The sequence below is a fragment of the Grammomys surdaster genome, unplaced genomic scaffold, assembly GCF_004785775.1.
Source record: "Grammomys surdaster isolate TR1022 unplaced genomic scaffold, NIH_TR_1.0 125852, whole genome shotgun sequence".
In the NCBI taxonomy this organism is placed as follows: domain Eukaryota; kingdom Metazoa; phylum Chordata; class Mammalia; order Rodentia; family Muridae; genus Grammomys; species Grammomys surdaster.
Window position 1 is genome coordinate 3,614,469 of NW_021620678.1, and position 71,375 is coordinate 3,685,843.

General features: G+C 46.8%; 1 protein-coding gene, 1 long non-coding RNA gene and 4 pseudogenes across 4 annotated transcripts; 1 reads left to right on the forward strand and 5 right to left on the reverse strand.

Moving 5' to 3' along the window:
- Nucleotides 1–1,567: 1,567 nt before the first annotated feature.
- On the reverse strand, nucleotides 1,568–5,907 carry LOC114640863 (annotated as a pseudogene). The gene is made up of 9 exons (XR_003714214.1): nucleotides 5,694–5,907; nucleotides 4,520–4,691; nucleotides 4,103–4,254; nucleotides 3,852–4,012; nucleotides 3,056–3,232; nucleotides 2,732–2,873; nucleotides 2,347–2,534; nucleotides 1,859–2,000; nucleotides 1,568–1,758 (listed from the first exon to the last, which is right to left on the reverse strand). The product of XR_003714214.1 is annotated as a cytochrome P450 2D10-like (transcript).
- An 11,691-nt stretch (nucleotides 5,908–17,598) lies between these two features.
- LOC114640867 lies at nucleotides 17,599–22,301 on the reverse strand (annotated as a pseudogene).
- Nucleotides 22,302–36,066: 13,765 nt separating this feature from the next.
- On the reverse strand, nucleotides 36,067–40,356 carry LOC114640860 (annotated as a pseudogene).
- An 11,932-nt stretch (nucleotides 40,357–52,288) lies between these two features.
- Nucleotides 52,289–56,708, reverse strand: LOC114640901 (cytochrome P450 2D10-like). Of its 2 annotated transcripts, XM_028789992.1 has the most exons (9): nucleotides 56,437–56,707; nucleotides 55,344–55,515; nucleotides 54,923–55,075; nucleotides 54,672–54,832; nucleotides 53,871–54,047; nucleotides 53,546–53,687; nucleotides 53,157–53,344; nucleotides 52,638–52,779; nucleotides 52,289–52,537 (listed from the first exon to the last, which is right to left on the reverse strand). In XM_028789992.1, exons 1-9 carry the CDS (start codon nucleotides 56,623–56,625, stop codon nucleotides 52,347–52,349), a joined length of 1,515 nt encoding a protein of 504 aa, XP_028645825.1. In that variant the 5' UTR covers nucleotides 56,626–56,707; the 3' UTR covers nucleotides 52,289–52,346. The 2 variants fall into 2 exon arrangements, with proteins under 2 accessions (XP_028645825.1, XP_028645826.1); XM_028789993.1 differs by lacking the exon at nucleotides 54,923–55,075 and having other exon boundaries at nucleotides 56,437–56,708.
- Nucleotides 56,709–63,799: 7,091 nt separating this feature from the next.
- LOC114640859 lies at nucleotides 63,800–68,198 on the forward strand. The gene is made up of 3 exons (XR_003714213.1): nucleotides 63,800–63,881; nucleotides 65,596–65,716; nucleotides 68,039–68,198. It is a non-coding gene; the product is annotated as an uncharacterized LOC114640859 (long non-coding RNA).
- On the reverse strand, nucleotides 66,205–70,666 carry LOC114640858 (annotated as a pseudogene).
- Nucleotides 70,667–71,375: the final 709 nt, after the last annotated feature.

The window sequence follows — 71,375 nt, forward strand, 5'->3', positions numbered from 1 at the left end:
CAGAGCCGAAGTGCATCGAGAACATGGTAGCTTCCCAGGAAGAAGCCAGACCGGGCATTGTTTTCTAAATATCACCCCTACAGACACATGCATATTCACCCTTGTACACACAGACATGTACACATACATGAATTCATAGCATATATACATGCCAATACACACAATCCTACACCACACACACACATACTGCTGACACACAAATGTACATATGCCACACATAAGTGACTACATAATACACACATGAGCACACACACACATAACTCTTGGCTATGTTGCACTGGGGTGTTCTGCCTGAGAACACATAAGGCCTTGGGATCAATCCTCAACACCACAATAAATAAAATGGTGATGCTGGTTGATATTAGCGATGTCTGACAAAAATAAAACAAAAGAGGTGCTCAGACAAACGCATCAATCTGCCTGGTATGGCAAGAAGTGTGGCCAGGGCTGAAGGGTGACCTCAGCTTGGGGTGCTCTGTCCTGTATAGTCAAGCACAACTGCTTGAGTCCTGTCAGGCTGTAGGAGGCCTTGAGTGTGAGCCTGGGGCATGCTGATAGCAGTGTCTCTGGACAGCTGGGGCTCAGGGACATGTGGCACCATTTATACCTGTAACAGGGAATAGGCAAGTGGTCCCTAGTTACTTGAGTGTGACTTGGAGCATGTGGAGACAGTTCAGCCAAATGTATGCTCCATCTCTCTGGCACCCACCAGGCCCCTGGACAGTGAGACTCACTGAGGTTCCCTGTGAGCCATGTCCTCAGCCTGAGCTACACTGGTGACTGGGAGTCCCACCCTCTAACACATCTGTCAGACAGCAGGGAGTGTGCCAGACTCCCTGGTCTCTGCTGTCACTTTGCCTGTTGCTGCTCTTCTTCTCTGTCATTTCTCTGCAGTCACCACTGTGAGGACAACAGTCTTCCTGTCTCTGGGAGCCCTTCCACTCACTCACATCACCACAGGCACTTGGGGACCACCATGTCATGTCCCCAGACAGGAGCAGTGCTGACTCTTAGTGGAAGCCTGCTACAGCTGTCCCAGAGACCCATGGAGAGCTGACCTCTGCGTTCAATGTGTTCCAACCTGGTCAGCACTGATGGGTCTTAATGAGTGATGCAGGGTCAGTCAGCTGTCACTCCTGACCACAGCCTGCCTTTTTGTTTTCTTCCTTCCTCCTTGCTTTCTCTTTCTACCCTTCCTTTCTTCTTAGTGTACCCTCTTCAGAGGGCTGCTTTAATTTTACCAGGCAGACTCTCCTGGTTGTATAGCCCAGGCTGACCTAGGCCTTGCTGTATATCCCAGGATAGCTGCACACACATGATCCTCCTGATTTGGGATCCCAAGTGCTGAAACTGCAGCCCTGTACCAATGGTGCAGACCCAGCACACTCTTCAATCTCAGCAGTCAAGTTGTCTCCTGGGGAGGGATGAGGCAGCTGGGAAAGGGTGGTTGGACAATGTTGTCTGAGGACCCAGCAAGACAGGGCTGAGTTTGAAGTAGGAAACAGCAGTTGCCACAAGACAGGTTTATTTAGCATGGCTCAGCCTGCCCTGCAGAGCAGGTCTGGAATTAGTGTCCTTGTTCCCTCATCACAGCACAGAGCTGGTAGGGGGAGGGAGCAACTGGAAAAGCCAAAGTGCCACTGTCACTGGGCCGGGGCTGTCCTGCAGGCACCGAGAAGCTAAAGCGCTGCAGGAGGCAGGTGAAGAAGAGGAAGAGCTCCATGCGGGCCAGGGGCTCCCCCAGGCATGCTCGGCGGCCTGTGGGTGGTAAAGGGCTCAGTCAGTCTTGGACCTGATTGGGGCTCCACCCTCTGGGACACCCTGGGGACAGACAGGCAGCCAGGCCCCACAGAGGCACCTGCTGAGAATGGCATGAAGGCCTCATGCTTCACAAAGTTGCCCCGGGCATCCAGGAAGTGTTCAGGATGGAAGTGGAGGGGCTTCTCCCAGACAGTCTCATCCTTCAGCACGGAGGTCAGGTTGGGGATGAAGGTCGTCCCCTGGCAGAAGGCACATGTTGTGAACAGGGACTGGGGTTGGGCTGCCTAGACCATAGTAACCATGTTCACATGCATAACTTCTTCCCTGCACTCACTGCATTCCCTCATTCAATCCGAATCCCAGAGGTTCTCAGAATCTTGGTGAGCCCTGTGACAGATCCATGTGTGCAGTGCTCCATTAAGTGATCTTTTGCCATTTTGTTTGCCATTTCCCTTTCCCGACTCTTGAAGGCTGCAGCCTGCATGCAGTGTGGTCCTTGTGAACATGTTGAGAATTGTATGTAGTGATCTCTCCTGCCCTTGTATGACAGTGGTCATGATGAAATACTAACAGGCCCAGGCCTACCTTGGGGATGAGGAAGTCCTGCACTTCAATGTCATGACTCGTGATGCGTGGAAAATTCATTGGAATAATGTCCCCAAAGCACTGTATCTCATGGATGACAGCATTGGTGTAGGGCATGTGGGCCTGGTCTGCCATCTCAGGACGCCACACCTGCCCTACGACCTCGTCGATTTCCTTTTGGACTCTGCCTGGAGGGACAGCATCCCCTCAGTGAAACCGTCATGGGGGACTTCCCTGTCTTACAGCCATATTAAGGGCTCAGTCCATGTGAAAAACAACAGTGAGCAGTACTGAATTCTTGGTTAAGTCAGTCCTAGGAGCCACAAGTGTCTGAAGTCATCTGGGGAGTGTGCCCCTCCCTCTCTCCCAGCCCAGCCATGCTCACTCTGCACATCTGGATGCAGGATCATGAGCAGCAGGGCCCAGGACAGTGTGGTTGAGGTGGTCACCATCCCTGCAGTGAACAAGTCAATGACCACCATGCGCAGGTTCTCATTGTTAAAGCTGCTCTCAGGATTCCCCTTGGCCTTGTCCAGACAGAAAGATGAGACTCAGTCAGGAGAGGAGGTTCACGTGGCCTCCCATTGTCCCCTGGGCAGCCCAGGTGGTGAGTTACATGGTGATGCATAGGAACACATCCTTCTGGCCTCACAGCTCCCAGGACATCAGCCCACAGCCCCTGGCTACATCACTTGGAGCAGCCAATTACCTTCTCTATCTCTGCCAAGAAGGCATCAGTCAAATTTCGGGGTGGCTGGGAAGAGTTCCACGTGGTTTTATTCTCAGTCAACAGGTTATCCACTATGGCCACGAAGGTCTTGTGACGTTGGAAGACCTTGTCAGCCAGCCCTGGGATGCGCAGGAGAATCGGGAATGCATTAAGAACCTGCGAGAGACACAGGAATTCTCAGAGATTCCTCTTCATAAAATTATTAGTGACTCATGATCACGTATGGGGCTGCTGTGCCATGGTGGGTGTAAATGACAGGACAATGTATAGAGTCAATTGTCTCTATCTTACAAGGGTCCCACATATCAAACTCAGGTCTCCAGGCTTGCTTGACAAGCTCTTACCCACTCACCATTTGGTTGGCTCCTCAGTGCTAGTGATGCTCACTGTCTACCTGGACCAGGCTCAGTGCCAGCCTCCTTTACAGTGGACTCAGAGCCTGTCTGTCCCCACATGTAACCTGCCTCCTCCTTAATTGTTAAATTTGCAAGAGCCACCTAAATAGTCTCGGAGACCCAGGTAAGCAGAAGGAATATTCTACTCTGGTGATAACCACAGGCTTTGTATCTTCCATGAAAACTGAGGGACAATGTTCTCTCCCTTTCTGGAAATCCTGATTTGGTCCACTTTTCTCCTCCTGTCATTGAACAGTTTTCAACAGTTGTATCCTCCTGCAGTTGATCCCCACAAGGCCTCTTCCACAGCCTTGGCACACAGCTTCCCGGGGAAGACAGAATGCACAGAAATGACATGATCAGTATGCCTGAACTCTTACCCCAGGAATGAAGCTAGAAACTTCTGACAAATTTTCTTCCAGTATTGTCAGCATCCTGATGAGGTAAGGGTCTTCATATTCAAAGTGACGGGCAAAAATGAGGGATGCAATCACATTGAACACCGCTTTGTTCAGCATGGTGTTGGGATTGATGGACCGCCCTGGGAGTAGAGATGCAGTGGAGATACGAGCAAGTCCATGGACTGCCCATGTCTCCCATTGCCCAACTACATCCCTCGCCCATCACCCACCAGCCTGGGCAGTGAAGGCATCACAGAGGTGGCGGCCTCCTTGGTCACCCACTGCTCCAGAGATTTCTTGCCCAGGCCGAAGTTGCACATGGTAGACACAGAGAATCGCCTCTGCTCTCTCCACTCCGGCCCGTATGGTGCAAGGACCACACCTGTAGACACATCTGTGTGTAAGCAAGGATGCCCAGCTATGCTGTCTCCTGCTCTCAGCTGCTCTCTCCTCCTCTGGGTTCTGTCCTAGTCATGAGCCTCTCAAAACCTTGCTACCACAATGCAGTGCATGCCTTCTGGGTAGTCACCTGGATTTCAGTGACTTTCAGGAATTGCTTGACTGCATTCCCACCCACATTCGTGTTCGTGCTTCCTCTGCTCAACGCTATATCTCGGAAGCCATCTGCACTGTCCACAACTCTTTACCTTGGGATTTGGGTTTCAAACCCAGGCACTCAAAGATGGGCATTGCAGGGAGGTCACCAGTGTTGTCTCCATAGGTCACCAGCACTTTCTGCATTGCTTTTAGTCCGTTGATCACAACTACAAGCTTCCAGACCATCTGAAGGCTGAACATGTCACCATAGCGTTTGTGAAGCTGAAGTAGAGGGACAGAAAACATAGGAAGTGGAGGTCCACACAGATCATAGATCAAGGCTCACTGCACAATCATTGTCAAATTGTGAGCATGCACAGGCAGTTTCTATGTGCGTATGTGCATGTTTGTATATGTTTACACATGCGTGCTTGTATGTGTGAATGAATGTGCTTATGTGCATGTTAGTCCACCTCTCTCTCTCTCTCTCTCTCTCTCTCTCTCTCTCTATCTATCTCTACCTCTCTGTCTCTGTCTCTCTCTCTCTGTTTCTGTCTCTGTCTCTCTGTCTCTCTCATGTTATGTATGTAAGAATGTGTGTGTATGTGTATGTGAGTCTCTCTGTGTGTGTATATGTGTGTGTACATGTATGCTTGTGTGTGTATTGCTTATTATTGATTCTTCGTCCTCGTATATCCTAGGAAATGCTGTGGAAATGCTGTTCACAGAGCTTCATCCCCTGCATCACGATTCCTACCACTGTGGCTTCTTATCTTTTAAGTTCAGCAAAGGAATCACTGTAGATATAGCATCCCTGCTGTGACCTAGATAGAGCCAGAAAACTGTCCTGGGGTCCCTTAGCATGTCAAAACACACGAAGAGACTCTGGTTCCTTGAGATGGGCAGTGACTCCAGAGAGCACACAGTAGCTAGAGATTCAGGCAGTCACAGCCCCTTTCTCTGCTTGGTGTCCTGACTGATATGGTACAGTGGACCTCACAGAAGGCCAAGATTATGTCTCTGACAACATCATAATGTACTTGGGATTTCTATGGTTACAGTCCTCTTCAACCAGACTAAACCCTGCTGTCACATCATGAGTCACCTCCTGGACTTTGTCTCCCAATCTTTTTGCCCTAGAAATTCCCAGCAGGTGTCACCAAAACAGTCCTATGCCTGTCTCCTCTTGGGGATCGGATCCCTATCTGACCAGTGGCTCGATCCCCACTATGTGCTGCTATGGACACCATATCCTCAGTTACCATGGACCACTAAGTCACTCACCTTGTACAAGCTGTATGGCATGTTATCTAGGTTCACCTGGAGCAGGTTACCCAGCAGAGGCCGTGGCACAGGGCCAGGTGGGTAACGAGAATTCCAGCGCTGGCGCCGGTACATCAGGTCAACCAGTAATATAAAGATGACTGTGAATATGGCCACAGGCCACAAGCCAGTCCCAGTCAGCAGCCCCATTACAGCCCCACTGCTGCCCAGGCTTCCCAGAGACGAATAACCAACACTCAATACAACACCTAGGATCAGCAAGCCCGAAGGCTGGATCCTGCCACCTTATAAAGGAGTGCCAGAATTGCCCTTTGTCCTCTGTGTCTAGCCCCAATCCTGTGTTTGTTTAGCTAAGTGTAGGGAGTAGCCAGTGATATTCAGTTGTGGATAGCAGCTGGAATATCTGGGTGTCAGTTAGAGGCAGTGGGGGGAAGGCAGCTGGAGCATGTTCCATCTTCAGTACAGGCCTGTGGTCATCTTTTTCATCAGTCAGCAAGATATACAACATATGATTTCTCAGACCCAGTCTGAGGGAGCTGAGAAATGGTCTGAGAATCTTGGGGAACCACTAATTTGGTTTGGAACTTGTCACCTGCTGGCCTCTGTCTTTTATTCACTCTTTGCTTCTTGGTGGCTCAGTGTCTTCTGGCAACAATCTTCCTCATGGAGATAGGTAAGGTAGATTTCTTCCTTATGCAAGAGGCCTGTGGTCATTGTGGGCTGCCATGGGGAAACCAGAAAGATGACTCCTGAGCTTTCAATGAAATGGAGCTTGTGAGCTGGGCACTGCTGGACACACTGCACATGCCTGCTCTCCATTCACGAGGGTCAGCAGAGGCTTAGTCCTTGTCCTTGCTGGGGATCCAGATCTCTAAAGATCAAAGGTTCAGAAGTCACAGTGGAATCTAGACAGGTTCTCTCTACTGCACCTCTAGTGTAGCAGAATCGAGGCAGGAGCTGAGCAGAGAACACACTGTGCAGCTCCACAGGAAATAGTACAAACTGTTCTCCTCCTATCTGCTGCTCATGCCATGCATGCACTGATCACCTATGTGTCCCTGGAGCCTGTAGGTGACTCTGTGCTTCTTGCTGGCCTGAAGCCTCTAATCCTGCTCCCTCTTACTGTCCATGATTCTTGGTTCTGCTGAAACCTGTGTCCTGGAATTACACCATAGATTGGGGCAGAGTTAAAGGTCTTTCTCTAGTCCCATATTGGACTGAAAGGAGACCTACATTGAGTCAAGACAGCAGCATGGATCATGGGTAAAAAGGGATCAGAGAGACAATTTTTTGGTCATTTTCAGTTTCAGGCTGCTGGGTTCCTCCTGGTTTGCTCCAGAGCCCTTCCAGGGTATGCTCTGGTGCCTGATGATTAAACCTGTGTGTCGGTGCTGGGAGAAACATGTGATTTGGCCTCTCATCTCTACCTGTCTGTGTTATTCATGATATTATTAAAGAGAAGCAGTGGTGCTGACTGGGTGCTGTCCCTAGTGGGTGATTGGCCGGCTCAGGCTGGATTTTCCTGCATCAGGTAAGTGAGCCCTTTTGAGGTAAATGCACAGCCAGTGAGGGATGTCATACCTGGTGTGCTGTAATGGGTTTCCTCTCTGTCTCCAGCTCTTGGGAGAGGACCTGGATGCCCTGCTAATCATCTGCCTGCTGGCACTGTACACTTCCTTTCATCTTCAGTCCATGTCTTGTCAGCTATGTGAACAACTGAGGTCTGTCAGGTCATGTGACTTTATGGAGATTGGGGTCTGAATATTTTTGTCAGCAGCACAGGAGTACCATGTCCACAACTGGAAGCTGGGACTGAGTCCCTGGCCATCAAGCACTGCTGCTCCAGGCCAAAGTGCTCCCAGGTTTTCAGTTTTCTACACACATGTTAACAGATACTTGATCACTGTCTTTTGGACTCCACTGGAAGAGGTCAGATGCAACCTGGCATGTTTCTCCCAGACACTGATGTGCACTGTTTATTCTCTTTTCTACCTTCCATCTGCCTTGTTTCATTCAAATCAGGACTAACATGTGTCTCAGGGTCATCTTTAGGTGTTCCCATTTCCCTAAGCATCCTGAAAAGTCCGATGTGATTCACTGGAATGACAGTGATTCTTGCATATGGCATGGGGAAAGCTTAGTTTGGGCAAAGGATGGCTGAGGTTGGCTTGAGTTGGTGACACTTTCATCCCTGGAGAGTTCTGTAACCCTTATGGTGTAAGGCCACTGTGTACTGTGGTCCATTACCATGTGTTGCTACTTATGGAATCTGAAACCACAGAACCAATGCTTGAGCTGCACATTCTGTAGGTAACAAACTGCAGGAATTGTAAATATTTTGACTTAACCTTCATAATAAAGAATGAGAAAATAGTACCAAGACAGAAATGAAGGGAAAGGAATGAAGTACAGGATCACAATATCAGGTTCCAGACTGAGACTGAGGAGGATGAGACAAGTGTGGCTCTATGAACAGAGAGCCATGATCCCAACCATCCACAACAATTGAGGCAGCTTTGCATTGGTTTTTAGAGCTTTAAAATTCCTGGTCTTTGTTGAAGAGAACATTTTGAGTCATGACTTGGAAATGAGAGACCTTCCCAACAAGGCATCCATTGGGTTTGGTATTGTGACTTCCTGTTGTGTTGAGGTAGGTGCCAGGATTTGTGCTGGACCAAACAAGGCTGAAGGATACCTAGTATTTCCATCAAGAGTTTTCTCTGCATAGGAATCTGTAGAGCCCGCTGCTCATTGAACAGTAAAGAAAATGTTTGTGGATAGAGTTGTAGAAGACGTTAGGATAATAGAGTTTCTGGAGACTGAGACATTAGTCATTGTTGAAGGTGGAGTGAAAAAGGAGAGTTAATTGTTGTAACTTGTGATGGTCGTACTACACTTGGTAAAATTGTTGAGAAATACCACAGTTAAAGGGCATAACTTTGGGGTGAACAGGCCTTTCTAAATAAGAATCTTATTCTATAAGATTACAGAGAGGTCAGGCAGGGAGTTCTGGCCATCTGATGAGCTCTGGAGGAGCAGCTGGAGGTTTTCTGAATGATTGTGGTGTTGGTGGAGCTTAGAAGACTAAGCCATGGTGGTGTCCTGCATAGAGCAGTAGACCAGTCTGTGGTGACGCCTTGGTTATGGCAGTAGAGGGGATATGGTGATGGTACACCAGGATATGGAAACTAAGGTGCTGTATGCAATGCAGGTGGAAGAAGTTATGATGGCAAAGGTAAAGGAGGAAATATTGGCAATGGTATCTCTGAGAGGGAGATTATAGGGATTTTTGAAAATTACAGTGGATAAGAGCAATAAAGTTATCGATCCATGAAAGGAGTCAGAGTCAGTGGAGGACACTCAGAGGTCCCTATGGTTGTGCCTGTAGATCTGGTGGTGCCATAGTGTCAAAAAGAGTGGAAGATGGATCTCTGAGTTCAAGGTCAGTCTGTTCTACATAGGGAGTTCGAGGCCAGCCTGGGCTGCATAGAGGTACCCTGACTCCAAAAAATTCGTGAAAGGATATTTCCTGCCACTGTGGAATGAGGCTGTAAATCTCATTTAAGTAGTGAAATGGACACAGGACAGGCATGTGGAAATTAGCAACCATGTTCTCAAACAACCAGAGGGTCAAAATGCAAAGGGTATCGGACACGTTAAGGTGAATGAAAACAATGTTATGCAAAGTACACCAATAACGAAATAAACCATCAACTCTCCCACACTTCCAAGAGACCAGAAGTGTGAAGAGCATGCTGCAAACCCTGGGCTCAACCCACAGCACCTCTAATACATATACATAGGAAAATCAGAGGAAGAAACAACTGGAGTAGATCCAGACTGCCATTGCCTGGTTTTTATCACTGTGTTCTAACACAACAGTGGGAGGAAAGTGCTTGTTTCATCTTAGAGGTTATAATACCATCATTTAGGGGAGTAAGGGCTGGGACCCCAGGCAGTAGCCAGTGCAGAGACCAGGGAGGAGTGCTACTTACTGGCTTTTTAGACTTCTTTCTTATATCATTCAGGACTATGTGCCAGTGGTGGCAGCATCCACTGGTTGCTGGGCCCTCCCACAGAACACATCACACCACAGGCCAGTCTGCCAGGAGCATCTTCTCTATCTCGGCTCTCTCTTCCCAGAGAAAACTAGCTTGAGTCCAGCTCACAGGACTGGCACATGCAGAGACAGCAGAGAGGGGATTAATGATAGTTAACAAGGACATTAAGTAAAAGGAACTCTTGGTGGGTGATCTGGGAGAATTTCGGGAAGCAAAGGAGTAGTCAAAATTTATCGAATGAAAAAACATTTTTAGCAAGGTGGTGGAGAATCCCTTTAATTCTATGACTTTGGCGTCAGAGGCTGGTGGATCTTTGAGTTTGAGGCCAGCTTGGTCTACAGAGTGAGTTCTAAGATAGCCATGACCACAGAGAAAAATTCTGTCTCAAAAAACACAACAAAACAAAGAAATAATAACTCTCTCACACCTATTCAATTCCTTCTAAAGCCCCCCATCTACAGTTGTGTCAGTGATATAGCTCAATGTTAAAGCATTTGTTTATGGCAGTTTTAAGGCCAGGCATTGAAAGACACCTCTCTGTGTATTTGAGTTTCAGTCCCTTGGACAGGATGGCTCCTTTCACTATTCGTTCAATCAGATGCCAGGGTTGAACCATTCAGGAGGAGGGCAGAGGGATCCTCAAAGCCTGCAGACTTCTCCTTGTGCCAGAGCTACATTAGCTGCCCCTTGTGGCTCCTTAGAGAGAGCTCGGCCCATAGGTCTATGACCTTAACTAACCACAGCATCTCAGGATGAACTGGGGACTCTAGTATCTAGATAAGTCCTGACATCTGTAATGAGGCTAGTATGCATGGCTCTGGTGCCTGTACCCTCCTGATTCTATTCATTGGATGTCAGGTTGTAGAGCAATTCTGGAAATCAGTAGAGTAGAACCAAACATTCAGAAAAAAGGAAGGAGAAAAACATCCAAAGAAACAATCAGTCTAAGTAAGGACAGTAATGGTACCGGCCATGTGCTTCAGGAATGCTGCTTCTGACATCATATCCAGGGGATTGAAGGCAGGTGGCTGCAGTGGTGGCTCATGGGGTAGAGGCCTTGCTGAGGGGGCATGAAGATCCTAGCACCAATGCACACACCTGGGCTCTGTGTTGTGTGACAGTCACCACAGCACTGGGGCAGGGCCTGGTGCATCCTCATCATTGTCCAGCCAGTCTCCCTGAAAGGATGAATGCCATGTTCTCAAATATTAAAGGTGAAAGGGTGTAGGATCATGAAAGGTAGCCTGGTGTCTGGTCAACCACTGACTAGAAATGTCTGGAGACCCCAGCAAGGGACAGCATGTTTTTCTGCCATGCTCCCAGAATCTAGGCTCCTGAGACAAGACCACAGCCCTCCATAGACTAATGTTCTTTAGCCATGTAGGACAACAACCCCTAGCTCCTCCATAGTTAGAGGGTGAGACTAAAGTCCATGGAGCCTCAAGACATATTTCCATATTATTGAGTGCAGAAGGGTGTAGCCAATTAAGCATTCCTTCCCAGTCCCTCCTTCCTACAAAAGATAGTCCTGAAAACCCTGGAGTACAGTTTTTCATCTACTTTCAGCCTTTATAATAAACATCTTCAAACCATGGACTGTTTCATTTATCGGAATCTGCATTGGGAAACTGTGGAGTAGGCCTTTGCCTAGAGAGCTGCTGTCTAATCTCTGTTAGAAGACCTCTCTGCATTCCCAGCCAAGGAGATCACCAACCCAAGCCAGTCAAGAGAGCCACTGCAGCAAACCAAGAGGTCTCATCCTCAAGGGATATATCCAGTGCTTTTCTCACTTTCTTTCTCTTCGGCTGTGGGCCAATGCAGCCCGTCCACCCCCTTCTTTTCCAGTTCTTCCTCAGCTCTCATAGCCCAATGTGAGTGCCCAAGAGCCCAAGAACAAAATGAGCTAGCTCTGGCACCCCTGGGACATCAGACTGCACTCCTTCACTCCATTGCAGCCAGGTCTCAAGGCTTCCCATAACCTGACGCCCACCCAAGCATAGAGAGAGCACAGTCAAACTTCCTGGTGCCTCTGTCGAGATGCAGGAAACACATCAACCTAGCCACTAGTCTAGAAACCACACACACATCAACCCAACAAAAGGGTATATTGGAAGAAACTTGACTTTGACCTCTCACATCCTCACATAGATGCACAGGCTGGAGCATCAGAACACACATACACACAACACACAACACACACACACACACACACACACACACACACACACACCCAGGCATGCACACATACAGGTACACACAAAGATACACACATGTATTCATACATAGACACGCAGATATACACACACAGACACTTACATGCAGAAACACATACAGAGATGGACACACATACACATAACACTTGCACATACAGACACTTTCACACACAAAGACATTTGATCACACAGATACATATAATTCAGATACAGACACATGGATACTTATTCTGCTACATTGTATTTGCAGTGGAGTTCAGTGATTAGGCAGTAGAAGAGGAGGTGGAGCTGGTGTGGAAAGAGAGGCAAGGAGGAGAGAAATAGAGGAAGGGGAGTTTTGGGAGCTGACCCTTAGCTAAAAACGGCTATCATCTTTACAGCCATCTCGAGCCATATACCCTGATAAGAGACTTGTTTTCAAAAGCCCACAATAGCTGAACACACTCTGGTAAACATCTTGTTTTGCTGCTTAGTGCCACCAGCAGTTAGGTACACGGGGTCTCCACGCTGCTAGGCACATGACACAGTGCCTTCAGCTGAGCTTGTCCACAAGGGCAAGGCACGTGGTAAATGGTATAAATACCCAGGATTTCCTTTCAATAAACGAGACTTGATCAGACTCTGTCTTGTCTCCATTTTTCGTGTCTCGCCCCTCCATACCCACTCTCTCTCTTGCTAGACCCTGACCTGTTGACCAGAGCAGCAGAACTGGCCATTACAAAGTAGCAGAATGGACTGTTACAGGGGAGGAGAAGAGGAAGGCTATCAGCCATGGAGAACCACAGATGGGTCCAAAGCTGTCCAGGGTATCAACTTCTATCAAAAGTTAGATATTGGGTAACAACTCTGATTGCGTGGGCATCTTCTTGATTGAACATTTCTAAATATATGAATTCTACCTGCAAGCAGACAGAAAATCATTAAGCTTTGAGAGTCTTATTTCTACCAGGTACTATGATGATAGTAGACATTGTCTGGGATTCAGCTGAGCTTTGTACATGGAGCATGGTAGATTGTCAGAGCCATCCCCATGCTGGCATCTCGTGGGTGCCAGGGCCTGCCCATCTAGCTATCCGGAGCTGTGGTCAGAGCTGAGGAGCAGCGAAAACATGGTGACTGTCTGGGAACAAGCCAGACCAGGCACAGTTTTCTAAATACCACTTCTAAAAGTTGTGCCCAATGTGGGGCATGAGCCCACTACCCTGAGATTGAGAGTTTTGTGGTGTACCTACTGAGCTAATTGGATCAGACCGGGTACCGTTTTCTAAACATCACCCCTACAAGTGGAGCAGCAATTAGGGGAAAGAGTATTGTTTGAAATTTAAGACAATTCAACTGATAGTTAAAGTTGTATTTTTTATTTTTTATTTTTAAAAAGTGAGTGAGTAGCTCTGATAAGTTTCAAGCGACTTTAGCTCAGGAACTCTGAACAAGAAGCTGCTTGCAGGCAGGTCCCCTGCTGAGTGAATTGCAGGCTGCTCTGAGTCAAGAGAGCCAAATGAATAAGCCTCCATTTTGGAGTAGTTAGTGTTATCTGATGTAACTGTGAATTTACAATATAGAGAGTATTTGCTTTTAGGAAAAAATTTATAAACAGATTTGTTGGAATCACGTGGAAAATCTGGCCTGGGGTTCAGAACTAGATAGGGAAAGATAGGGAAAATTATCACTGACTCCAGGTCCAGAGTATAGTGATATTCATTGCCTGATTTGATCAGGTAATAAAATTTGTCTGTGGCTCTTATAATAGACTTACATATAAATAAATAACCAGAAGGCTGCTCCAGACAGAGAGCCAAACTGATCGATGGTATAAATAAAAAACCTGCTCTAGGTAGAGAGTCCAACAGAAAGATAATATAAGTCAGGTATATTAAAATGGTATAAAGTTATATTGCCTCACAGGATACTCGGGTTCTGTCTAATGTGGGCCCAACTGGAATTCTGGGTTTAGTTTCTGCTTGGCAAAATAGGATTGAACTGAAAATATACAATACATTACATATTCATTCATTTTAGATTGCTTTAACTTTCAAAATGGGTGTGATTCTGAGTTGTGTAGCTATATTTTTCCTCTGGAAAATAGGTCAAGATAAAGGTTTTTCTGGTTACTGGTTCAAGGATATTCTGATTTGGGAAAAAGGCTTTGTCTGTGTGTTTTCAGAAGAGGCCATTAAGGTAGTTATACCTTCCAGAATTATATGGATCAGACATGGTAGAGGTAGGCCTCCAGAAGACTAAATTTCAGAGACTCAAACACAAAATTATCTTGATGAGGCTAAAATTTGTTTTGAGATTTGTGTATTACAGAATATACAGCCTTGGTGAATGGATCTCCTTGTCAGAACATGCTGAACTAACCTGCTTGAACTCCTGATGTCCTGGACTTCCAGCTGGATCCAGTTAAGACACAGACATCAGAGCCTTATAAACCGCTGGTGTGGCCTTCTTAGGCCTACTAACTCCCCTATTTACCCTTTCCCCTGCCCCTCTTCAAATATCTCAATACCTAAATTCAGCTTGAAAAAGTTTATGAAGAATTTGGGCCCCAATTCCCTGGGCTTGGCGACTGATGTGGTTAATATTAGGCTGTATTTCTAGGGGAAAGTAATGATTTTATTGGAACAGGGAGGAACAGCTAGAATTGATTGTATAGCCATATTTACTGGTATAAATCTGTATAATTGTTACTAAGCTGAAGTTATAATGTCTTAGATGGTACAAATCATATTTTGCTGTAAATTCAAGGGTTTCATTGTTATAATTTCTTCTATTCCAAATTTGTGGGTACAATCCTTAGACTCAATCCTTCTTTAGCTGTTTATTTGAACTGCTTTTAGATGATTAAACAATGTCAGTAAGGGCCTATAACAAATTCATAGCTCTGAGTTTATTGTTAGTGTGTTTTCTAGATTTTAATTAGAAATAGGTAATTAACAGACAATAGTCCAGATTGATTTACAAAATTATTAGTTTTAAAAAAAATCAGAAGTCCAAAGAATTGAAAGTACAGACATTCCTTTATTAAAAATCACTTGACTGCTCTTGAAAGATTCCTCTTCTTGGATTCTAGGAAGAAATTGAGCATCTTTGGGGTTCCTCCAGTAGTGGTGAGACAGCCAGTAGGCAAACTGCCTCTTTTCATCTACAGACAAAATACTGTCCAGGAAAAGGACACACTTGGAGAATAGTCCACTGATTATATCTGCCAAGGCAGAGTGATCAGACCTTCAATATTCTGTATTGTAGGTCTGTCAGATGATCCTGGGCCGGAAGGCAGAATATTAGATGCTTCAATATTTTGTAGCATAAGGGAGTGTCCAGGTAATATAATTGACTATGTTTTGGAAACTATGCTTTGTGTTTCCCATTTCTTCAGTTAATTCAGTCATTCTGGATTTCTTATCAGGTTGATGACTAATAGTCTCTTAGCCAACCCAGCCTATTTACTTTGAGAGGACAGATTTGAGAGGATGGTTTTCAGATGGCATTCATTCTAAAGCCAAGATATAAGTCAGGTACAGAACTACAGTCTATTAAGTCAAGATAGATGACAATGGTCTTTTTATTGAGAACATTGGACTGGGTATTAGGTCTGTCTTGTTCATTAGTATTAAAAATTGGTGATAGTTATGCCCTAATTATATTTTGAGGGAAAGTTTTTTTTCTGTTTTATTCTAACAGAAAAGGTGATATGTAGCAGGATACTTATCCTGTTACATTGTATTCACAGTGGAGGTCCGAGATTTGGCAGTAGAAGAAGAGGTGGAGCTGAGAGAGAAAGAGAAGAAGGGGAGGAGAAGAGGAACGCTATCAGCCATGGAGAGCCAGGAATTGGTCTAAAGCTGTCCAGGGTAGCAACTTCTATCAAAGGGTCAGATATTGGGTAACAAATCTAATTGTGTGGGAATATTGTTGATTGAGTATTTCTAAATATATAAATCCTTTAGGTAATCTTTTAGCTTCAAGAGTCTCAATTCTACTGGGTACTTCAAGGCTGGCAGATATTGGCAGAGCCATCCCCCATGCTGGAATCTCGTGAGTGTCAGCGCCTGTGCATCTAGCTAGCCAGAGTCCTAGTCAGAGCCGAAGTGCAGCGAGAACATCGTGGCTGCCCAGGAGCAAGCCAGACCAGGCATTGTTTTCTAAATATCACCCCTACAGACACATGAATATTCACCCTTGTACACACAGACATGTACACATACATGAATTCATAGCATATACACATACCAATACACACAAACCTACATCACCACACATGCCTGCACACAAATGTACATATGCCACACATAAGTGACTACATGATACACACATGAGCACACACACATAACTCTTGGGTATGGAGCACTGGAGTGTTCTGACTGAGAACACATAAGGCCTTGGGATCAATCCTCAACACCACAAGAAGTAAAATGGTTATGCTGGTGGATATTAGTGATGCCTGACAAAAATAAAACAAAAAAGGTGCTCAAACAACTGCATCAATCTGCCTGGTATGTCAAGGAGTGTGGACAGGGCTGAAGGGTAACCTCAGCTTAGGGAGTTCTGTCCTTCACTCCAAGATAAGTTGCTTGAGTCCTGTTAGGCTGTGGGAGACCTTGACTGAGAACCTAGGACATGCTGATAGCAGTGTCTCTGCACAGCTGGGGCTCAGAGACATGTGGCACCATTCATACCTGCAACAGGGTTTAGGCATGTGGTCCCTGGTTATCTGAGTGTGACTTGGAGCGTGTGGAGACAGTTGAGCCAAGTGTATGCTAAATCTCTCTGGCACCCACCAGGCCCCTGGACAGTGAGACTCACTGAGGTTCCCTGTGAGCCATGTCCTCAGCCTGAGCCACACTGGTGACTGGGAATCCCACCCTCTAATACATCTGACAGACAGCTGGGAGTGTGCCAGACTCCCTGAGGTTTGCTGTCTCTTTGCCTGCTGCTGCTTTTCTTCTCTGTCATTTCTCTGCAGTCACTACTGTGAGGACAACAGCCTTCCTGTCTCTTGGAGCCTTTCCACTCACTCATGTCACCACAGGGTCTTGGGCACCACCATGTCATGTCCCCAGACAGGAGCAGTGCTGACTCTTAGTGGAAGCCTGCTACAGCTGTCCCAGAGACCCATGGAGACCTGACTTCTGCCTGCAGTTTGTCACCAACCTGGTCACCACTGATGGGTCTTCATGCCTGACACAGGGTCAGCTGTCACTCTAGACCACAGCCTGCCTTTTTCTTCCTTTCCTTCCTCCTTCCTTTCTCCCTCTCTCTTCCTGTCTTCCTGGTGTACCCTCTTCGTAGCTCTGCTTTAGTTTTCCCAGGCAGACTCTCCTGGTTGTAAAGCCCAGGCTGACCTAGGCCTTGCTGTATACCCCAGGATAGCTGCACACACATGATCCTCCTGATTTGGGATCCCAAGTGCTGAAACTGTAGCCCTGTGCCAATGGTCCAGACCCAGCACACTCTTCAATCTCAGCAGTCAGGTTGTCTCCTGGGGAGGGATGAGGCAGCTGGGAAAGGGTGGTTGGAGAGTGTTGTCTGAGGACCCAGCAAGACAGGGTTGGGTTGAATCAGGACACAGCTGTCACAAGACTGGTTTATTTTGCATGGCTCAGCCTGCCCTGCAGAGCAGGTCTGGAATTAATGTCCTTGCTCCCTTATTACAGCACAGAGCTGGTAGGGGGAGGGGGCAACTGGAAAAGACAAAGTGCCACTGTCACTGGGCCGGGGCTGTCCAGCAGGCACTGAGAAGCTAAAGCACTGCAGGAGGCAGGTGAAGAAGAGGAAGAGCTCCATGCGGGCCAGGGGCTCCCCCAGACATGCTCGGCGGCCTGTGGGTGGGAGAGAGGCTCAGTCAGTCTCAGATCTGATTGGGGCTCCACCCTCTGATACACCCTGGGGACAGACAGGCAGCCAAGCACCCCAGAGGCACCTACTGAGAATGGCATAAAGGCCTCTTGCTTCACAAAGTTGCCCTGGGCATCCAGGAAGTGTTCAGGATGGAAGTGGAGGGGCTTCTCCCAGACAGTCTCATCCTTCAGCACAGAGGACAGGTTGGGGATGAAGGTCGTCCCCTGGCAGAAGGCACATGGTATGAACAGGGACTGGGGTTGGGCTGCCTAGACCATAGTAACCATGTCCACATGCATAACTTCTTCCCTGCACTCACTGCATTCCCTCATTCAATCCAAATCCCAGAGGTTCTCAGAATCTTGGTGAGCCCTGTGACAGATCTCCCATGGGTGGCCAACCCAGCAACCATCCCTGGGTGCAATGCTCCATTAAGTGATCTTTTGCCATTTTGTTTGCCATTTCCCTTTCCCGACTCTTGAAGGCTGCAGCCTGCATGCAGTGTGGTCCTTGTGAACATGTTGAGAATTGTATGTAGTGATCTCTCCTGCCCTTGTATGACAGTGGTCATGATGAAATACTAACAGGCCCAGGCCTACCTTGGGGATGAGGAAGTCCTGCACTTCAATGTCACGACTCGTGATGCGTGGAAAATTCATTCGAATAATGTCCCCAAAGCACTGCACCTTAAGGATGACAGCTTTGGTGTAGGGCATGCGGGCCTGGTCTGCCATCTCTGGACTCCTCACCTGCCCTATGACCTCATTGATTTCCTGTTGGACTCTTCCTGGAGGGACAGTATACCCTCAGTGAAACAGTGACAGAGGACTTCCCTGTCTTACAACCATGTTAAGGACTCAGTCCACCTGAGAAAGACATCAGTGAGCAGAACTGGGGTCTGGGTTAAGTTAAGTATCTCAAGTCATCTGGGGAGTGTACCTCTACCTCTCTCCCAACCCCAGCCAGACTTACGCTGCACATCCGGATTCAATACCATGAGCAGCAGGGCCCAGAACAGTGTGGTTGATGTGGTCACCATCCCTGCAGAAAACAGGTCACCCACCTCCATGCGCAGGTTCTCATCATTAAAACTGCTCTCAGGATTCCCCCTGGCCTGGTCCAGGAAGAAACAGTGGGCTCAGTAGGGAGAGAAAGCTCCACTTGGTCTCCCATTGTCCCCCAGGCAGCCCAGGTGCTGAGTAACATGGTGATGCACAGGATGACATCCTTCTGGCCTCACAGCTCCCAGGACACCAGCCCACAGTCCCTGGCTACATCACTTGGAGCAGCCAATTACCTTCTCTATCTCTGCCAGGAAGGCATCAGTCAAATTTCGGGGTGGCTGGGCAGAGTTCCATGTGGTCCTATTCTCAGTCAACAGGTTATCTACTATGGCTATGAAGGTCTTCTGACCTTGGAAGATTTTGTCAGCCAGCCCTGGGATGCATTAAGAACCTGTAGGGACACAGGAATTCTCAGAGCTTCCTCTTCAGATAATTATTAGTGACTCATGATCACGTATGGGGCTGCTGTGCCACGGTGGGTGTAAATGACAGGACAATGTGTAGAGTCAATTGTCTCTATCTTCCATGGGTTCCACATATCAAACTCAGGTCTCCAGGCTTGCTTGACAAGCTCTTACCCACTCACCATTTGGTTGGCTCCTCAGTGCTAGTGATGCTCACTGTCTACCTGGACCAGGCTCAGTGCCGGCCTCCTTTACAGTGGACTCAGAGCCTGTCTGTCCCCACATGTAACCTGCCTCCTCCTTAATTGTTAAATTTGCAAGAGCCACCTAAATAGTCTCGGAGACCCAGGTAAGCAGTAGGAATATTCTACTCTGGCGATAACCACGGGCTTTGTGTCTTCCATGAAAACTGAGGGACCATGTTCTCTCCCTTTCTGGAAATCCTGATTTGGTCCACTTTTCTCCTCCTGTCATTGAACAGTTTTCAACAGTTGTATCCTCCTGCAGTTGATCCCCACAAGGCCTCTTCCACAGCCTTGGCACACAGCTTCCCGGGGAAGACAGAATGCACAGAAATGACATGATCAGTATGCCTGAACTCTTACCCCAGGAAAGAAGACAGAGACTTCTGACAAACTTTCTTCCAGTATTTTCAGCATCCTGATGAGGTAAGGGTCTTCATATTCAAAGCGACGGGCAAAAATGAGGGATGCAATCACATTGCACACAGCTTTGTTCAGCATGGTGTTGGGATTGATGGACCGCCTTGGGAGTAGAGATAGAGTGGAGATACGAGCAAGTCCATGGACTGCCCATGTCTCCCTGTCCCCAACTACATCCCTCACCTGTCACCCACCAGCATGGGCAGTGAAGGCATCACAGAGGTGGCGGCCTCCTTGGTCACCCACTGCTCCAGAGATTTCTTGCCCAGGCCGAAATTGCACAGGGTGGACACACAAAATCGTCTCTGCTCTCGCCACTCAGGACCATAAGGTGCAAGGACCACACCTGTAGACACATCTGTGTGTAAGCAAGGATGCCCAGCTATGCTGTCTCCTCTCTCATCATCTCTCTTCTCCTCTGGGTTTTGTCCCAGTCATGAGCCTCTCAAAATCTTGCTACCACAATGCAGTGCATGCCTTCTGGGTAGTCACCTGGATTTCAGTGACTTTCAGAAATTGCTTGACTGCATTCCCACCCACATTTGTGTCCCGTGCTTCCTCTGCTCTTTGCCATATCTCCGAAGCCATCTGCACTGTTCACAGCCCTTTACCTTGGGATTTGGGTTTCAAACCCAGGTACTCAAAGATGGGCAGTGCAGGGTGGTCACCATTGTCCTCTCCATAGGTCACCAGCACTTTCTGTATTGCTTTTAGTCCGCTAATCACAACCATGGGCTTCTAGGCCATCTGCAGGCTGAACACATCACCATAGTGGGTTTGAAGCTGAAGTAGAGGGACAGAGCACATAGGAAGTGGAAGTCCCCACAGACCATATATCAAGGCTCACTGTACAACCATTGTCAAAACGTGAGCATGCACAGGCAGTTTCTATATGCGTATGTAAATGTTTGTGTATGTTTACACATGCACACTTGTATATGTGAATGTATGTGCTTATGTGCATGTGAGTCCACCTCTCTCTCTCTCTCTCTCTCTCTGTCTCTTTCTCTCTCTCTTTCTCTCTCTCTCTCTCTCTGTACATGTATGTTTGTGTGTGTTGCTTGTTATTGACCCTTGGTCCTCATATATCCTAGGAAATGCTGTTCACTGAGCTCCTTCCCCTGCGTGAGGATTCCTACCACTGTGGCTTCTTATCTCTTAAGTTCAACAAAGGAATCACTGTAGATATGGCATCCCTGCTGTGACCTAGATAGAGCCAGAAAACTGTCCTTCGGTCCCTTAGCATGTCAAAACACTCTTGTTCCTTGAGATGGGCAGTGAGTCCAGAGAGCACACAGTAGCTAGAGATTCAGGCAGCCACAGCCCCTGACTGATATGGTACAGTAGACCTCACAGGAGGCCAAGATTATGTCTTTGACAGGATCATAATGTACTTCGGAATTGTATGGCTACAGTCTTCTTCAACCAGACTGAACCCTGCTGTCACATCATGAGTCACCTCCTGGACTTTGTCTCTCGATCCTTTTGCCCTAGAAAGTCTCAGAAGCTGCCACCAAAACAGTCCTATGCCTGTCCCCTCTTGGGGATCAGATCCCTGTTTGACCTGTGGTTTGATCCCCACTGTCGGGAACAGCCCTGCTTATACACTGAAGGCCTAAAATCAGCCATAGTCCTAAAATCAGCAATAGGCCTGACATACATGCCTGCTGGCACCAAGTCTTGGGTCTCTGTTGAAAAACACTGAAACAGATAGCTGGGAGTTATTGTAAACAGACAGCTTTGGTGGAAGGCTGCCAAGTCTGGCTCATAGGCCTTGCAGATGGATAACCTTGGTGGATAGTACCAACTTAGATAAAGACAAGTGAATCATAGGCGGAGTCATAGTGGTCTGTCCCCTGAACCTTCACCCAGCTGACACTCTGTTCTGGAAGATAACTGTACTCCCCCTGAACACCTACGCTCCTACGTCATCCCCTTCCCCACATCCTGCCTTTTTGTGTATATAATCTGTGTGTGCAAAAGTAAAAATTATGATCTGATCAGATTATAGACAGGTCGTCTTTCCTTTTGTCTTTGCCTGCTCTCCCCTCCCCCTGCTCTCTTTCAGGTGACCTCCCCGGACCCCTGTTTAATGTCCTGCTGGACAGGACACCCCACTATTTGCTTCTATGGACACCATATCCTCAGTTACCATGGACCACTAAGTCACTCACCTTGTACAAGCTGTATGGCATGTTATCTAGGTTCACCTGGAGCAGGTTACCCAGCAGAGGCCATGACACAGGGCCAGGTGGGTAGCGAGAATGCCAGCGCTGGTGCTAGTACATCAGGTCCACCAGTAATATGAAGATGACTGTGAATATGGCCACAGGCCACAGAACAGTCTCCGTCAGCAGCCCCATCACAGCGCCACTGCTGCCCAGGCTTCCCAGAGACCAATAACCAACACTCAATACAAGACCTAGGATCAGCAAGCCCAAAGATTGGATTCTGCCACATTTTAAAGGAATGCCAGGGTTGCCCTTTGTCCTCTGTGTCCAGTCCCAATCCTGTGTTTTGTTTAACCAAGTGTATGGAACAGCCAGTGATATTCAGTCCCTTCCCAGGAGCTGAGCATTCTTGGCTAAGCATGATAGACAGGTGTCTAGTGGACCTAGGTTTCAAGATGGATGATCTGATCATTGCATGCAGAAACATCACCGGGTCTGCTACCCATGCAAATCTTTGAAGGCTTGAGGACATTGTCTCAGAGAGGAATGAGACCTCCCACACCCTCATGGAGCGCTTTGTTGGCCAGATATGTGGGGTAACAGGCATTCAGTCAATGGCTTCTGTGGGGTGTGTGAGCAGTTGGAAGCTGTCTCTTGCAGTTGTGGGCAATAGGCTGGAGCCTCTATGGACAAAAGAAGGGCAGTTGTGGAACACAGCTGGAATCCCTGTGTGTCAGTGAGAGGCAGTGGGGGGAAGGCAGCTGTAGCATGTTCCATCTTCAGTACAAGTCTGTGGACATCCTTTTCATCAAGCAGCTAGACATAAATACATGATTTCTCAGACCCAGTCTCGGGAAGCTGAGGAATGGTCTGAGAATCTTGGGGAACCACTAATTTGGTTCAGAAACTTGTCACCTGCTGGCCTCTGTCTTTTATTCACTCTTTGCTTCTTGGTGGCTCAGTGTTTTCTGGCAACAATCTTCCTCATGGAGATAGGTAAGGTAGTTTTCTTCCTCATACCAGAGGCCTGTGTTCATTGTGGGCTGCCATGGGGAAACCAGAAAGGTGACTCCCAAGCCTTCAATTGTCGGTGGCGTGTACTCGCCAGCGAGATAACACAGATACCAAAGTTCTTCAGCAGATCTTTATTACGATGTTATAGAGGAAAGACCCGCTGGAAAAGGGCCGGCTGGTGGAAACCGGCTGGGAGAAAAGGCCCCGAGCCCCGGGAAGGTCCTGGTTAAATACCCCCTGGAGTGATGTGTACATATCTGGTTTGTTAATTGCCCACAAAATCTATATGCCCCGGGAAGGGCTTGTGACTTCGCGCGCTTTCCCCTCACACAAAGACAGTAAATTACAGAACTTGTGAGAGCATCGGATTGCCAGAGATGTCTCTGCTTTCCACGGCTCTCTACATCTCCCCCTTTTTGTTTTAAATGAGAATCACAGGCACTGGCCATTTCCCGTGTCTTAGGCTAGTTGATGTTTTTCTATAGCCAGCACCAAAGAATGGTGAGCTCCCTGTCTTAGGCTACGAGGGTTGCACCCACACCTGGCATTCTTGCCAGCAAGAATGTGCACCCAGGTTGTGGCCACTCGTAATGTCCGTCATGGGGCAAACTCACAGCTCGTGGTGTACCTCTGGCATATGGCATCAACCTATTCCCGTTGTTGGGACCAATGGCAACTGGCCTGGAGACAAAAAGATAGAGCTGTCCTTGGTCTGTCTGGCACGGTACCAATCAAAACTCAAACTCAAGCCCGATCAAGCAAATTCCATTATGGGGGAATAAGTGATCAAGGACTAATAGTTTGATACAGTCTTCCCCACCTTACCAGGTGCAATGGAAGCAAGTCCTCTGGGTGTAAAGGCTAGGGGAAACTGGGAGAGATGCAAACACCCATCCCTGTGCAATGGAGTCACCTCCTAGGGGTGCAAGGGCTGTTTGTCTCAAAATTCAGGTACCAGAGCTACACAGACAAGGACCAGTCAGACTAAAACTCCTCACTGACCCAGTGCAATGGGCTGAGCCCTTGGGGTGCAGTAGCTGAGGATCTGTTTGCTGGCTATTTCTTTAGCATAGACAACCAGATTTCGGGAGATGAACCTTGTTCTAAGGCTGCAAGTGCTTGGGTAATCACGACGTTGTCACGTTTCTGTTGATCTCTGAGCTTGCAAACCAACCAGAGTATGAACACTAATCCACAACACAGGGTTGTACCAGGTGGAGAGTCCTTCAGTCAGCGAAATGTCCACACGCGTTGAGTTGATGGCTGCCACCGCTGCTCGCAACTTCTCGAGAAGTTCATCAAATCCTTCTGACCATTCTCCTGTTAGGTAACGAGACAATTGTCTGGACAAATTAGCTGCTCGAGTAAAGTTTTCATATTGAACACTAGTAATACAGAGTGCTCCCAGACTTCTTTCACATCCCAATTGTGCCAATTGAAAGAGGATATCTATCCTTTCTTCTACCAAGTCTAGGCGCTGATTAACAATCATCAATCCGCCTTTCAATTCAGCATTAGCAGAAGTATGGAAGTTGCCTGCCTCTGTCACTGTAGCGGACAGCCGATTTAAGGCTGCTGCTGTTTGGACTTTGGTTGTCATAGCAATCCCAGCAGCTGTAGCTGCAATGGCAGTGACTGATATCGCTGTTATTATGGCTGCAGTTATGCCAAAGTCTCTTTTTTGTCTGAATAATGATAGAGTAGAGGGTGTTTCAACAGGAACAGGAACCCATCGTGGCACTCTGGCAACCATGGCACGCTTAGCTTGTCCAACAGCCCAACACTGAGACATCATGCATGAATCATTAGTGCATTTTTCAAATGAGGAATTGGAAAGAATAAACAAGAAAGGTGGAAAAACACACACTGGTGTAGGTGAAAATACTGTTTGATTTACAATAATCTTGTTAACTCCAGTAATTAACTGAATAGGATTTGTCAACTGAGGGATCGGATCTGCACTCTGTTTCACCATAGTTCCATTGATAACTCCTGTAAAGGATGTTCTTCCTGTCGCTCCGCCCTGGAGAAAGGCTAGCGAGTTGAGGTCGGTACAACTGCCATTAACTCCACAGAGTAGCCATTTGTGAAACGGATTCATACTAATGCTCTGTAGAAAAGGACCCTTTCTCATTACCGCGTCAGCTCCAGGATCTCCCAACATATTGGGTGAAAAGGAAAAAGTTTCATTGGTATCTGCCCATCGTGTTACTCTGGATTGACAATCAGACCAAGGCAGAACAACTCCCTCATCTTTTAGACTACAAAAAGGAGAGACCTTAGGTTGACGAGGATGTTCTCCATCAATAAGTTTGGGTGATAAAAATGTTCCATCTATCCAAATTGCTGGTTGCAAAAAGGACTGTGAGAACTCTTTGACATAACTATTGTCCTTTTCATTATCATTCCTTTTAGTTGTTAGTTTAACCCAGTTTCTCTTTTCATAAAACCACCCCAAGGTTCTCTTCGAGAGAGTTATACAGTTTCCTGTCTCAGTAATCTGAAAACAGAGAGAACCCCGTTCAGGCAAGGAACGATTTTCTCCCAGGGGGGCCTGAATTTTATCATAGGGAAGATAAGGTAGCCCCATGGTTCTATTAGTTGTAAGAAATCTTGGAAACACCATGGCATCATGTCTAACAGGTATAGGTTTAGGAAAGGCAGATAATATAGCCCATCGTTGTTCTCCCCATATACTAGGAACCCAATTCTGGAGGATCCAAATTAGGACTGGAAACATCTGCAGATGAATTCTTCAGGGTGTCATCTTCAGTCGTCAAGAGCCTTCGCGTCAGTCTCTCTGGTAGCCAGAATGGATTGTCTTCCTCCTGTGGAAAAACACAGACAGCTCCCCTGGATCTTATTAATATAGGATCCGGGCCATTCCATTGTCCGGTCAAGACGTCCTTCCACTTGACCATCTCCTTTGGCCTATCAGGCTCTAAACAATGACGGTCAGCAGCCGAATGGCCCTGACTGTCCAAATTCAAAAAATTGAGGGTAAAGAGTGCTATAGAAACGGTGACTCGTGGCACTGAGGGTAGAGCTTCCTCGACTCCCCCTTTTTGTTTTAAAAAATAAGATTTAAGAGTACGATGAGCCCGTTCTATAATGTCTTGTCCTTGAGGATTGTACGGGAGACCTGTCAGGTGGGTCACCTCCATTTGGCGACAAAATTGTCCAAACTTCTGAGAAGTATATGCTGGTCCATTATCGGTTTTGAGAAGTTTAGGCTTTCCCCAGGCACTCCAGGCCTCAAGGCAATGCTGGATAACATGTGTTGCCTTTTCTCCCGATAACGGGGAGGCAAAAATGATTCCAGAACAGGTGTCAATAGAAACATGTAAATATTGAAGTCTCCCAAAAGATGGGACATGAGTAACATCCATTTGCCAAATCTGTAATGGTCGAATTCATCGTGGATTAATTCCCACATGAGGCACTGGTAAAAATTGACAGCAATTCTGACATTGAGTAACTATATCTCTAGCTTCCTTTCTAGATATATCAAACCGACGATGTAATGTCTCTGCTGTCACATGAAATTTTTTGTGAAAATCTTTGGCTGAGTCTAATTTTGAGGATAAGGCAATAGCAATCAACTTTGTGGCTCGATCTGCCAGGTCATTTCCATGAGACATTGGACCTGGTAGACCTGAGTGAGCTCTAATATGTGTAATAAAGACAGGATGTCTCCTATTAACCAGGATAGATTGAATCTTTTGAAAAACTTCTGCAAGCTTGCTAGATGGTTTAATTAATCCAGCAACTTCCAAGACTTTAACTGCATTTACCACATAAAGAGAATCAGACACGATATTTAAGGGGCCTGGAAAGGTTTCTAAGACTTCCAGTACCACCAAGCATTCTACAATTTGAGGTGAAGTTTCATGGTATTGTTTGGCAGTGACTTTATTATCAACCACATAGGCACCTATTCCTGTTTTAGACCCATCTGTATATACCACTACCCCATCTGGGAGTGGTTCTTGAGATATGATATGTGGAAATACAATGGCTTGAGTTAAAGCAAATTGTAAAATAGGATGTTTAGGATAGTGATTGTCTATTTGGCCATTAAAGGAAGTAACTAACACTGCCCAAACATCAGAGGTAGCAGTTAATATTTGAACCTGATGTGCAGTATAAGGCACTATTAAAACTTTAGGCTCTCTTCTAAAATGAGTGACAGCTGCTTTTAATCCTCAAAGGGCAAGCTGAGCGACTGAATCTGGGTACCATTCAATAATTTTTGCAGGAGATGCATTGGGATGGATCCATAATAAGGGCCCATCCTGCCATAACACAGCAGTTGGTAAACGTCTGGTCTTAAAGACACACAAATTAAAGGTTTTGGTCTCATCAATACGCTTTAGCTGAGCTTCTTGTAGGGCATCCTCTACCAATCGCAGGGCACGGTTTGCAGCCGGTGTTAGTGCTCTTGGTGAGGAAATATGAGAATCTCCTTCTAAGATATCAAACAAAGGTTTCAATTCAGCAGAAGGAATTTTCAAGAATGGTCTCAACCAATTTATATCACCTAATAATTTTTGAAAATCATTTAAGGTGTGCAAATGATCTCTGTGAATTTCTAGTTTTTGAGGAACTATTTTCTCAGGATAAATAACTGTCCCTAAAAAGGAACCAACTTCTGAAAGTTGAACCTTCTCTGTGGCAATATGTAGACCTCGTTGTTCTAATGCAGCAATTAATAAGGGATATGATTTCTGTAAAATGGCCAACTCCTTGTGGCATATTAAAATATCATCCATAAAATGAATCTATAGTAGGGTAGGAAATTGTTTCTTAACGGGTTCAAGGGCCATTTGTACATATAGCTGGCACATAGTAGGACTATTGGCCATGCCTTGAGGCAAAACTTTCCACTGATATCTCTTATGAGGTTCAAGGTGATTAATAGTAGGTAATGTAAACGCAAATCTTTGTCTGTCCTGTGGGTGTAGGGGAATGGAGAAGAAGCAGTCTTTAATATCTATAATTATTATCCTCCACTGTCTGGGTAAGGCAGAAAGCAAGGGTAAACCTCTTTGGACTGAGCCAAACAATTGCATCTGTGCATTAATTGCTCTTAAATCATGGAGAAGTCTCCATTTTCCTGATTTCTTTTTTATAACAAAAATAGGTGTATTCCAAGGAGAAGTAGAAGGTTCTAAATGACCATTTTTAACTTGTTCTTCAATTAATTTAGTAGCGGCCTCTAATTTCTCAGAGGATAATGGCCACTGAGGTACCCATACGGCCTCCTCTGTAAGCCAGGGTATGGGCAATGAACCCTCAATGGCAACTAGTGAAAACCCAGACCTTGTCTTCCTGTATTACTTTCTTGTGATATTGGGCTTAATCTTCCTTGTTCTCATCTGCCAAGGCCTTTTCCTTCCTTATATCCCATCTTTCTCATAATTTCTATGGCTTGTTGTGAATACTCATTAGTTAGTGTCAGTCCTAAGTCTTGTAAAATGTCTCTTCCCCAGAGGTTAACAGGAAGAGGAAGCACATAGGGTGTAAAACTTCCTGTCTGACCCTCTGGTGTTTGCCAATTCAAGGAATGTGAACTGATTGCAGGACTGGCCTCATACCCCAACCCCTGTAAGGAGTGGGAGGATTGTGTAACTGGCCATGCCTTAGGCCACCAATTAGAGGAAATGATACTTTTATCAGCTCCTGTATCTAGAATTCCTGTAAAATTCTTCCCTTCTATTGTTAACTCTAAAGTAGGTCTAGTTTTAAGATCAACTACCAGGTGAGCAAAATCAGTTCCTGAAGAACCGAGTCCATTGGTATCTCTGGGCACCCCGGTGGATGGGAAGTAATTATGTAAACTTGGAAGAATAACCAATTGAGCAATTCTATCTCCAGGGGAAATAGAAAATATGCCTTGTGGACAAGAACAGAGAACCTGAAGTTCTCCTGTATAATCTTAGTCTATTACACCAGGATGAACCACAAGTCCTTTCAATGTTAGAGAAGAGCGGCCTAGAATAAGGCCAACACTATTCTCAGGCAGGGGACCTTTGAAGTTAACTGAAACAAGCTGTGCGCCCTCATGTGGCATTAGTAAGTATTGGGATTTGGCACGGAGGTCTAACCCTGCAGATCCCTTTGTCGTTCTGCAGTTAGGGGTGTCTCCCAGCTGCAGGCTTGTATCCCATATTTTTGGGGCCCTGGGATTTTGGGCCCAGAATTCCGTTTTTTTGATTGCTTTCCTCTCTTTCCAATAGTGGGGGATCATGTTGAATAAGCCTTCCTTGAATATCTTTGACTGAGCGACACTCATTAGCCCAGTGATAACCTCTTTTGCATTTATTGCAAAGTCTCCGTCTTTTCTGCATGGCAGTACGGCACTCTCATTTAAAATGACCCAATTTGCCACAGTTATAACATATTTTATGGCTGTCAGGATTTGAGCTGCTTTGGCTCTGTAAGATAGCTGCAGCGAGACCAGGGTTAGTCAGCGGGCCTCCAATTCCCCTGCAAACTTTAATCCAATCCGTTAACCCTTTGTTTCTTCTGGGGGTAATTACTGCCTGGCATTCTGGTGAAGCATTTTCATATACTAACTGTTCTATTAGTGGTTTGACTCTCTCTGGGTCTCCAAAAATCCTGCCTGCAGCTTCTGTCATCCTTGCAACAAACTCCGAGAATGACTCCTGGGGGTTTTGTAATATCTTTGTTAGGTGTCCACCTACTTCTCCCTTTTTTGGAAGGGCTTTCCATGCCTTAATAGTGGCAGCAGAGATCTGGACATAGGCTCCCCAGTCGTAATTTGTCTGATCATTAACATATTGCCCCTGTCCTGTTAGCAGATCAAATGTCCATTGTCTCTGATTGCCTTCTGTGTTAGCATTGGCTTTTGCCTGTGTCTGACAGGAGTCATGCCACAGGGCCTTCCACTCTATATATTGTCCCATGTTAGGGAGGGCAGCTTTCACTGTATTCTGCCAATCGCTTGGGGTCATTGCCATAGTGGCTAATCTCTCTAATTGCATAATTGTAAAATTTGCATCAACCCCATACTTCTGAACTGATTCAGCAAGTTCTTTAATTGTAGTATATTCTACTGGTGCGTGAATACGACCTCCTTCTGGAGCTTCAAACACTGGAAAAGCTTGAAACATTTTCTTTTTATCTTCCTCTGAAAGGAAGGTAGTTGCACCGCGCTTGTCTGCATAAGGCGGCGGCGGTGCGCTCAAAATTGCAGCAGGGAGTGCTGCCTGGGAATTCCAGGGGGGCGGGGGAGCTGTAAGCGCACGCTTTCTAATCCCCGCCTCCCTTTGTTCTCTACTCTGCGGCTGCAGCCGCCCACGTGAATGGAATCCTTCCGCCTCAAAGAGGACTACTTCTTCATCTCCTTCCACCTCATAACAGACTATTTTTCCAACTCTCTCTGGTTCCCGCTTGGAGGAACCAGACCTCCCCGATTCATATTCATATAATTTCAGATCTTGCAATTCCTCTACTGGATATAGAGGCTTTCTCTTCGAAAAGGACTCTCCCAGGAACCTCTCCGGTCCCTCCTTCCCTCCCGCAGATCTAACGTCTGGGGAATCTGTAGACAGTCTACCCAAGCTTCTATTTAAGCTTGTAAGCGCTTTCCCAGATTCAGTTTCCGGTAAGTTTCTATCCTGAATCTCTTTCAGTATCTCCTGACTCGCCACAATAGCTGAGCTACATTTTTGATCCTGTAAGCACGACCGTATCAATTTCCACAATGGGCGTGTGCCTGGCCTCAACTTCCCATTTTGCTGTTCTCGAATTAGATCCTGCTCCAGCCTGTCCCAGGAGGCGAGCGTCAGCGTTCCTGTGCAAGCATACCAAGGAGCAACTCTGTCTATCTCTTTGACAAAGTTCTCCAGTGTGTGAGCAGAAACTTTTAGTTTGTGCTGTCCCAGGAGAGTCTGGAGCCCCATCACCACTGACTGTGAGGACCCCATGCTGTTCTGTTATCTTTGGAAGAATCTGACTCTCCGGGAAAAGCTCTGTAGCTCACTCGGGGCTAATTAATTATGCGGAGCCTCTGTCTGCTCGTAAAAACCGCTGCCTGAAGCAGCAACTGGCAGGGGGCGGGATTAAGGCTCTGCTTGCTCGCTGAAGCCCGCCGGCTCAAAGCAGCTAAAGGAGAGGCGGAACCAAGTTTCTCTTGCCTTGGAAAAACCACACCGGATTGAAAAAACTGCTGGAAGGGGACAGGACCAACTTTTCACTTGTTGCTGAAACTCAGGGACCCGAAATGGCTACTAGAAGGGGGGCAGGGCCGGCTCAAGCGGCAAGATTTTAACAGGCGTACCGGTGAAAGCAATATAACAGCAAGAGAAATAAAATTAAAGCCGGCACTAGGATAGCCAACGCTTCCACTGCAGCTTGTGATTTAGTGGAAATATGAAAAGATTCAGGATTAACCATATCTCTCTGATTCTGTCTTCCGTCTTTTGACGTTTTACTCCGGATGGGAGGACCTCTTCTCCGCAGGGTACCTTCGAATTTCCCGGGATTTCGGCCCCACTTATGTTGGTGGCGTGTACTCGCCAGCGAGATAACACAGACACCAAAGTTCTTCAGCAGATCTTTATTACGATGTTATAGAGGAAAGACCCGCTGGAAAAAGGCCGGCTGGTGGAAACCGGCTGGGAGAAAAGGCCCTGAGCCCCAGGAAGGTCCTGGTTAAATACCCCCTGGAGTGATGTGTACATATCTGGTTGGTTAATTGCCCATAAAATCCTATATGCCCCGGGAAGGGCTTGTGACTTCGCGCGCTTTCCCCTCACACAAAGACAGTAAATTACAGAACTTGTGAGAGCATCAGATTGCCAGATATGTCTCTGCTTTCCACGGCTCTCTACATTCAATGAAATGGAGCTTGTGAGCTGGGCACTGCTGGGCACACTGCACATCCCTGCTCTCCATTGACTAGGGTCAGCAAAGGTGCTGTCCTGTATAATTGCTTTCATCCTCAGTCTATGTCTTGTCAGCCATGTGAACAACTGAGGTCTGTCAGGATCATGTGACTTTAGGGGAATTAGGGTCTCCATATTTATGTCAGCAGCACAGGTGTACCATGTCCACAACAGGAAGCTGGCACTGAGTCTCTGGCCGTCAAGCATTGCTGCACCAGCCCAAAGTGCTCCCAGGTTTTCAGTTTTCTACACACATGTTAACAGTGTTGATCACTGTCCTTTGGACTCCACTGGAAGAGGCTGGATGCAACCTGGATGTGTTCTTCTGGACTCTACGCTGTGCACTGTTTATTCTCTTTTCTACCTTTGGTCTGCCTTGTTTCATTCAAATCAAGACCAACGTGCATCTCAGGGTTATCTCTAGGTCTTCCTATTTCCCTAAGTATCCTGAGAAGTTAGATGTGGTTCACTGGAATGACAGTGATTCTTGAGTAGTCATAAACAGATTTGTCGAATGACGTGGGACATCTGGCCTGAGGTTCAGAAGTAGATAGGGAAAGAGAGGAAAAACTGTCACTGACTCCAGGTACAGAGTATAGTGATATTCATTGCCTGCTTTGATCAGGTAATAAAATTTGTCTGTAGCTTCTATAGAGAGACTTACACATAGATAAATAAGTAGAAGGCTGCTCCAGACAGAGAGCCAAACTGATCAATGGTATAAATGAAAAACCTGCTCTAGGTTGACAGCCAAAGTGAACAATAATGTAAGTCAGGTGTATTAAGATGGTATAAAGTTATATTGCCTCAAATGATACTTGGTTTCTGTGTAATGTGGGCACCACGGGAATTTTGGGTTTAGTTTCTGCTTTGCAAAATAGGAAAGGCCAGAAAATAGGCATATACAATACATTTACATATTTGTTCACTTTAGATTGCTTTAACTTTCAAAATGAGTGTGATTCTGAGTTGTGTAGTCATATTTTTCCTCTGGAAAATAGGTCAAGATAAAGGTTTTTCTGGTTACTGGTTCAAGGAATGCTGATTTGGGAAAAAAGGTTTTGTCTGGTGTTTTCAGAAGAGGTCATTAAGGTCCTTATACCTTCCAGAACTATATGGATCAGACATGATAGAGGTAGGCTTCCAGAAGACTAGATTTCAGAGAATCAAACAAAAATTATCTTGATGAGACTAAAATTTGTTTTGAAATTTGTATATTAGATGTGGGACTGCATAAGGGTATCCTGGGTCATGGTTGAGCAGGTACTTAGAACCCCGAGATTCTCTGTGGAATTCCTCATGAGAACCGGCAGGAGTTCGGTCCCTCCCATCACCTAGGATCCTGAAAAACAGTCACAGATCTCCATAGAGTCACCCAGGTGATAGGCCTCAGGCCTTAGAGATTTACATACTAATGAAGGCCAGAGGGCAGAGCAAATTAAACATTCCTCCCCCCAGATCCTCCCCTAATCCTCCCCCTTTCTCCATCCCTATATAACTCGGGACGGCCCTGAGTTTTTGGGGGGTACGCCTAGATCCATCTATTATCCGTCATGTCAATAAACCTTTTTGGAACCAAGGACTTCCTCGTGTTACTGGGGCCCGCCGCCGCCAAGGCCCTCAGGCCACTGGAACCGTAGGATCTCCCTCCCTGATGTGGGGACCCGCCACGGCGGTGGGCTTGCGCCGCTGTGGCGGCCTTTTTTTTAATTTTCCCCACACCTCGTTGAGCATAAGTCTTGAACCCCGGACCTTTATCAGGATGGCAGGTGTTCGGCTCTGCTCCCAGGCCCTGGTTCTTTCATTCTGCTTCAGCCCTCCACAGCCCCTCCCACAGAGAGGTCTATGGCCATCATTCAGGAGGAACAGTGCCTCAGGCTCTCCCACATGTAAATTAGGTATCTCCAATCTCTCAGATCAAGCCAATAGGCATTATCTGCTGCCAGACCCTAACCAACCCTGAAACTATATATAAGGGCTCTATGAGGAGAAGTAAAGGGGCGTTCAAGAATCATCCTGGTGTCCGAGAGTTTCTGTCATAAGAGCTGTAACACTTGGGGAGAGATCTGCTTTCTTGGAACCTGCCTGGGACACCAAGTTGCCTCCTTGCCAGCTAGCCTGTTTCCTTTTGGCCCAGACCTCATGCACCAGACCATGTCAGAGACAGACGGACAGTGGAGACACAGGTGGAGGCAGTGGCAGAGACAGTAGCGGACCCTCCCTGCTCTCACCCTGTTCCCAGCTGAGAGATCGTCGTGGGACGTTCCTCCGGAAGAGAGGACACACATTGGGTAACAACTCTAATTGTGTGGGCATCTTGTTGATTGAGCATTTCTAAATATATAAATCTTTTAGATAATAATTAAGCTTTTAGACTGCTTTTCTACCAGGTACTGTGAGGATGGAAGATATTGCCTTGGGTTCAACCGAACTGTACTTGTGGATACAGTGTGGTGGATTGGCAGAGCCATCCCGAAAGCTGGTGTCTCATGGGTGGGAGCACCTGTACATCTAGCTAGCCAGAGCCCTAGGCAGAGCTTTGGTGCAGCGGGAAAATGGTGGCTGCCCAGTAACAAATATTCTAAATATCACCCCTACAGACACATGCATATTCACACATGTACACATAGACATATGTACACATACATGAATTCATAGAATATACATATGCCAATACACACAATGCTACACCACACACACACACACACTGCTGACACACAAATGTACATATGCCACACATAAGTGACTACATAATACACACATGTACACACACACACACACACACACACACACATAACTCTTGGGTATGGAGCACTGGAGTGCTCTGGCTGAGAACACATAAGGCCTTAGGGTCAATCCTCAACACCAAAAGAAATAAAATGGTGATGCTGGCCTGACAAAAAATAAAACAGAAAAGATGCTCAAACAAATGCATCAATCTGCCTGATATGGCAAGGAGTGTGGGCAGGGATGAAGGGTGACCTCAGCTTGGGGAATTCTGTCCTTCACTCCAAGATAAGTTGCTTGAGTCCTGTTTAGCTGTGGGAGACACTGACTGAGAGTCTGGAACATGCTGATAGCAGTGTTTCTGAACAGGTGAGGCTGAGGGCCATATGGCACCATTTACACCAGCAACAGGGTTTAGGGAAGTGGTCCCTGGTTATGTGAGTGTGACTTGGAGGATGTGGAGACAGGTCAGCCATGTATGTGCTCCATCCCTCTGGCACCCACCAGGTCCCTTGACAGTGAGGCTCACTGAGGTTCCCTGTGAGCCATGTCCTCAGCCTGAGCCACACTGGTGACTGGGAGTCCCACCCTCTGACACATCTGACAGACAGCTGGGTGTGTGCCCAACTGCCTGAGTTTTGCTGTCACGTTGCCTGCTGCTGCTTTTCTTCTCTGTCATTTCTCTGCAGTCATCACTGTTAGGACAACAGACTTCCTGTCTCTGGGAGCCTTTCCAGTCACTCATGTCACCAAAGGGTCTTGGGGACCACCATGTCATGTCCCCAGACAGGAGCAGTGCTGATTCTTAGTGGAAGCTTCCTACATTTATCCCAGAGACACATGGTGACCTGACCTCTGCCTGCAGTTTGTCACCAACCTGGTCACCATTCATGGGTCTTTGTGGTTGACACAGGGTCAGCTGTCACTCCTGAACACAGACTGCCTTTTTGTTCTCTTCCTTCTTCCTCACTTTCTCTCTCTACTCTTCCTGTCTTCTTGGTGTACCCTCTTCGTAGCTCTGCTTTAGTTTTCCCAGGCAGACTCTCCTGGTTGTATAGCCCAGGCTGACCTAGGCCTTACTGTATATCCCAGGATAGCTCAACACACAGAATACTCCTGATTTGAGATCCCAAGTGTTGAAACTGTCGCCCTGTACCAATGGTTGAATCCCAGCACACTCTTCAACCTTAGCAGTCAAGTTGTCTCCTGGGGATTGATGAGGCAGCTGGGAAAGCATGGTTGGAGAGTGTTTTCTTAGGATCCAGCAAGACAGGGCTGAAGTTGAAATAGGAAACAGCAGTTGCCACAAGACAGGTTTATTTAGCATGGCTCAGCCTGCCCTGCAGAGCAGGTCTGGAATTAGTGTCCTTGTTCCCTCATCACAGCACAGAGCTGGTAGGGGGAGGGGGCAACTGGAACAGCAGAGGTGCCATAATCACTGGGCCGGGGCTGTCCTGCAGGCACCGAGAAGCTAAAGCGCTGCAGGAGGCAGGTGAAGAAGAGGAAGAGCTCCATGCGGGCCAGGGGCTCCCCCAGGCATGCTCGGCGGCCTGTGGGTGGGAGAGGGGCTCAGTCAGTCTGGGACCTGATTGATGCTATACCCTCCAAGTCACCCTGGGGCCCTACAGGCAGCCAAGACCCCAGAGGCACCTGCTGAGAATGGTATGAAGGCCTCATGCTTCACAAAGTGGCCCTGGGCATCCAGGAAGTGTTCAGGGTGGAAGCAGAGGGACTTCTCCCAGACAGTCTCATCCTTCAGCACTGAGGACAGGTTGGGGATGAGGGTCGTCCCCTGGCAGAATGCACATGGTGTGAACATGACTGGGTAGGAGCTGCCTAGACCCTGGTAACAAGGATCACATGCATAACTACGTCCCTGCACTCATTTGATTTCCTCATTCTTCCTCAACCCCAGATGCTCAGCGTCTTGGAGAGCCCTGTAACAGATCTCCCATGGGTTGCCAATTCATCCCTGGTGTAATGCTCGATAATGTGAGCTTTTGCCATTTTGCTTGACATTTCAATTTCTTGAGGACTCTCAAAGGCTGCAGCCTGCATGCACTGTGGTCCTTGTGAACATGTTGAGAATCATATGTTGTCATCTCTCCTGCCCTTGTATGATAGTGGTCATGATGCAATAGTAACAGGCCCAGTCCTACCTTGGGGATGAGGAAGTCCTGCACTTCAATGTCTCGACTCAAGATGCATGGCAAATTCAATGGAGCAATGTCCCCAAATCGTTGTACCTCATGGATGACAGCATTGGTGTAGGGCATGCGGGCTGGTCTGCCATCTCTGGACTCCTCACCTGCCCAATGACCTCATCGATTTCCTGTTGGACTCTGCCTGGAGGGACAGCATCCCCTCAGTGAAACCATCACGGGGGCCTTCCCTGTCTTACAGCCATGTTAAGGGCTGTGTCTATGTAAGAAAGACACCAGTGAGCAGTACTGGAGTTTGTGTTAAGTTAGTGCTGGGAGCCACAAGTGTCTCAAGTCATCTGGGGAGTGTGCCTCTACCTCTCTCCCACTGCAGCCGTGCTTACATTGCACATCCGGATTCAGGATCATGAGCAGCAGGGTCCATGACAGTGTGGTTGAGGTGGTCACCATCCCTGCACCAAACAGGTCAGCAACCACCATGCGCAGATTTTCATCATTGAAGCTGCTCTCAGGATTCCCCTTGGCCTGGTCCAGGCAGAAAAAGTGGGCTCAGTAGGGAGGGAAAGTCCATTTGGCCTACCATTGTCTCCCGGGAAGCCCAGGTGTTGAGTTATGTGGTAATGCACAGGACCACATCCTTCTGGCCTCAGACCTCACAGGACCTCACCCCATAGCCCCTGGCTACATCTTTTGGGGCTTCCAATCACCTTCTCTATCTCTGCCAGGAAGGCATCAGTAAAATTTCATGGTGGCTGGGCAGAGTCCCATGTAGTTCTATTCTCAGTCAGCAGGTTATCCACTAAGGCCATGAAGTTCTTCTGATCCTTTAAGATTTTGTCAGCCAGCCCTGGGATGCGCAGGAGTATCGGGAATGCATTAACAACCTGCGAGAGACACAGGAATTCTCAGAGCTTCCTCTTCAGAAAATTTTTAGTGAATCATGATCATGTGTGGGGCTGCTGTGCCACGGTGTGTGTAAATGACAGGACAATGTGTAGAGTCAATTGTCTCTATCTTACATGCGTCCCACATATCAAACTTAGGTCTCCAGGCTTGCCTTGACAAGCTCTTACCCACTCACCATTTGGTTGGCTCCTCAGTGCTAGTGATGCTCACTGTCTACCTGGACCAGGCTCAGTGCCAGCCTTCTTTACAATGGACTCAGAGCCTGTCTGACCCACTTGTCATCTGTCTCCTCCTCAATTGTTATATTTGCAAGAGCCACTAGAGGGTCTCCCAGAACCTTTAGAACAGAAGGAATATTCCCCCCCCCCCCCCCCCACAGTAGCCACAGGCTTTGTGTCTTCCATGCAAACAGAGGGTCCATGTTCTCTCCCTTTATGGAAATCCTAGTTTTGGTCCAATTCTCCCCTCCTGTCATAGAACAGTTGTCAACAGTTGTATCCTCCTGCAGTTGACCCTCAGAAAGTCTTTCCCACTGTCTTGGCACACAGTTTCCCTCAGGGAAGATGCAATGCACAGACGTGGCTCTGTTGGCTTCCCTGAACTCCTACCTCAGGCATGAAGCCAGAGAGTTCTGACAAACTTTCTTCCAGTACTTTCAGGATCCTGATGAGGTAAGGGTCTTCATATTCAAAGCGACGGGCAAAAATGAGGGATACAATCACATTGCACACGGCTTTGTTCAGCATGGTGTTGGGATTGATGGACCGCCCTGGGAGTGGAGATGGAGTGGAGATACAGGCAAGTCCATGGACTGCCCATGTCTCCCTGTCCCCAACTACATCCCTCGCCCATCACCCACCAGCCTGGGCAGTGAAGGCATCACAGAGGTGTCCAGCCTCCTTGGTCACCCACTCCTCCAGAGATTTCTTGCCCAGGCCAAAGTTGCGCAGGGTAGACACAGAGAATCGCCTCTGCTCTTTCTACTCAGGCTCGTATGGTGCAAGGACCACACCTGCAAGTACATCTGTGTATAAGCAAGAATGCCCAGCTACGCTGTTTACTGCTCTCATCAACTCTCTTCTCCTCTGGGTTCTGTCCTAGCCATGAGCCTCCCAAAACCTTGCTACCATGATCCAGTGCGTGCCTTCTGGGTAGTCACATGGATTTAAATGAATTGCTTGTCCTCATTCTCACCCACATTCATGCCCTGTTCTTCCCCTGCTCATTCATTGCCATATTTCTGAAATTACCTACATAGTCCTCACAACCCTTTACCTTGAGATCTGGGCTTCAAACCCAGGTACTGAAAGATGGGCACTGGAGGACGGTCAGCAGTGTCCTCTCCACAGGTCAGCAGCACTTACTGCACTGCCTTCAGTCCGTTTATCATGACCATAGGCTTCCAGGCCATCTGAAGGCTGAACACGCCACCATAGCGGTTTTGAAGCTTATGTAGGACAGAGAACATAAAAAGTAAAGGTCCCCACAGATCATAGCACCAGGCTTACTGCACAACCATTGTCAAAGTGTGAGCATGCACAGGCAGTTTCTATGTGTGTATGTACATATTTGTGTATGTTTACACATGCATCTTTGTATATGTGAATGTGTGTGCTTATGTGTATGTGAGTCCCTCTCTCCCCCCCCCTCCCTCTCTCTCCCCCCGTCTCCGTCTCCCTCCCCCTCCCCCTCCCCCTCTCTCTGTATGTATGTGCATGTATATTTGTGTGTGTTTTGCTTGTTATTGACTCTGGTCCTCATATATCCTAGGAAATGCTGTGGACTGAGCTCCATCCCCAGCATAAGTTTTCCTACAACTGTGGCTTCTTATCGCTTAAGTTCAGTGAATCCACAGTAAATGTCACACCCCAGCTGTGACCTAGATAGAGTCAGAGAACTGTCCTGGTGTCCCTTAGCATGTCGACACATATGAAGAAACTCTTGTTCCTCGAGATGGACAGCGAGTCCAGAGAGCACACAGCAGCAAGACATTCAGGCAGCCACAGCCCCTCTCTCCGCTTGGTGTCCTGACTGATATGGTACAGTGGACCTCACAGAAGGCCAAGATTATGTCTTTGACAGGATCATAAAGCACTTGGGATTTCTATGGCTGCAGCCCTGTCCATCCAGACTGAACTCTGCTGTCACATCATGAGTCACCTCCTGGACTTTGTCCCCCAACACTTTTGCCCTAGAAAGTGCCAGAAGCTGCCACCAAACACGCCTATGCCTGTCCCCTCTTGGGGACTGGATCCCTGTCTGACCTGTGGCTTGACCCCACTATGTGCTGCTATGGACACCATATCCTCAGTTACCATGGACCACTATGTCACTCACCTTGTACAAGCTGTATGGCATGTTATCTAGGTCCACCTGCAGCAGGTTACCCAGCAGAGGCCATGGCACAGGGCCAGGTGGGTAGCGAGAATGCCAGCGCTGGTGCCTGTATATCAAGTCTACCAGTAATATGAAGATGACTGTGAATATGGCCACAGGCCACAGAACAGTCACTGTCAGCAGCCCCATCACATCCCCAATGCCCAGGGTTCCTAGAGACCAATAACAAACACTCAATACAACACCTAGGATCCGCAAGCCCCAAGCTTGAATCCTGCCACCTTATAAAGGAATGCCAGGGGTGCCCTTTGTCCTCTGTGTTCAGCTCCAATCCTGTGTTTTGTTTAGCCAAGTGTAGGGAGCAGCCAGTGATATTCCGTTCCTTCCCATGAACTGTGCATTCTGGGATAATCATGATAGACAGATGTCTATTGGACTCCTGTTTCATGATTGATGGTCTGATCATTGCATACAGAAATGTCACCTGGCCTGTTTCGGTCTGATCATTGCATACAGAAATGTCACCTGGCCTGTTTCCTATGCAAATCTTTGAAGATTTGAGGACATAGCCTCAGAGAGGAATGAGACCTCCCTCACCTTCATGGAGCACTTTGTTGGCATGACATGAGGGGTGACCAGCATCCAGTCAATGGCTTCTGTGGGTATGTAAGCAGTGAGAAACTGTCTTCTGCAGTTGAGGCAAAGAGGCTGGAGACCATATGGGCAAAAGAATTGCAGTTGAGGAGAGCAGCTGGAATCCCTGTGTGTCAGTTAGAGGAAGTGGGGGAAGGCATCTGTGACATGTTCCATCTTCAGTACAGGTCTGTTGTCATCCTTTTCATCAGGCAGCAAGTCATATAAGCATGATTTCTTAGACCCAGTCTCAGGAAGCTGAGGAATGGTCTCAGAATATTGGGGGGACCACTAATTTGGTCCAGAAACTTGTCACCTGCTGGCCTCTGTCTCTTATTCACTCTTTGCTTCTTGGTTGGTCAGTGTCTCCTGGCGACAGTCTTCCACATGGAAATAGATTAGGTCTTTTCTTCCCCATGCCAGAAGCCTGTGGTCAAGGTTGGCAGCCATGGGGAAACCAGAAAGATGACTTCTGAACCTTCAAATAAATGGAGCTTGTGAGCTGGGCACTGCTAGGCACACTGCACATGCCAGCACTTCATTCACTAGGGTCAGCAGAGGCTCAGTCCTTGTCCTTTCTGGCGATCTAGATCTCTAAGGATCAAAGGTTCAGAAGTCACAGTGGAATCTAGACAGGGTCTTTCTACTGCACCACTAGTGTAGCAGAAGGGAGGCAGGAGCTGAGCAGAGAACACACCATGCAGCCCCACAGTAAGGACTACAAACAGTTCTCCTCCTATTTGCTGTCCATGCCACCCCTGCCCTGATCACGTCTGTGTCACTGGAGCCTGTTGCTGGCCTGGAGCCACTAATCCTGCTCCCTCTTCCTGTCCATGATTCTTGGTTCTGCTCAAACCTGTTTCCTGGAATTGCACCATAGGTTGGGGCAGAGTTAAAGGTCTTTCTCAAGCCCCAAATTGGACTGAAAGGAGACCTGCATGGAGTCAGGACAGCAGCATGGATCATGGGTAGAAAGGGATCAGAGAGACAATTTTTTGGTCATTTTCAGTTTCAGGCTGCTGGGTTCCTCCTGGTTTGCTCCAGAGCCTTCCAGCGTGTGCTCTGGTGCGTGATGATTAAACCTGTGTGTCGGTGCTGGGAGAAACATGCGATTTGGCCTCTCATCTCTACCCGTCTGTGTTATTCATGATATTATTAAAGAGAAGCAGTGGTGCTGACTGGGTGCTATTCCTAGTGTTGGATTGGCCGGCTCAGGCTGGATTTTCCTGCATCAGATAAATGAGCCCTTTTGAGGTAAATGCACAGCCAGGTGAGGAATGACATACACTGCATGCTGTAATGGGTTTCCTCTCTGTCTCCAGCTCTTGGGAGAGGACCTGGATGCTCTGCTCATCCTCTGCCTGTTGGCACTGCTCACTTCCCTTCATTGTCAGTCCGTGTCCTCTTAGGCATGGGAACAACTGTGGTCTGTCAGGATCATGTGACTTTAGGGGGATTGGTGTCTGTATATTTATGTCAGCAGCACAGGTGCACCATGTCCACAACAGGAAGCTGAGACTGATTCCCTGGCCATCAAGCATTGCTGCACCAGAACAATGTGCTCCCAGGTTTGTACTTTTCTACACACATGATAACAGATACTTTATCGCTGTCCTTTGGACTCCACTGGAAGATGTCAGATGCAACCTGGCATTTTTCTTCTGGACTCTGTGCTGTGCACTGTTTATTCTCTTTTCTACCTTTCATCTGCCTTGTTTTGTTCAAATGAGGACCAACAGTGAATCTCAGGGTCATCTCTAGATCTTCCTATTTCTCTAAGCATCCTGGGAAGTGGGATGTGGCCCACTGGGATGATTGCGATTCTTCTATATGGCTTGTCAGAAGCTTTGTTTTGGCAAAGGATGGCTGAAGTTAGCTTGGGTTGGTGATGCTTTCATCCATAGATAGTTTCTGTAACCCTCATGGTGTGAGGCCCCAGTGGACTGTGGTCCATTACCATGTGCTGTTACCTGTGGAATCTCAAACCATAGAACCAATACTTGAGCTGCCCATTCAGTAGGTAACAAGATGCAGGAATTGTAAATATTTTGACTGAAGGTCATTGGTAAACAAAGAGAAAATAGTTCCAAGACAGGGAAAGGGATGGAAAGTACAGCATCAGAACATCAGGTTCCAGACTGTGACTGACGAGGAATAGACAAGTGTGTCTGTATGAACAGAGAACCATAATCCCAATGATCCACAACAATTGAGGCAGGTCTACATTGGTTTTTAGCGCTTTAAAGCTCCTAATCTTTGTTGAAGAGAACATTTTGAGTCATGTCTTGGTAATGAGAGACCTTCCCAACAAGGCATCCATGGGGTTTTGTATTGTGACTTCCTGTTGTTTTCAAGTGGATGCCAGGCTATGTGGTGGACCACACAAAGCTGAAGGATACCTAGTATTTCCATCAAGAGTTTTCCCTTCACAGATATCTGTAGAGCCTGCTGCTCACTGGACAGTAAATAAAATATTTGTGGATAGAGTTATAGGAGATGCTAGGATAATAGAGTTTCTGGAGACCGAGACATTAGACATTGTAGAAGGCAGAGTGAAAAGGAGAGTTATTTGTTGTTGTAACTTGTTACGGTTGTGCTGCTACCTTTGGTAAAATTGTTGAGAAATACCACAGTCAAAGGGTATAACTGTGGGGTGAACAGGCCCTTTTTAAACAAGAGATACATTCTGCCGGTTCACAGTGAGGTCAGGCAGGGAGTTCTGGCCATCTGATGAACTCTGGACGAGCAGCTGGCGATGGTCTGACTGTTAGTGGTTTTTGAAGGAACTTAAAAGAGGATGTCATGGTGGTGTCCTGCATAGAGCAGTAGATAAGTCCGTGTTGATGCCTTGGTTATGGCAGTAGAGGGGATATGGTGATGGTACACCAGGATATGGAAACTAAGGTGCTGTATGCAGTCCATGTGGAAGAAGCTATGATGGTAAAGATAAAGAAGAAAATATTGGCAAAGATATATGTGAGGAGACTATAGGGATTTTGAAAATTACAGTGGGTAAGAGCATTCAAGTTATGGATCCATTTAGGGAGTCAAAGTCAGTAAAGGGAACTCAGCAGTTTATATGGTGGTGTCTATGGATCTGGTGGTGCTATGGTGTCAGAAACAGTGGAAGATGGATGTCTGAGTTCAAGGCCAACCTGTTCTACATAGGTAGTTCCAGGCCAGCCTTGGCTGCATATAGAGACCTTGACTCCAAAAATGTCATAAGCAGGATCTGTCCTGCCACTTGGAATGAGGCTGTAAATCTCATTTCAGTAGTGAAATAGACACAGGACAAGCATGTAGAAACTAGCAAACATGTTCTCATACCCCCAGAGAGTCAAAATGCAAAGGTTATGGGACAACTTAAGGTGAATGAAAACAACGTTATGCAAAATAAAACAGTGACGAAATATACCATCAACTCTCCCACACTTCCAAAAGATCAGAAGTGTGAAGAGCATGTCCCAAACCCTGGGATCAACCCACAGCACCTAAAAATATATACATACAAATATCATAGGAAGAAACAACTGGAGTAGATCCAGACTGCCATCTCTGGGTTTCTATCACTGTGTTACAACATAACTGTGGGTGGAAAGTGCTTGTTTCATCTTAGAGTTTATAATGCCATCTTTTAGGGGAGTAAGTGTTGAAACCCAAGGCAGTAACCAGTGAAGAGACCAGTGATGAGTGCTGCTTACTGGCTTGTCAGTCTTCATTCTTACATCATTCAGGACTACCTGCCCAGGGGTGGCAGCATCCACAGGTTGCTGGGCCCTCCCATAGCACACATCAATCAAAATATACACCACAGGCCAGTCTACCGGGAGCATCTTCTCAATCTAGGCTCTCTCTTCCCAGAGGATACTAGCTTGTGTCCAGCTCACAGGACTGGCACATGCAGTCACAGCAAAGGGGTGGGGGAGCTTATGACGGTTAGCAAGGACGTTAAGGAAAAGGATCACTTGGTGGGTGATCTGGGAGAATTTGGGGAAGCAAAAGAGTAGTCAAAATTTAGTTGATGAAAAAATCTTTTTAGCCAGGTGGTGTTGGAGCATGCCTTTAATTCTATCAATTGAGAGTCAGAGGCTGGTGGATCTCTGATTTTGATGTCTGCTTGGTCTACAGAGTGAGTTCTAAGACAGCCATGACCACAGAGAAAAATTCTGTCTCAAAAAACACAGCAGAACAAAGAAATAATAACTCGCCTACACCTACACAATTCCTTCAAAAGCCCCCCATCTACAGTTGTGTCAGTGATATAGCTCCATGTTAAAGGATTTGTTTATGGCAGTTTTATGGCCAGGCATTGAAAGATACCTCTCTGTGTATTTGAGTTTCAGCCCCATGGAAAGGATGGCTCCTTTCACTATTCGTTCAATCAGATGTCTGGGTGGAGGCAGGCAGGAGCAGGGGAGAGGGATCCTCAGACCTTGTAGGTTGCTCCTTTGTGCCAGGGCTACATTTGCTGCCCTCTTGTGGCTCCTTAGAGAGATCCTCAGCCCATAGCTATGTGACCTTCACTAACCACAGCATCCCAGGATGGACTGGGGACTCTAGAATCTAGATAAGTCCTGACATCTGTAATGAGGCGAGTATGCAGAGCTCTGGTGCCTGTACCCTCCTGATTCTATTCATGGAATGTCAGCTTGTAGAGCAGTTTTAGAAAGCAGTAGAGTAGATCCAAACACACACACACACACACACACACACACACACACACACACACACACATACACACACACACACACACACAAAGGGAAGGAGAAAAACCTCCTATAAAACAATCAGTCTAAGTAAGGACAGTAATGGGACTGGCTATGTGCTTTAGGAATTCTGCTTCTGACATAATATCCAGTGGATTGTCGGGAGGTTGTTGCAGAGATGGCTCAGGGGGTAGACAGCTTGCTGTGCAGGGACGAAGACCTCAGTTCAGATCCTAGCACCCATGCACACCTGGGCTTTGTGTTGTGTGAAGTCACCACAGCACTGGAGGCAGGGACTGGTGCATTTTGGAAACTCATTGTCAAGAAAGTCTTCCTGAAAGGATGAGCTCCATGTTCTGAAACAGTAAAGGTGAAAAGGTGTAGGACCATGAAAGGCAGCCTGTGTCTGGTCAACCATGGACTAGAAACCTCCGGAGACACCAGCAAGGGACAGCATGCTTTTTGCCATGCTCCCAGAATCTAGGCTCCTGACACAGGGACACAGCCCTCCATAGACTTGTGTTCTTTAATTGTGTAGAACAACACCCCCAGCCCCTCCATAGGTAGAGCGCATGACTACAGTCCATGGAAAGTCAAGACATATTTACATATTATTGAGGTACCTAAAGTTCAGAAGGATGTAGCCAGGTAAGCACTCCTTCCCAGCCCTTCCTTCCTACAAAAGAGCCTGAAAACCCTGGGGCACAGTTTTTCATCTATTTTCAGCCATTAAAATAAACATCTTAAAACCATGGACTGATTCTTTTATCAGAATTTGCCTTGGGGAACTGTGGAGCAGGCCTTTGCCTAGAGAGCTGCTGTCTAATCTCTGGTAGAAGACCTCTCTGCATTCCTAGCCAAAAAGATCACCAACCCAAGCAAGTCATGGGAGCCACTGCAAAAAAACCAAGAACTCCCATCCTCAAGGGACATAGCTAGAGCTTTTCTCACTGTCTTTCCCTTTGGCTGCAGGCCAATGCAGTCTTTCCACCCCACTTCTTTTTCAGTTCTTCCTCAGCTCTCATAGCCTGACATGAGTGCCCAAGAGCCAAAGAAAAAAATGAGCTAGCTCTGGCTCCTCTGGCACATCAGACTGCACTCCCTCACTCCACTGCAGTGGGGTCTCACAGCTTCCTATAGCCTGTCACCTGCCCAGAGCATGGGAGAGCACAGTCAAACTTCCTGGTGCCTCTGTCTTCCCCAAGTGGCAGGAGAGACACAGAACACACATCAACCCAACAAAAGGGGATATTGGAAGAAACTTGACTTTGGCCTCTCACATCCTCATATAGATGCATAGGCCAGAGCATCAGGACACAGGTGCACACAAACATGCACACACACATACAGACATATACACAAACATAGACACCCACCCAGTTATGCAAATACACAGATACACACAAAGCTAGACACTTGTATTCATACATAGACACTCAGATGTACACACGTAGATATATGCAGAAATGCATACATAGACGGACACCTATACACATAACACATGCACATACAGACACTTTCACACACAAAGATATTTGATCACAGAGATACACACAATTCACATACAGACACATGTAGCAGGATACTTATTCTACTACACTGTTTTTGCAGTGGAGGTCGGTGATTAGGCTGTAAAGGAGAAGGTAGAGCTGGGAGAGAAAGAGAGGAAGGGGAGGGGAGAAAAAGAGGAAGGGGAGGAGAAGAGGAACGCTATCAGCCAGGGAGAACCATGGATGGGTTGAAAGCTGTCCTGAGTAGCAACTTCTGTCAAAAGGTTAGATATTGGGTAACAACTCTAGCTGTGTGGGCATCTTGTTGATTGAGCATTTCTAAATATATAAATCCTTTAGATAATCATTAAGCTCAAAGAGTGTCATTTCTACCGGGTACTGCGAGGATGACAGATATTGTCTGGGATTCAGCCAAGCTTTGTGGCTGCAGCATGGTGGATTAGCAGAGCCATCCCCCTCACTGTATTCTTGTGGATGCCTGGGCCTGTATATCTTGCTATCTGGAGCCCCAGTCATAACCTAGGAGCAGCTGAAACATGGTGGCTTCCCAGGAACAAGCTGGACCAGGCACAGTTTTCTAAATATCATGCCTACAAGTTGCCCCCACTTGGGGCATGAGACCACCACACTGAGATTAAGGGTTTCATGCTTTACTGACTGATCTATCTTGGTCAGACCGGGCACAATTTTCTAAGTATCACCCCTACAAGTGGTGAAGCATCTCAGTGGGAAAAAAATGGTTTTAAATTTAAGATTATTCACCTGAGAGGTAAAGTTGTATTTTTTATTGTTTTTATTTTTAAAAAGCGAGAGAGTGAGTTGTGCTGATATGAGTCACGTGACTTTAGCGTGGGGACTTTGAACCCTGAAACTGCTTGTAGGCAGGTCCTCTGCTGAGAAAAATTGCAAGCTGCTCTGAGTCAAGAGAGCCAAACGAATAAGCCTCCATTTTGGAGCAGTTACTGATTTAACTGTTAATTTACAATATAGAGATTATTTGCTTTTAGTAAAGAATTTATAAATAGATTTGTCTGGATCATGTGGGAAATCTAGCCTGGGGTTCAGAAGTAGATAGGGAAAGATAGGGAAAATTGTGACTGACTGCAGGTACAGAGTATAGTGTTACTCATTGCCTGCTTTGATCAGGTATTAAAATTTGTCTGTGGCTCCTATAAGAGACTCACAGATAAATAAATAAGTAGAAGGCTACTCCAGACAGAGCCAAACTGATCAATGGTATAAATGAAAAACCTTCTCTAGGTAGAGAGCCAAAGAGAAAGATAATGTAAGTCAGGTGTATTAAGACGGTATAAAGCAGGACAGTGGTGGCACACACCTTTAATTCCAGCACTTGGGAGGCGGATTTCTGAGTTTGAGGCCACCCTGGTCTATAGAGTGAGTTCCAGGACAGCCAGTGCTACTCAGAGAAATCCTGTCTTGAAAAACCAAAAAAAAAAAAAAAAAGGTATAAAGTTATATTGCCTCACAGGATACTCAGGTTCTGTCTAATGTGGGCCCCATGGGAATTCTGGGTTTATCTTCTGCTTGGCAAAATAGGAAAGACCTGAATATAGGTATATACTATATATTACATATTCATTCATTTTAGATTGCTTTAACTTTCAAAATGGGTGTGATTCTGAGTTTTGTATTTATATATTTACTCTGGAAAATAGATCAAGATAAAGGTTTTTCTGGTTACTGGCCCACGGATATTCTGATTTTGGAAAAAGATTTTGTCTGTGTGTTTTCAGAAAAGGTCATTAAGGTAGTAGTTATACCTTCCAGAATTATATGGATCAGATATGATAGAGGTAGGCCTCTAGAACACTAGATTCCAGAGAATCAAACAAAAAATTATCTTGATGAGACTAAAATTTGTCTTGAGATTTGTGTATTACAGAATATACAGCCTTGGTGAATGGATCTCCTTGTCAGAACATGCTGAAATGATCTGCTTGAACTCCTGATGTCCTGGACTTCCAGCTGGATCCAGTTAAGACACAGACATCAGAGACTTATCAATCACTGGTGTGGCCTTCTTAGGCCAACTAACTCCCCTATTTACCCTTTCCCCTGCCCCTCTTCAAGTATCTCAATGCCCAAATTTAGCTTGAAGAAGTTATTGAAGAATTGGTGCCCCAATTCCCTGAACTTGTGGATCAAGGTGGTTAATATTAGGCTGTCTTTCTAGGGGAAAGTAATGGTTTTATTGGAACAGGGAGGAATAGGTAGAATTGATTGTATAGCCATATCTATTGGTAGAAATCTGTATAATTGTTACTAAGCTGAAGTTATAATTTCTTAGATGGTACAAATCATATTTTGCTGTAAATTCAAGGGTTTCATTGCTATAATTTCTTCTATTACTTCCAAATTTGTGGGTACAAGGCTTAGAACCAGTACTTCTTTAACTTTTTTTTAAAATGGCTTTTAGATGATTAAGCAATGTGAATTAGGTGCCTGTAACAAGTTCATGGCTCTGAGTATATTGTTAGGGTGCTTTCTATATTTTATTTTGAAATAGCTTACCATAATTAACAGACAAGAGTCCAGATTGCTTTACATGAATAGTTGGTTTTCAAAAACATCCGAAATCCACAGAATTGACGGTACAGACATTTCTTTATTAAAGATCATTTGACTGTCTGCTCCTGAAAGCTTCCCCTTCTTGGATTCTAAGAAGAAATTGAGCATCTTTAGAGTTACTCCAGTAGTGGTGAGACAGCCACTAGGCAAATTGCCTCTTTTCATCTACAGACAAATTACTGTTCAGAAAAAAGACACACTTGTGGAATAGTCCAGTGATTGTAACGGCCAAGACAGAGTGATCAAACTTTCGATATTCTGTATTGTAGGTCTGTCAGATGATCCTGGGCCAGAAGGCTGAAGATCAGGTGCTCCAACGTTTTGTACTATAAGAGACTGTCCAGGTAATCAGCGGTCTATATAGTTGACTATGTTTCGGAAGCCATGCTTTGTGCTTCCTGTATTTTCAGTTAATTCAGTCATTCTGTATTTCTGAAGAGGTTGAAGACTTCTAGTCTCTTAGACAACCCAGGCTATTTACTTTGAGGGAACAGATTTGAGAGGATGGTTTTCAGATGGCATTCATTCTAAAGCCAAGATATAAGCCAGGTACAGAACTATAGTCTTTTAAGTCAAAATAGATGACAATGTTCTTTTTATTGACAATATTGGACTGTATTGGTATTAGGTCTGTCTTGTACATTATTATTACAAATTGGTTATATCTGAGCTCTAATTACATTTTGAGGGAAAGTTTTGTTTTCTCATTTATTCTAACAGAAAGGGTGATATGTAGCAGAATACTTATTAGGCTACATTTTATTTGCAGCAGATCTTCATGATTAGGCAGTAGAAAGATGGAGGAGCAGAGAGAGAAAGAGAGGAAGGAGAGGGGAGAAATAGAGGAAGGGAGGAGAGAAGGAGGATTATTAGCCATGGAGAATCATGGATGGGTCCAAAGCTGTCCAGGGTAGCAGCTTTTATCAAAAGGTTAGATATTGGGTAACAACTCTAATTGTGTGGGCATGTTGTCAATTGAGCATTTCTAAATATATAAATCCTTTAGATAATCTTCAAGATTTAAGAGTCTCATTTCTACTGGGTACAGTGAGGATAGCAGATATTATCTGAGGATCAGCCAAGCTTTGTGGATACAGCCTGGTAGACTGGCAGAGCCATCCCACCATGCTGGCATCTCATGGGTAACAGCACCTGCGCATCTAGCTAGCTGGAGACCCAGTCATAGCAGAGAAGCAGCAGGAACATGGTGGCTGCCCAGGAACAGCTAGATCGGGCTCCAGTTTCTAAATATCACCCCTACAGAAACACGCATATTCACGCATGTACACACAGACATATGTACACATATATGAATTCATAGCATATACACATGCGAATACACACAAACCTACACTACACACATATGCCCACACACAAATTTACATATGCTATACATAAGTGCCTCCATAATACTCACATGAATACACACACACACACACACACACACACACACACACACACAAAACTCTTGGTTATGGAGCACTGGAGTGCTCTGGCTGAGTATACATAAGGCCTTGAGAATCAAACCTCAACACCACAAGAAATAAAATGGTGATGCTGGTCAATATTAGTGATGCCTGACAAAAATAAAACAAAAAAGATGCTCAAACAACTACATCAATCTGCCTGGTATGGCAAGGAGTGTGGACAGGGCTGAAGAGTGACCTCAGCTTGGGGAGTTCTGTCCTGCACAGTCCAGCAAAACTGCTTGAGACCTGTCAGGCTGTGGGAGACCTTGACTAAGAGCCTGGACATGATGATAGCAATGTTTCCTTACAGCTGGGGCTGAGGGTCATGTGGCACCATTTACACCTGCAACAGAGTTTAGGAAAGTGGCCTCAGATTGCCTGAGTGTGACTTGGAGAATTTCAAGACTGGTCAGCCATGTGTGTGCTACATTTCTCTGGCACCGACCAAGCACCAGGACAGTGAGGTTCACTGAGGTTCCCTGTGAGCCATGTCCTCAGCCTGAGCCACACTGGTGACTGGGAGTCCTACCCTTTGACATATCTGACAGACACCTGAGAGTTTGCCAGACTCCCTGAACTCTGCTATCACTTTGCCCACTGCTGCTTTTCTTCTGAAGTTCTCTGCAGTAACCAATGTGAGGAAAACAGCCTTTCCAGTCACTCATGTCACCACAGGGTCTTGGGCACAACCATGTCATATCTCCAGACAGGAGCAGTGCTGACTCTTTTTGGAAGCTTGCTACATCTGTCCCAGAGACCCATGGAGACCTGACCTCTGCCTGCAGTTTGTCACCAACCTGGTCACCACTGATGGGCCTTCGTGGGTGACCCAGGATCAGCTCTCACTCTGGAACACAGCCTGCCTTTTTATTCCCTTCCTTCTTTTCCCTTTCTCCCTCTTCCTGTCTTCTTGGTGTACCCTCTTTGTAGCTCTGCTTTAGTTTTCCAGGCAGAATCTCCTGGTTGTATAGCCCAGGCTGACCTAGGCCTTGCTGTATATCCCAGGATAGCTGCACACACATGATCCTCCTGATTTGGGATCCCAAGTGCTGAAACTGCAGCCCTGTACCTATGGTCCAAACCCAGCACACTCTTCAATCTCAGCAGTCAAGTTGTCTCCTGGGGAGGGATGAGGCAGCTGGGAAAGGGTGGTTGGAGAGTGTTGTCTGAGGATCCAGCAAGACAGGGCTGGATTGAAGTAGGAAACAGCAGCTGCCACAAGACAGGTTTATTTTGCATGGCTCAGCCTGCCCTGCAGAGCAGGTCTGGAATTAGTGCCCTTGTTCCCTCATAACAGCACAGAGCTGGTAGGGGGAGGGGGCAACTGGAAAAGCAGAAGTGCCACTGTCACTGGGCCGGGGCTGTCCTGCAGGCACTGAGAAGCTAAAGCGCTGCAGGAGGCAGGTGAAGAAGAGGAAGAGCTCCATGCGGGCCAGGGGCTCCCCCAGGCATGCTCGGCGGCCTGTGGGTGGGAGAGGGGCTCAGTCAATCTGGGACCTGATTGGTGCTATACCCTCCAATACACCCTGGAGACCTACAGGCAGCCAAGACCCCAGAGGCACCTGCTGAGAATGGCATGAAAGCCTCATGCTTCACAAAGTGACCCTGGGCATCTAGGAAGTGTTCAGGATGGAAGCGGAGGGGCTTCTCCCACACAGTCTCATCCTTCAGCACGGAGGACAGGTTGATGATGAAGGTCGTCCCCTGGCAGAATGAACATGTTGTGAACAAGGATAGAGTAAGTCTGCCTAGATCTTGGTCACCAGGATCACATACATAACTTCTTCTCTGCACTCATTGGATTTCCTCATTCATCCTCAACCCCAAAGGCTCTCAGCGTCTTGGGGGACCCTGTAACAGATCTCCCATAAGTGACCAACCAAGCAACCATCCCTGGTGCAATGCTCCATAAAGTGTCTTTTTTGCCATTTTGTTTGACATTTCCCTTTCTTGAGGACTCTCAAAGGCTGTAGCCTGCATGCCCTGTGGTCCTTGTGAACATGTTGAGAATCGTGTGTAGTGATCTCTCCTGCCCTTGTTTGATAGTGGCCATGATGAAATAGTAACAGGCCCAGTCCTACCTTGGGGATGAGGAAGTCCTGCACTTCAATGTCACGGCTTGTGATGCGTGGCAAACTCAATGGAGCAATGTCCCCAAAGCGCTGCACCTCATGGATGACAGCATTGGTGTAGGGCATGCGGGCCTGGTCTGCCATCTCAGGACGCCGCACCTGCCCTATGACCTCGTCGATTTCCTGTTGGACTCTGCCTGGAGGGACAGCATCCCCTCAGTGAAACAGTGACAGGGGACTTCCCTGTCTTATAGCCATGTTAAGGGCTCAGTCCATGTGCGAAAGACACCGGTGTGCAGTACTGGAGTTTGTGTTAAGTTAGTGCTGGGAGCCACAAGTGTCTCTCAAGTCATCTGGGTATAGTACCTCTACCTCTCCCCCACCACAGCCATGCTTACGCTGTACATCTGGATGCAGAATCATGAGTAGCAGGGCCCAGGACAGTGTTGTTGAGGTGGTTACCATCCCTGCAGAGAACAAGTCAAGGACCACCATTCGCAGGTTCTCATCATTAAAGCTGCTCTCAGGATTCCCGTTGGCCTGGTCCAGGCAGAAAGAGTGGGCTCACTAGGGAGAGGAAGGTCCATGTGGCCTCCCATTGTCCCCCAGGAACCTCAGGCGCTGTGTTACTTGGTGGCGCATAGGAGCATATCCTTCTGGCCTCAGAGCTCCCAGGACCTCAGCCCACAGCCCCTGGCTACATCTCTTGGGGCTTCCAATCACCTTCTCTATTTCTGCCAGGAAGGCATCAGTCAAATTTCGGGGTGGCTGGGCAGATTCCCACGTGGTCTTGTTTTCAGTCAGCAGGTTATCCACTATGGCCATGAAGGTCTTCTGACCTTGGAAGACCTTGTCAGCCAGACCTGGGATGCGCAGGATTATTGGTAGTGCATTAAGAACCTGTGAAAGACACAGAAATTCTCGGAGTTTTCTGTTGATAAAATTATTAGTGAATCATGATTGTGTATGGGGATCATGTTGCACAGTGTGTGTAAATGATAGGACAATGTGTAGAGTCAATTGTCTCTATCTTACATGGGTTCCACATATCAAACTCTGGTGGACAGGCTTTCTTGACAAGATTCTTTCCCTCTTACCATTTGGTTGGCTCATTGGTGCTAGTGATGCTCACTGTCTACCTGGACCAGGCTCAGTGCCAGCCTCCTTTACAATGGACCCAGAGCCTGTCTGTCCCCACCTGTAACCTGCCTCTTCCTCAATTGTTAAATTTGGAAGAGCCACCTAAGGGTCTCACAGACCCAGGTGAACAGAAGTAATATTCTATTCTGGTGATAACCACAGACTTTGTGTCTTCCATGCAAACAGAAGGCCCATGTTCTCTCCCTTTTTGGAAATCCTGATTTTGGTCCATTCATTCTCTCCTGCCATCGAACAGTTGTCAACAGCCATATCCTCCTGCAATTGACCCCAAGAAGGCCTCTCTCTCTCTCATCCATGGCACACAGCTTTCCGGGGAAGATGGAATGCACAGACGTGGCTCTGTGGGCTTCCCTGAACTCCTACCTCAGGCATGAAGCCAGAGATTTCTGTAAAACTTTCTTCCAGTACTGTCAGCATCCTGATGAGGTAAGGGTCTTCATATTCAAAGCGACGGGCAAAAATGAGGGATGCAATCACATTGCACACGGCTTTGTTCAGCATGGTGTTAGGATTGATGGACCGCCCTGGGAGTAGAGATGGAGTGGAGATACAGGCAAGTCCATGGACTTCCCATGTCTCCCTGTGCCCAACTACATCCCTCACCTGTCACCCACCAGCCTGGGCAGTGAAGGCATCACAGAGGTGGTCAGCCTCCTTGGTCACCCACTGCTCCAGAGATTTCTTTCCCAGGCCAAAATTGCGCAGTGTGGACACAGAGAATCGTCTCTGCTCTCGCCACTCGGGCCCGTATGGTGCAAGGACCACACCTGCAAGTACATCTGTGTGTAAGCAAGGATGCCCAGCTATGCTGTCTCCTGCTCTCATCATCTCTCTTCTCCTCTGGATTCTGTCCTAGTCATGAGCCTCTCAAAGCCTTGCTACCACAATGCAGTGCATGCCTTCTGGGTAGTTACATGGATTTCAGTGACTTTTCTAGGAATTACTTGACCACATTCCCACCCACATTCATGCCCTATTCTTCCTCTGCTCATTGCCATATCTCTGAAGCCATCTCCACCATTCATGGCCCTTTACCTTGGGATCCGGGCTTCACACCCAGGTACTCAAATATGGGCACTGCAGGGCGGTCAGCAGTGTCCTCTCCACAGGTCACCAGCACTTTCTGCACTGATTTCAGTCCATTGATCACAACCATGGGCTTTGAGGCCATCTGCAGGCTGAACACGTCACCATAGCGCTTGTGAAGCTGAAGAAGAGGGACAGAGCACATAGAAAGTGGAGATCTTCTCAGATCATAGCACCAGGCTCACTGCACAACAGTTGTCAAAGTGTGAAAGTGCACAGGCAGTTTCTATGTGTGTATGGACATATTTGTGTATGTTTAAACATACACACTTGTATATGTGTGATTGTGTAATGTGTCCCTCTCTCTCTCTCTCTCTCTCTCTCTCTCTCTCTCTCTCTGTCTTTCTCTCTCTCCCTCCATCCCTCTCTCTCTTTCTGTCTTTCTGTCTCTCTATCTCTCTGTTTGTGTGTATACATGTATGCTTGTGTGTGTGTTGCTTATTATTAGTCCTTGGTCCTCCCATATCCTAGGAAATGCTTTTCACTGAGCTCCATCCCCAGTGTGAGGATTCCTACCACTGTGGCTTCTTATCTTCTAAGTTCAGCAAAGGAATCACTGTAGATGTGGCATCCCTGCTGTGACCTAGATAGAGCCAGAAAACTGTCCTGGGGTCCCTTAGCATGTCAACACACATGAAGAAACGCTTGTTCCTTGAGATGGGCAGTGAGTCCACAGAGCACACAGCAGCAAGACATTCAGGCTGCCACAGCCCCTCTCTCCGCTTGGTGTCCTGACTGTTTTGATATAGTAGACCTCACAGAAGGCCAAGATTATGTCTTTGACAGGATCATAATGCATTTGCGATTTCTACGGTTGCAGCCCTATCCAATCAGACTGAACCCTGCTTTCACAACATGAGTTACCTTCTGGACTTTGTCCTCCAAAATTTTGCCCTAGAAAGTTCCAGTGGCTACCAGCAAAACACTTCTATACCTGTTCCCTCTTGGGGTCTGGATCCCTATCTGACCTGTGACTTGATCCCCACTATGTGCTGCTATGGACACCATATCCTCAGTTACCATGGACCACTAAGTCACTCACCTTGTACAAGCTGTATGGCATGTTATCTAGGTCCACCTGCAGCAGGTTACCCAGCAGAGGCCATGGCACAGGGCCAGGTGGGTAGCGAGAATTCCATCGCTGGCGTCGGTACATCAGGTCCACCAGTAATATGAAGATGACTGTGAATATGGCCACAGGCCACAGAACAGTCGCTGTCAGCAGCCCCATCACAACCCCACTGCTTCCCAGGCTTCCTAGAGACCAATGACCAACACTCAATACAACACCTAGGATCAGCAAGCCCCAAGCTTGGATCCTGCCACCTTATAAAGGAGTGCCACGGTTGCCCTTTGTCCTCTGTGTCCTGTCCCAATCCTGTATTTTGTTTAGCAACATGTAGGGAGCAGCCACTGATATTCAGTCCCTCCCAGGAGCTGAGCGTTCTTGGCTACGCACAATAAACAGATATCTATGGACTCCTGTTTTAAGATGGATGATCTGATCATTGCATGCAGAAACATCACTTGGTCTGCTACCCTTGCAAGTCTTTGAAGACTTGAGGGCATAGCCTCAGAGAGGAATGAGACCTCCTACACCTTCATGGAGCACTTTGTTGGCAGAACATGAAGGGTGACTGGCATCCAGTCAATGGCTTCAGTGGGTGTGTGAGCAGTGGGATCGTGTCTCCTGCAGTAGAGGGAAAGACACTCTAGCCCTTATGGGCAAAAGAAGGGCAATGGGGGAGGGCAGCTGGAATTCCTGTCAATGAGTCAGTGAGTGAGTGAGTGAGTGAGTGACTGCCAGTGATTGAAGGCAGCTGAAACATGTGCAAGACTGTAGTGAACAGAGCCTAAATTTACTGGAGACCCCCTGAGACAACGATGTGCACCAGAGAGATTGCAACAAAATGCAAGAGGAATTTTATTCCAACACATTGGAGGTAACTTCACTCTCACAGTAGAATGGACCCCGGATTTCTGTGGCACTCACCTTTTGTACTTTAGCATAGGCAGAATTTAGCAACAACAAAACTTGTCTAAACTTAATTGGATACTTTGCTTAGCCTTTAAACTTATTGGCCACACTCACTCACGCAGTTATTTCTGTTGAGCTATGTTAATCTAGGGCTGAAGTATACACTGCTGGTTACTTATCAGTACATTCTGCAGTTTTTCTCTGGAAATTTTTAAAAATTTCTCCCTGTTTTCAGGAACAGCTTTACCAGTAGGGTGGTTGTGTCTTTAATTCATCCTTGGTTTCACATTCCCCCTTTTCTCTTGTGACAATTTCAATCTTGAAATGACTTTTCACTTTGTCTGAGAGCCTGGTACTGCTGTTGCAACATCATAATTTGCACTGTGGTAATGCACTCTCTAATAAAGCAACTAGTCTATTTAAGATACAAGGTCCAAATGTCAGCAACAAAAGCAAGACTACCAGGGGACCCAGTAAAGTAGAAACCAAGGTGGTAAACCATGGAGGGGGGAATTAAACCAGGATTCAAACCAACTTTGAGCTTGCCTCCCCCCTCTCCCTCTCTCCCTCCCTGCCTCCCTCTCCCTTCCCCTCCCCTCCCCTCTTTTTCTCTCTTTCTCTCTCTCTCCTGGCTAGTCCCTTCAGTACCTTTGCAATTGAATATTTAACTATCTTCTCCTTGAATGGTATCTTCTCAATTTTATACACCCTTAGCACAGAAAAAGTAGCTGTCCCTTAATCACATACACTGATGGTCCTGCTGCCAGCTTCTCTCATCTTGGGGGCACACATGTATGGGGTTTCTCGCAGGACACTCCTCAACTTTAAGTGTATACACCCTAAGTCCGATCCTCTAAGACTGCTTCTGGGACATAGTTTAGATTCAAAAGTCTGTTGTCCCTGACATTTGGGTAATTTCCATCCCTGTGTGATATCCCAGGAGTCAAGGCCTGCTGCTAACTTACAAAGATCAAAGACAAGGTCCGGCTTCCATGCATGAGATGGCCTCCCACTGTAGTGTTCAAGCCACATTTCAAGTGGTTGAGAGTACCTGCCAAGTCACTTTGGTAGGGTTATGGGGGGTGCTGAGGCTCAGTAAGGGAAGGAAGATACACCATAGCCATTTAATGGTTTCTTTGGCCTTGCAGATTGGCAGGTGATCTTGAGCTTGAGGGGGTTGCTCAAGTGTCTGGCTGCTCTCCAGTTGGCATCAGGTGCAGGTGCTGGTCTGAGTTATGTGAAGTCAGGCAGTTACTCCATCTACTTCAATGGAGGTTGGGTTGGTCAACAGTACCAGGAACAGCCCTTTCCACTTTGCTCACTCATGTGGAACCTGCGGTACTCACTTTGGGGTACTTGCATTATACAAGGCACTAAGTGTAGGCCACAATACCTGGTGGCTGATCTGGAATGCTTACAATTGAGCCATAAGATCCTTATCAGCCTGAAAAGTCATTTCTGTGGGGTGAGTCAAGAGCCGGGATCAAGTGTGTGGGGATCCCACACAAGAGGGGTGCTCTGGGCTCAGAACAGGGCTAGAACAAGGAGCACCACTCAGCAAGCTCCAGGTTCTGAGAGCAATTTAGTTAAGGTCTCTTTTTAGGGTTCTGTTCATTCTCTTTACCTGCCCTGAGCTCTGGGGACAGTACGAACAATGGAGCTTCCAATTAGTTCCCAACATCTCTGACAATCCCTGACTTACCTTAGAAACAAAAGCAAGACCATTATCTGATCCAATTACCTCAGGCACTCGAAACCTCAGGAAGATTTCTTCTAATATCTTCTTGGTTACCACAGTAGCTGTTTCCTGCTTGGTGGGGAAAGCCCCAATCCATCTTAGTATCTACAAATATTAGAGGGTATCCATATTTTTCTGGCTTAACTTCTGCAAAGTCAGGCTTCCAATATACTCTAGACTGTTCTTCCCTAGGTATTTTGCCCTGTTTACTGTTGGCTACATAGCCTTTGCTTGCTGGCATACCTTACACTGTTCTATCTCTCTGGCTCAAAACCTGAGGTCCATTATATATCTTAGATCCCTTGACTGTTTGGATGTGCTTATCTCTGAAATGAATCTATCTATGCATTTGGCCTAGTAAGTCTTTTGCTTGCTTCCCCCCACCCCCCTTTTAAAAACCTTTCTCCCTGTTATCAGGAACAGCCTGACCAGCAATGTGATTGTGTCTTTAATTCGTCCTTGGTCTCACATTTCCCCATTTTTCTTGTGACAATTTCAATCTTGAAATGACTGTTCACTTTGTCTGAGAGCATAAACAAAAAAAAAAAAAAAAGAAGAAGAAAAAAGGGAGCATAGTATTCCCTTTTTGTGTGCACCATTGCCCTTTATTCTCTAGGTAATAGTTGGTAGGGTGGCTAGCAATCTGAGTCCTTTCTTCTTCTGTGTGTTTTAAGTGAGGCCATCCCTTAATCTAGTCCCATTTCCCAGTGGTTGTCTCTTGCAGGCCCATAACTGGGGTAGGCTCCTTCATAGCCACTTCTCTAGCCACTTGATCTGTCTGGTTATTGCCTCGGGCCCCTGAGTTTCCTCCCTTCTGGTGTCCTGGGCAACAAATAGCACTACAGTTGCTGGCTTCATCAGGGCATCCAACAGATCCAAGATTTCTTCTGATGTGAGCAGTCCTCTCTCTTGGTATATAGCCCTGTGGACGTGTGCTGTGGCAAAGGCATACACATACCTGCTGTCTGTGTAGATGTTAATTTTCTTGCCAGCTCCAAGTTGCAAGGCTGCTTTCTTTGCTGATGTGCCTGGGGGAGGGGAGTAGGAGTTCAGCCCAGATGACATCTGTGCCATCCACCACAGCAGCACCAGCTTGTCTCTGACTAGCCTGGAGAAAACTGCTCCCATCTGTAAAGCAAGTTGCCTTGGCTCCTGGCAGGGGTCAGTAGGAGAAGTTTTTCCTCCACCCATGGGTTCTCCTTTTGGGCCAGTTAGTTGCAGCCCATCGGGCAGGAAGTGTATCCAGGTCCCCATGCTGGAGAGTAAGTCTTGCCCCAACAGAGGATAAGGACAGTCTGGGATGACCATAAATGAATGGGATACCCAGCCTATCTCTAGGTCCACCATTCTTCGGGTAGTCCATGAATACATTTTGGTGCCAGTGGCTCCTTTACTTGCAATGTGTGCACTGATCCTTTTCAAGAAGTTTTTTTTTTATCTCCCTTCGATTGGAGTCTCCCTTCTCTGCTTTCCTTAACTACTGTGGCCAAGATTCTCTCTCTGTAAATTCCTTTCCTGTTGTCTTTCTTTTTCTCATCTCTCTTTCATCTTTCTCTTTCTCTGTCTACCTGTTATGGTAGACTTCTTCGACAACCTACACTAAATCCTTTAATGACTTATCCTGTAGTCCCTTTAGCCTCTGAAGCTTTTTCCTGATATCTAATGGCATGGTCTATAAAGGACACAGTGTGTACTGACAGAATGTCTTCTGAGGCATTCTAGAAAGGCTGTGGGCAACTCATCTGATCCCTGTTAACCTCATGTGCCTTGGTCAAAATTGATGGGGCCTTATGTGGCCCCCTTGAGACCTGCCAATGGAATCTGGTAGTAGGCGTATAGGTGTCCTTTACCTTCTGCCACACTAAAGTCCTAGTAAAATCTGGTCAGAAGAAACCCGCTGTTGACCACAGCCTGTTCAATCGATGGTTCCCCCATGTCTGAGGGAACATTCTTTCTTTCTGGTGTCCTTTCTTACTCTTCAGTCCTGAAGAGCACTCTTGATGGCCAGAACCTACAAGAGTCTTGGGGAAGAAAGGCTTGTATCTGTGAATCCTCTACTAGATTCATCCAGGTAACTATATAGGGCACTTGGTCTGGGTGCCCAAGGGATCTTGGCCTAAAGACTCTTTCCTCTACTGCTTTGATCACTTGTACAATGGTCCTTACAGGTGGCCATCTTACACTGAAGGTGGGCCACTTGGAGAAGCAGAGAGTAACTAACTAATGTGTCCTATGTCTGGACAGTAATGTCTGTAGATGAAAAGAGGCATTTTTTGCCTAGTGGTTGTCTCACCACTACTGAAATAACTCCAAAGATGTTCAACCGCTTCTTCCTGACAGGGAAGCTATCAGGAGCAGACAGGTCTCTAATCAAATGAACATTAATACAGAAATGTTTGTAACATCAATTCTGTGGACTTCTGAAGTTTTTGAAAACCAACTCTCTATGTAAAGCAATTTGGACTGTTGTCCATTAATACCTCTCAGCTGTTTTTAATTAAAATCTAGAAAACACCCTAACAATAAACTCAGAGCCATGCAATTGCTATAGGCCCTTAACTCACAGGCGAACCAGCTTAGAAAGACAGCCTAATATTAACCACCTAAGTCCCGAGCCCAGGGAATTGGGACACCAACTCTTCATTAACTTCTTCAAGCTGAATAGGGGTGTTGAGCTATTAGAAGAGGGGCAGGTGGAAGGGTAAATTGATAAGCATCTGGAAGTCCAGGACATTTTCTGGAATCCAGTCTTCTGGAGGCCTACCTTTGTCATGTCTAATCTATACAATTCTGGGAGACATAAATATTTTAATCATCTTTTTTGAAAACACAAAGTTAGAAGCTTTTTCTCAAATCAGCATATTTTTGAGTGAGTAACCAGAAAACCCTTTATATTGACCTTTTTCCCCCAGAGGAAAAATATAACAAAACAGAAAACCATACCCATTTTGAGAATTATGTGGCACATTAAAGCAATATCTCTCATGTCAACTTGACACAAGTGATTTATACTTTAATCTATTTAGCTTTCAACCGAGAGCAGCCTGCAATTTTTCATAGCAGGGCATCTCTGCCTGCAAGCAGCCTCTTTGTTTCAGAGTTCTCTTTGCTGGAATCATGTGACTTGTCTCAGCGCTACTCACTCACTATTTTTTTTTTAAATAAAAAATATAACTATAACTCTCAGGTGAATAATCTTAAGTTTCTAGTGAATTTTTGCCTGAAATTGGTGTGCCACCTGAAACAAGTGATAATTTGAAAAGCAGTGGTGCTGCCTGGACCACCATGTTCTCACACCAGAAGTGGCCAGAGACCAAGGTCCCCACAAGAGGCAGGTGGGAAGCCACTGGGCTGTTTTGCTGCCATGGCTCTTGAAAGTTGCCCTTCTCCTCCACCAGGTTCTTAATCATCTGAGCTCAGCCTATATTTTTTCAGATGCCCTCAGATTACCCAGTACTGGCCACAGAGAAAGGGGAGCAGGAGCCCCGGCTGCAGTGCTGTGCCTCCCTCCCCTTTGCTGCCAACGGCCATGTTACCTCTTTCCCTAACTTCCCTCTAATAGTTAATTAGTATGTTAAACATGGTAGATTCAGTCCAAAATAATGTCAAAGTCCAAGAACACAGAGAACGACAACCAACACACAGACAGTTCTCCAAGAATACAGAGAAAGACAATCAACACAGACAGTTCGCCCCTGCCACAGGCACAGACACCAGGTTACACAGACAGTTCTCACCCCAACCACTGGCGGATTGAGATGTAACACACAGCGAGACAATTAGGACATAGGAAAACAGCCAGTGGAAGAATCCAGTAGCCAGGTGACTTGGCCAGCTTACGCAGGACCAAATCTAACAGGTCCCAAAAAGAGCAAGGTCCTCCTGACCCCCTCTGGGGGACCTGAAGCTTCCTCCAGGCTCCCCGAAGTTGTGATGATAAGGCATGTCTGCCGTTGCTCTTGACCACCCCAAACACCATGGGCTCCTCGAGCCACCTAGATGCTTGCAAGCAAACCAAAAGTTCAGACAGGTTTATAGGTTCAGACTTTGACATACAGCAGACACAAGGCAGACAAATAAATTGTGATACCTGCTTTCAAGACATCCCTCCTCCCTCATCCCTACAGAGGACATACCGCCTTCTGGTGCATTCTCACAGGAGGTCAATTTCCTGGCCAATGATATAATTTCTTCTATTAATTACAAATTTGTGGGTATAAGGCTTTGACTCTGTACTTCTTTAACTTTTTTTTTTTTTTATAAAACTGCTTTTAGATGATTAAGCAATGTGAATTAGGTACCTATAACAAGTTCATGGCTCTGAGTATATTGTTAGGGTGCTTTCTATATTTTATTTTGAAATAGGTAAGAGTAATTAACAGACAAGAGTGCAGATTGCTTTATATGAATAGTTGGTTTTCAAAAACATCAGAAGTCCACAGAATTGACGGTACAGACATTTCTTTATTAAAGATCATTTGACTGTCTGCTCCTGAAAGCTTCCCCTTCTTGGATTCTAAGAAGAAATTGAGCATCTTTAGAGTTACTCCAGTAGTGGTGAGACAGCCACTAGGCAAATTGCCTCTTTTCATCTACAGACAAAATACTGTTCAGAAAAAAGACACACTTGTGGAATAGTCCAGTGATTGTAACGGCCAAGACAGAGTGATGAAACCTTCGATATTCTGTATTGTAGGTCTGTCAGATGATCCTGGACCAGAAGGCTGAAGATCAGGTGCTCCAATGTTTTGTACTATAAGAGACTGTCCAGGTAATCAGCGGTCTATATAGTTGACTATGTTTCAGAAGCTATGCTTTGTGCTTCCTGTATTTTCAGTTAATTTAGTCAATCTGTATTTCTGAAGAGGTTGAAGACTTATAGTCTCTTAGCCAACCCAGGCTCTTTACTTTGAGGGAACAGATTTGAGAGGATGGTTTTCAGATGGCATTCATTCTAAAGCCAAGATATAAGCCAGGTACAGAACTATAGTCTTTTAAGTCAAAATAGATGACAATATTCTTTTTATTGACAATATTGGACTGTATTGGTATTAGGTCTGTCTTGTACATTATTATTAAAAATTGGTAATATCTAATTGTACTTAGAGGGAAAGTTTTTTTCTCATTTATTCTAACAGAAAGGGTGATATGTAGCAGAATACTTATTATGCTACATTTTATTCCCAGTGGAGCTTGGTGATTAGGCAGTAGAAGAGTAGGAGGAGCTGAGAGAGAAAGAGAGGAAGGGGAGGGGAGAAATAGAAGGGAGAAGAGAAGAAGAGGTTTATCAGCCATGGAGAAGCATGGATGTGTCAAAATCTATCCAGGGTAGCAACTTCTAGCAAAAGGTTAGATATTGCATAACAACTTTAATTGTGTGGGCATCTTGTTGATTGAGCATTTCTAAATATATAAATCCTTTAGATAATCATTAAGCTCTAAGAGTGTCATTTCTACTGGGTACTGAGAGGATGGCAGGTATTATCTGGGGTTCAGTCGAGCTTTGTGGAGGCACCCTGGTGGATTGGCAGAGTCATCCCCCATGCTGGTGTCTCGTGAGTGGGAGTGCCTGTGCGTCTAGCTAGTCAGAGCCCTAGTCAGAGCCGAGGTGCAGAGGAAATAAGATGGCCAACCGGAAACAAGCCAGACCGGGTGTCGTTTTCTAAATATCACCCCTACAGAAACATTCATATTCACACATGTACACACAGACATATGTACACATACATGAATTCATAGCATATACACATGGCAATACAAACAAACCTACACTACACATACATGCCTACACACAAATTTACATACACCACACATAAGTGCCTACATGATACACACATGAACACACACACAAAACTGTTGGGTATGGAGCACTAGAGTGCTCTGACTGAGAACAATAAGGCCTTGGGATCAATCCTCTACACACAAGAAATAAAATGGTGATGCTGGTGGATATTAGTGATGCCTGACAAAAATAAAACAAAAATGGTGCTCAGACAAAGGCATCAATCTGCCTGGTATGACAAGGAGTGTGGGCCGGGCTGAAGCATGGCCTGAGCTTAGGGAGTTCTGTCCTGTACCATCCAGCACAACTGCTTGAGGCCTGGCAGGCTGTGAGAGACCTTGATTGAGAGCCTGGGACAGGTGGATAGCAGTGTTTCTGCACTGCTGAGACTCAGGGCCATCTAGCATCTTTAACACCAGCAACAGAGTTTAAGGAAGTGGTCCCTGGTTACCTAAGTGTGACTTGGAGCATGTGGAGACAGTTCAGCCAAGTGTATGCTCCATCTCTCTGCCACCCACCAGGCCCCTGGACAGTGAGACTCACTGAGGTTCCCTGTGAGCCATGTCCTCAGCCTGAGACACACTGGTGACTGGGAGTCCCACCCTCTGACACATCTGACAGACACCTGAGAGTATGCCCGACTCCCTGAGCTCTGCTGTCTCTTTGCCTACTGCTGCTTTTCTTCTCTGTCATTTCTCTGCAGTAACCACTGTGAGGACAACAGTCTTCCTGTCTCTGGGAACCTTTCCAGTCACTTGTGTCACCACAGGGTCTTGGGCACCACCATGTCATGTCCACAGACAGGAGCAGTGCTGACTCTTAGGGTAAGCTTGCTACGCCTATTCCAGAGATCCATGGAGACCTGAACCCTGCCTGCAGCTTGTCACCAACCTGGTCAGTACTGATGGGTCTTCATGGGAGACACAGAGTCAGCTGTCACTCTGGAACACAGCCTGCCTTATACTTCCTTTCCTTCCTCCTACTTTCTCCCTCTCTCTTCCTGTCTTCTTGGTGTACCCTCTTCATAGCTCTCCTTTAGTTTTCCTAGGCAGACTCTCCTGGTTGTATAGCCCAGGCTGACCTAGGCCTTGCTGTATATCCCAGGATAGCTGCACACACATGATCCTCCTGATTTGGACTCCCAAGTGCTGAAACTGTAGTCCTGTACCAATGGTCCAAACCCAGCACACTCTTCAATCTCAGTAGTCAAGTTGTCTCCTGGGGAGGGATGAGGCAGCTGGGAAAGGGTGGTTGGAGAGTGTTGTCTGAGGATCCAGCAAGACAGGGCTGGGTTGAAGTAGGAAACAGTAGCTGCCACAAGACAGGTTTATTTTGCATGGCTCAGCCTGCCCTGCAGAGCAGGTCTGGAATTAGTGTCCTTGCTCCCTCATCACAGCACAGAGCTGGTAGGGGGAGGGGGCAACAGGAAAAGCAGAAGTGCCACTGTCACTGGGCCGGGGCTGTCCTGCAGGCACCGAGAAGCTAAAGCGCTGCAGGAGGCAGGTGAAGAAGAGGAAGAGCTCCATGCGGGCCAGGGGCTCCCCCAGGCATGCTCGGCGGCCTGTGGGTGAGAAAGAGCTCAGTCAGTCTGGGACCAGATTGGTGCTCCACCCTCCAACGAACCTTGGGGACAGATGGGCAGCCAGGTCACCCACACCCAGAAGCACCTGCTGAGAATGTCATGAAGGCCTCATGCTTCACAAAGTGGCCCTGGGCATCCAGGAAGTGTTCAGGATGGAAGTGGAGGGGCTTCTCCCAGACAGTCTCATCCTTCAGCACGGAGGACAGGTTGGTGATGAGGAGAGTCCCATGGCAGGAGGCACATGGTGTGAACACGGACTGGCCTAGACCTTATTCACCAGGATGACATGCATAACTTCTTCCCTATACTCGCTGCATTTCCACACCCATCCTCAACCCCAGAGGCTCGCAGCACCTTGGAGAGCTTTGTTACAGATCTCCCATGGGTGGTCAACCCAGCGACCATCCCTGTGAGTAATGCTCCATAAAGTGTCCTTTTGCCATTTTGTATGACATTTCACTTTCCTGTCTCTCAAAAGCTGTAGCCTGCATGCCCTGTGGTCCTTGTGAACATGTTGAGAATCATGTGTAGTGATCTCTCCTGCCCTTGTATGATAGTGGTTATGATGAAATACTAACAGGCCCAGGCCTACCTTGGGGATGAGGAAGTCCTGTACTTCAATGTCACGACTCGCGATGCATGGCAAAGTCAATGGAGCAATGTCCCCAAATCGTTGTACCTCATGGATGACAGCATTGGTGTAGGGCATGCGGGCCTGGTCTGCCATCTCTGGACTCCTCACCTGCCCAATGACCTCATCGATTTCCTGTTGGACTCTGCCTGGAGAGACAGCATCCCCTCAGTGAAACAGTCACAGGGGACTTCCCTGTCTTTTTTTATTTGTTTGTTTGTTTGTTTGTTTGAGACAGGGTTTCTCTGTGTAACCCTGGCTGTCCTGGAACTCACTCTGTAGACCAAGCTGGCCTAGAACTCAGAAACTCACCTGCCTCTGCCTCCCAAGTGCTGGAATTAAAGGCGTGCACCACCACTGCCCGGTGGACTTCCTTGTCTTAAAGCCATGTTAAGGACTGAGTCCACGTGAGAAAGACACCAGTGAGCAGCAATGGAGTTTGGGTTAACTTAGTGCTAGGAGCCACAAGTGTCTTTTCAAGTCATCTGGGGAGTGTGCCTCTACCTCTCTCCCAGCCCCACCAAGGCTTACGCTGGACATCCGGATGCAGGATCATGAGCAGCAGGGCCCAGGACAGTGTGGTTGAGGTGGTCGCCATCCCTGCACCAAACAGATCACCCACAACCATGCGCAGGTTCTCATCATTAAAGCTGCTCTCAGGATTCTCCTTGGTCTGGTCCAGGCAGAAAGAGTGGGCTCAGTAGGGAGAGGAAAGTCCATGTGGCCTCTCATTGTCTCCCAAGCAGTCCAGGTAGTGAGATACGTGTTGATGCACAGGAACATGTTCTCCTGGCCTCAGAGCTCCCATGACTTCAGCCCACAGCCCCTGGGTACAACTCATGGGGCTTCCAATCACCTTCTCTATCTCTGCCAGGAAGGCATCAGTCAAATTTCGGGGTGGTTGGGCAGAGTCCCACGTGTTCCTATTCTCAGTCAACAGGTTATCCACCTCAGCCATGAAGTTCTTCTGACCTTGGAAGACCTTGTCAGTGAGCCCTGGAATATGAAGAAGTATCGGGAACACATTAAGAACCTGAAAGAGACACAGGAATTCTCAGAGCTTCCTCTTCATAAAATTATTATTGAATCATGATCACGTATGGTGCTGCTGTGCCACGGTGTGTGTAAATGACAGGACAATGTGTAGAGTCAATTGTCTCTATCTTACATGGGTCCCACATATCAAACTCAGGTCTCCAGGCTTGCTTGACAGGCTCTTACCCACTCACCATTTGGTTGGCTCCTCAGTGCTAGTGATTCTCACTGTGTACCTGGACCAGGCTCAGTGCCAGCCTCCTTTACAATCGACCCAGAGCCTGTCTGTCACTACCTGTCACTTAACTCCCGCTCAATTGTTAAAATAGCAAGAGCCATTTAAAAAGTCTCCCAGAACCTAGTGAACAGAAGTAATATTCTATTCTGGTGATAACCACAGGCTTTGTGTCTTCCATGCAAACAGAGGGTCCATGTTCTCTCCCTTTCTGGAAATCATGATCGTGGTCCACTTCTCCCCTCCTACCATTGAACAGTTGTCAACAGCCATATCCTCCTGCAATTGATCCCCAGAAGTTCTGCCCACAGCCTTGGCACACAGCTTCCCAGGGAAGACTGATTGCACAGAAGTGACTCTGTTGGCTTCCCTGAACTCCTACCTCAGGAATGAAGCCAGAGACTTCTGACAAACTTTCTTCCAGTACTGTCAGCATCCTGATGAGGTAAGGGTCTTCATATTCAAAGCGACGGGCAAAAATGAGGGATGCAATCACATTGCACACAGCTTTGTTCAGCATGGCGTTGGGATTGATGGACCACCCTGGGAGTGGAGATGGAGTGGAAATACAAGCAAGTCCCTGGACTGTCCATATCTCCGTGTCCCCAACTACATCCCTCACCCATCACCCACCAGCCTGGGCAGTGAAGGCATCACAAAGGTGGCCAGCCTCCTTGGTCACCCACTGCTCCAGAGATTTCTTGCCTAGGCCGAAGTTGCACAGGGTAGACACAGAGAATCACCTCTACTCTTTCCACTCAGGCCCATAACGTGCAAGGACCACACCTGCAGACACATCTGTGTGTAAGGAAGGATGCCCAGCTATGCTGTCTCCTGCTCTCATCTACTCTCTTCTCCTGTGGGTTCTGTCCTAGTCATGAGCCTCTCAAAACTTTGCTACCAAAATGCAGTGCATGCCTTCTGGGTAGTCACATGGGTTTCAGTGACTTCTCCAGTAATTGTTTGTCCACATTCCCACCCACACTCATGCCCTCTTCTTCCTTGCTCATTGTCATATCTCTGAAGCCATCTCCACTGTCCACAGCCCTTTACCTTGGGATCCGGGCTTCACACCCATGTACTCAAAGATGGGCACTGCAGGCCGGTCAGCAGCAGGTCACCACACACAGGTCACCTCTCCACAGGTCACCAGCACTTCCTGCATAGCCTTCAGTCTGTTGATCACAACCACGGGCTTCCAGGCCATCTGAAGGCTGAACACATCACCATAGCGGTTGTGAAGCTGAAGTAGAGGGACAGAGCACATAGCAAGTGGAGGTCCCCATCGATAATAGCACCAGGCTCACTGCACAACCGTTGTTAAAATGTGAACGTGCACAGGCAGTTTCTATGTGTGTGTTTACACATGCACGGTTGTATGTGTGAATGTGTTTGTGCATATGCATATGTGAGTCCTTCTCTCATTCTCTCTCTCTCTCCTCCCCCTGTGTGTGTGTACATGTATGCTTGTGTGTGTACATGTATGTTTGTGTGTGTTGCTTGTTATTGGCCCCCATTCCTCATATATCCTAGGAAATGCTGTTCACTGAGCTCCATCCCCACCATGAGGATTCCTACCACTGTGGCTTTTCTTTTAAGTTCAGCAAAGGAACCACAGTAGATGTGACATCCCAGCTGTGACCTAGATAGAGCCAGAAAACTGTCCTGGGGTCCCTTATCATGTCAACACACATGAAGAAACTCTTGTTCCTTGAGATGGGCAGTGATTCCAGAGAGCACACAGGAGCAAGAGATTCAGGCAGCCACTGCCCCTCTCTCCACTTGGTGTCCTGACTGATATGGTACAGTGGACCTCACAGAAGGCCAAGATTGTGTGTTTGACAGAATCATAAGGTACTTGGGATTTCTATGGTTGCAGCCCTGTGCAACCAGATTGAACCCTGCTGTTTCAACATGAGTCACCTCCTGGACTTTGTCCCTCAAAACTTTTGCCCTAGAATGTTGCAGTGGCTGCCAACAAAACAATCCTATGCCTGTCCCCTCTTGGGGATCGGATCCCTATCTGACCTGTGGCTTGACTCCCCACTATGTGCTGCTATGGACGTCATATCCTCAGTTACTATGGACCACTAAGTCACTCATTTGTACATGCTGTATGGCATGTTATCTAGGACCACCTGCAGCAGGTTACCCAGCAGAGGCCAAGCCACAGGGCCAGGTGAGTAAAGAGAAGTCCATCGCTGGCCCTGGTACATCAGGTCTACCAGTAATATGAAGATGACTGTGAATATGGCCACAGGCCACAGGATAGTCCCAGTCAGCAGCCCCATCACAGCCCCACTGCTGCCCAGGCTTCCCAGATACCAATATCCAACACCTAGGATCAACAAGCCCCAAGCTTGGATCCTTCAACCTTATAAAGGAGTGCCAGAATTACTCTTTGTCCTCTGTGTCCTTACTCAATCCTGTATTTTGTTTAGCCAAGCATAGGGAGTGGCCAGTGACATCCAATCCCTCCCCAGGAGGTGAGCATTCTGGGCTAAGCATGATAGACAGATGGGTAGTGGAGCTGTGTTTCAAGATGTATGATCTGATCATTCCATGCAGAAACATCAGCTGGTCTGCTACCCATATACATCTTTGAAGGCTAGAGGACATTGCCTCAGAGAAGAATGAGACCTCCCACATCTTCATGGAGAGCTTTATTGGCAGGACATGAAGGGTGACTGGCATCTAGTCAATGGCTTCAGTGGGTATTTGAGCAGTGTGAAGGTGTCTCCTGCAATTGAGGGAAAGAGTCTGGAGTCCCTATGGGCAAAAGAAGGGCAGTTGGGGAGGGCAGCGGGAATCCGTGTGGATGAGTGAGAGGTAGTGTGGGGAATGCAGCTGGACCATTTGCCATCTTTAGTACAGGTCTGTGATCATCCATTAGATCAGGCAGCAAGACATAAACATGAGAGTTCTCAGGCCTAATCTGAGGGAGCTGAGAAATTGTCTCAGATTCTTCGGGGGAACCACTTACATGGTTCAGGAACTTGT

Excerpts from the sequence above, each read along its gene's own strand:
- LOC114640901 (XM_028789992.1), bottom strand. The coding sequence starts at position 56,625 with ATGGGGCTGCTGACAGCGACTGTTCTGTGGCCTGTGGCCATATTCACA. Across the intron at positions 54,048-54,671 it reads TCTCTGGCTTCATGCCTGAG|GTTCTTAATGCACTACCAAT; the intron begins GTAGGAGTTCAG and ends TGTCTTTCACAG. Across the intron at positions 52,538-52,637 it reads TTTCATGCCATTCTCAGCAG|GCCGCCGAGCATGCCTGGGG; the intron begins GTGCCTCTGGGG and ends TCCCACCCACAG.